The following is a 72,089-nucleotide window of genomic DNA, read 5'->3' as shown; positions in this document are numbered from 1 at the left end:
TCCTTGTAGGATTAGGATTAGGATTATTGTGCTTTTTTATTCACTATTTCAAATTTAGTATATACTTTTGCGGCTGCTGGCTGAGAATTGATCCACTGTACCGCTGTAGCGGTTTTATTGTGTTGATGTGATATATGTCATTCGTTACTTTGATCGTGGGAGAAGCTCCTTAACCTAACTATATGAGCCATAATTGTGGATAACAATTTAAAACTATATAAAGTGTGGAATTGAAGGAGCAAGGGGAAATTAAAATCATCTGGGAGGGTTATGGCAAATGAACTGGCAGTTATTTAGTAGAAGAAGTGGAGAGAATGAAGAAGGGATGCAGATTGCATTTACCCTAGGGAGTGGAGTGAAGGGATTAAATAGGGCAATGGAGAGAGGAGAAGCCACAGTCAGTCATTTGGATTTTGGGAGAATTCCCTTCTGTTTTACATTTTCTTTATTTCTTCTTTTCCTAAGCTAATAGAGTCACTGTGAAGAGAAGCCTAGATATTTAATAGACATTATTATGACTGATACAGTACAGATATTGGAATACAAGAAACTCTTAAAAAATATAAATTTAAAAAACATTTTTGATAAATGCACAATATTTATGGAGACATTGGTCATTTCTTTTTATTCTGTAACTGTAATGCACAATTATAATTTATATCAGTGGTGACGGTGATCACTTACAAAAACAATACTTGTGATGAGAACAAAGGGCATTATTCATATTTGAATTTGTTATTTTCATATTTGTTTCAAAATTACATGCCTTTCCCCAATACCTTTCAGGATGTCTAAAAAACATCATTGGTCCTACTCAGCTAGTTATTTCCTACTATTTACTATAGCATTAACGATACAGGGGAAACATAGAGCCATGTGTAATTTTAGTTCTACACAAAATGTTGGAGCCTTATCTCCAACGCATCAGTCAATAAAATTGGACTTTAATTCTCCTTGGATACATTTCTAAAACTATCCCATGTCTATCAGGATCAGATACAGGTATAACTCCAATACTTTAGCCATCTGATCTTCATTTATGGGATACCTCAATCTCTGTTATTGGTTTCTAGTGCTGTCAGGTGGTGCTTACCATCATTCTGTGTTCTGTGATTTTTAATCTGGACCTGTATCCTCCAACTGACTACCATTATGATAAACAATTGTGAAACTTCCTGGTGTACTGTTTGGCTCAAAAACAAGTCTTCAGATCCCATGGGCGATGTCTGCCAAAGTCCAATAATATATACTCAATCGACTTCGTTTTGACTACTTTTCTACTCCAAAACGAATTAACTGTTATAGTGGTATATTTATGCATGTTTGTTTACGAAAGGGTTTGTTTCCTTCAATATTAAACGTATATGGAGCCTGCAGGTGTGAGGCCGTAAACTGTTCAGAACCATTGGGTGAATGGTCAATGTATATTGGATCCCACATTTTGCATAATCTAGAATTCATTTTGATATTTCTGCATGATCATTTTAAACCTACATCTGTGACCAACAAGATTTGTCTTGGATTGTGATAGAAATTCAGTTTATCTTAGAACTTATTAGGTTGAATTAAATAGTTAAGTTCGCACTTGTTTCATTGAGGCAATTTCCTTTCTTTGGTGAAAGTTCTAACAATGTAGTTGATTTAATTATGTATCAGATGATGGGGCAAGTCAATAAAGAGAGACTGGCAGAGTACCTTGGAGAACTACAGCGGAAGGAGGATACTAATGACCGCTATATTGCTGCTCTTAGAGGAGAGACTTTAACCAGGAAACCTTATGTCAGAATACAACCAATTCCAGAGCAAACAGACACCAAGGTTGACAAGGAGCCGAAGAAGTGATTAAGTTGCATATCTCCACCATTGTGAATATAGATTTTTAAAACTCACTATGAACTTGGTAATGTTTTGTCTGCATTTAATCGTGTTTTGTTGCTGGATGTGTTTGCATTAGCACTGAACTCTATTTATAAGTGGGGTTGGTTAGGCGGAAATTTAAGTCCGTCGTTCATTCCAGACAAGAGTGACCAGCCATTTTACTTTGTTATTCAATTTAGTCAAATTCTTCAGAGGATATCTAATATTCTCTTTGTTGATATGAACATCTCTTTCAGCCTAGACTATTTGTATTTGAGGATCACACCCTTTTGTCTCGGATAACATTTAATAATCACACTGTAATTCTTCCACTTGCATTGACCTAAGAAAATTGTATATTAATAAGTTATAGTGACAGATAGGTTTATTGAATGAACTAGCGTCCAGGCCAACCCTTTTGAAATTTCACCAAGAGAGTTTTGTCCAAGGGTAAGTTAGATGCCATGAGCCTGTGAATTGGATACTATTATAGTTCCCTTTTTTCCCTTTTTTTCTCTTTATTTTTGTATGTGTTTTCTTTTTCAATTTTTAAATCACTGTCATGCCATACGTGTATGATCTGAAATTGATTCAAATGATATACAGTATTGTATTGGATCCAATTCCCAATGAAGAACTACTTTCGTAAATTGTTTTATGATATTAAATAATGATTAACATAAATATTATTTTGTAAGATAAGCTAGTAGAACAGTTTAAGTCATGCTCAGTCCATCATCTCAATGTAGAGGAATCAGATACAAATATTTCACATTAAGAACTAATTAAATATTCTAATAGTAAATGTTCTTAATGATTTCATAATTAGATTGGTTCACTATGTAAACATTTTTTGCTGATATATATAATGCCATCGTATGATTTTCCATGGCACTTGAGAACAAAGTTGGAAAACATATTAAAGTATTAGATTCAGTTGTCAATGAAACAAACGACAATTGGACCTAGAATACCAAAAATGTTTGGATAGTAGTGAAACGTGTGGTAATAGAATCAGACAAATAGTTCTACAGTAGCTGAAAGTTTACCTAATATAATATATTTATATTTTTGTAATTATATAGATATATATTAAATTTTCTTTGAGAGTGTGTTAAATTGTAAACTATTCAATAAATTAAATATCTAATTTTCATAAATTTATAAAATATTTAATATTTAAATAAATAAATCATTTTACTATAAATTTAAATTTAAAATACAGATAGAAATTAATACAGTATTGTATATATATGATAAGTAATTTAATATGTAAGAAATAACAATAATGAATAAATACGTGTGAATATCATTGTTCCCCACGTTTATAGTGCATTTGGGAAAAGATGAACAATTCATTTTCTCTTCTTGTTGAAAATGCAGGAAAGAGAAAGGCATCTGCTTCAATAAAGTATGTGTGTGTCTGTATATATATAATTTTATTTTCTTTTTCTTTTTCGCTTTCTTCCTCTAGATATCAAATATTATTTATACACACTCTACGCATTATTTTCTAAACGCGGACACCCATTAATCCAAGAGAATCACTAATAAAATTTAAATTATAAATTCGCCAACAAAAATATTTTTTTAATTTTTACAAAATAAAAACACTACATATGTTGACGAAAAGGCTCATCACATGACTAATTTATAATAAAATAAAATAAAAAAAAGTTGTCTTAAGTTGCACTCACTGTGTTGAATTAACCCTGAAATTTCATATTGAATAATGATATACGTTACTTTGAAATTGTACAAAAGAAGAGAAAGATTAAAAAAAACAGTACAAGTGTATCTTACTATTCCACTAAACTCGATTGAGTGGGAAAAATTGTTAGTTATTGAGATTATCATAATTTTAGTTAATTTACATATAATTCATAACAAAGTAATTATTTCGATCTCAAATTTCGTTTGATGATATCAATAGTTTTAATCAACTCATATGATGTATATTATGTATGGTCTTCTCTTCTAAGTTGAAATTTTATCACGACTTTATTTTTTAGAATACATCTCAATAAAATAAATAGTTTAAGAAAAAAATAATATATATATATATATATATATAAATTATCATTTGATTTTAATTTCTAAATTATGTGTCATTATATTAAACTTTCATAATAATGAATTTGTATGAATTAAATTTTTTTACCATGTCATGTAAAAATAGTCTACGACAATTTAATAACATTTCATACGGGAGGAATTTGTATGCCAAAAAAATAAAATTATACATATGATAAGAATTTTAAAAAATAAAGGGTTAAAGAAAATGAGATAAAAAAGTATATACTTATTTTTATTAGGAATGGTGTTAACATATTTTTTAAATGTTACTTTTTTTAAGTCTTTATCTTAAAAATCAATTTTTTAATTAAAACATAAATAGACTAATAGAATTAGCTAATGTGTTTGGGTGTTGTTATATATGGAAGTTATGATGTCCCTCCAAACATCACCACTTACCAATAAACAGCATTAAATATATAAGGAACAGCACCGCCATGAGGCACCCACTCTACCGCGGAATCCGTTCCCGGGGAAGAAAATGGGTCTCCGAAATCCGCGAGCCACGCAAGGCCTCCCGCATATGGCTCGGCACCTTCCCCACGCCGGAAATGGCCGCCACCGCCTACGACGTCGCAGCATTGGCCTTGAAAGGCGACGCCGCCGTTCTCAACCTCCCTCACTCCGTTACCAAGTATCAAATCCCTGCAACCAACTCTCCTGCGGATATCCGCACCGCTGCCTCCGCTGCAGCCGCAATGATGAAGTCTGAAACTGAAGCTTCCCACAACATTGCATCGCAAACTGAAGCTACCCACACTAATTATGCGTCGACTTGGTGGTTTGAAAATAATTTCTTGGACGAGGAAGCCATTTTCGGCATGCCAAGTCTGCTGGTGGACATGGCCGGCGGAATGCTTCTGTCGCCTCCCAGAATGAGCCCGCCACCGTCTGATAACTCGCCGGAGAAACAAGCTGCAGAAACTTTGTGGAGTTATTTTTGACATATGAACTTCAAAAAGCTTATGTGAATTCACAACAAGGGCTATGCTACTCTTTTCAATGTATCATGTTGTATGAAGTGTTCACGATGGCTAATATTTTTAAATAGAAAATCTAATTAATTATTTTTAGTTGATATTTTTTAATTTCATTTTCTTTATCAATAATATTCAAATTGGAAACTTATCTAAGAGATTGATTCTAAGTATCATTTAACAACTTTTTAAAACTTGGTTACTTCTCTTTTTACAACTATATAGCATCATGCATCAAATCAATGTTAAGAGATATTTAGGCTAATTGGAGATTGTTAGAGTAAATTTGGATTTTAGCTTCATTAACTTATGTTTAAAACTAGGGGACTGTACCATCATGGACTGAACTCGATATTGCGTATAAACAGATTGGTTATCGGTATTTATATTTAAGGACATTAATACCGTATCAGCGAAAATCAAGGTCTCGAATAATCAACATTAAATAGGAGACAATATTTATTTATTTTGAATAGGTGAATAGAAGACAACATTTATCAGCGAAAGGTATATTAACTTGCAAATAGACCAAGCTATATAGATTTAAGATAATATAAGGGTATTGAATATTAACTAAAATTTTGTATTTATATATGGTCCTAATATTTTCTTCCTTTTTTTTTATCTGTTTTGACCTTTTGTTTTTTTATAGTATAAAAAGGTCAAATATGTTTTTGATCTCTCAAGTAAGGCGACGTGTAAGGCTTTGAAATAAAAATTTTAGGAGTAACATTTTTCTTTTGAGTATGTTGTTTCAGAAGTCTCTTTTTAACTAATATTAATTATCAAAAGCATAAAACAAGAGGGGACACAGAAGTGAAAGAAGACAAACGTATAACCGACTTTGGAAGTTATTTAATCAATAGTTTAGGACATATATTTAGATGGAATTTTTTACTTTTCAAACCTAATTTTTGTTCTACACTTACAAATATTTGACGTTTAAAATGAGAAGAATTGTGAACAAATCCTATAGTGTATAATAAGTGGTAAGTTAAAACTCTTAAGTGAATCTCAGTATTCTTCTACGTTTTGTTTAATGGATTTTAGTGTGTGTTTGTTTTTTGGGGTGAGAGAGGTTGAGGGTGAAGATGAATGGGTGTCATCTTTGTTTGCTTTTATGAGAGGGGGAGATTGAGAGAGAGAGTGAATGAAAAGTTAAGGATATTTAAAATCTTCCCATAATTGAAGAGAAAGGAGAGTAGAATGAGATTAAAAAACCATGGTGCCCTTACTTTTTCATACAATAATATTAATAATGGAAATTATTAATAATAATAATTTTGTGTATATATATATATACATATATAACATAACATAATTTAAAGAATCATAAATAATATTAAAATTATCTAAAAAAATTAACTTAAGTAAAAAAAATTATTTAAATTAATAAAATGAAAAATAATAAAATTATACTTACATTTAAAATTATATTTAATTATTTCTTTGAATTTTTCATTTTTTTTTCTTTTATTTATAAATGAAACTTTAAATTATTTTAATTAACTAAAATATGCTCAAAATTAATAATTATTTATTCTTTTTTTATATATAATGTTAAATTTATAATCTTAAAATTTACACTATTCTAAATAATTTAAAATACTCTTACAACCATCACATCACTCACGTATCTCAATAAACTTTCTTCACACATTCATTCTAACATACCCTAATCCAAACACACTCACTTTTTTTACACTTTCTACTCATACTCTCACTCTCCTGCATTCTTTATTTTTATCATTTATATATATATATCTATGTTTAATATTAAAATTCAAATAAATAATGTTATTATTCGTACACTTATATTAATAATATAAATTTATAATATATTATGAATAAAAAATTTCATTATCATCATCATTATGTAAAATCATTGTTCCTCTCTCCAGTTTTCTCTTTTTTTCTTATTAATTTTTTTATAATATATCAGTTTTTCACAAAATGTGGGAAGTATGATAAAAAAAGAATATGGAAAGTAGGTAGAGAGAAAGTGGAAAGTAGGGTAAGTGGTTTATGTGTATTGGAGAATCATAAAAATTGTTTCTTAAATAAATTTTAAAACTGCTACAATAGTGGAGAGTAATTAGGAATAATAAATGTAATGGACCTCTCAAACATTTCTTTCAAATATAATATTAACTATTTTTTTAAGTTATAAATTTAAGTAATTATAAAATGACGAAATAACCAAAATAAAATAATAAAATATTGATATAAAGATAAAATAGAAAAATAAATTAAAAAAAAACAGTTATAATGAAGAATTTTCTCTGTATATAGGTATAGAGTATAGATAACTAAAATAAATTAATAAAATAAAATATTTGTTAAAATATTTATTGCTAGATAACTAAATAATTTATTTTGTAAATAAAGTTATATAATATTTTAATACTATTTTTTAATAAAATTACAGTAAAAATAATTAAGTTAATTAATAATAAAATAAACTATATTTATATATTAATTTCAAGTGGGAAACATAATGTGTTAAAATATAAATAACTAAAATTAAAAATACTGAGATTGAATAATAAATTGTTACAAATTTAAAGTACTTAATTTTATAATAATTGCTTTAAAAAATATATTAAAATTGTAAAACTATTAACTAATTTTAGGATTTTTCTTTTCTTTTCTTATATATTTTTCATCTTTCATTGTTAAGATTTTGAATGTTTATACCACATTAATATTTTAAAAATTTTAAAAAATTGAATGTAAAATAAATTAACTAGGATTAGTTATATAATTTTTCTTTAAATTATTATATATGTCACAATTGTTATCATTCCATTTTTTTTTCACATTTTGCAATCATAAATACACTCTTTAATAATTATATAAATATTAGTGTTTGCTTAACTAAAGACAATTTAAAAATTATAAAAATAAAATATTTATATTTACTTTTAATTAAAAAATTAAAAAATTGTAAATAACTTTTTAAAATAATATTATATAACTTTTTAATACTATTTTCCATAAAAGTAGTTAAAGTAAAGAAAAGTAAGTTAATAAATAATAAGATAAACATAGAAGAGTATTGATATATTAATTTCAAGTAAATTTCATATTTGTTAACAATATTAATTTATTTCATATGTGATATTTCTTTATTATAAAATTTAAGAAAAAAAATATCCAAAATATGAAATTGATCAATTTTAAATACAAATGATTACATTATAAAATACTTTTTTTTAACTAATTTCATAAGATTGTTATTTTTTTAAAAAAACTCACATATTACAACACAATAAAAATTAAAAATTTATAATTATTAATAAAACATGAAAAACATAGTATCAATTTATTTCTAATCTTTATTTATTTCTCTAGTTTTCTCTTTTTTCTTATTAATTTTATTATTTTTTTATAATATATCAGTTTTTCACAAAATGTGAGAAGTATGGTAAAAAAAGAATGTGGAAAGTAGGTACTTGGAAGGAAAGAGGGAGAAAGTGGGAAGTAGGGTAAGTGGTTTATGTGTAGTGGATAATCATAAAAATTGTTTTTTAAATAAATTTTAAAACTGCTACGATAGTGGAGAATAATTAGGAATAATAAATGTAGTGGACCTCTCAAACATTTCTTTCAAATATAATATTAACTATTTTTTTAAGTTATAAATTTAAGTAATTATAAAATGACGAAAAGAATATCATTATTGTGGAATACTTTTATACTATATTTAATCCTCTACACTCATCACCCTAAAAAATCAGACCAAACATTCCACGAATATGAAAATACATTAGTCAACAGTGGTTAGTGGTGCCTCATTGTCAAAATGGTCAATCACCGGTTCTTCAGATGCTTCATCATTAGTAGCCAATGTTTTAGAAGTAGGATGTTTTAGATTTTTTAGACTCTGCTAGATCATTGTTGGGCTGAGCATCAAAACCAACAACTCAATCAACTTTAATATGAGGAGATCAACTATAATATGAGTAGTCACCACCTGATCTCCTTCGAATATATCAACCATCATGCCTAACACCTGGAAGACAAAAGATACTAATTAGGAACCAAGGTCCAATTGCCTTCTCTTCCATGAAATTTGCTAACTATCATAATTGAGAAGCAGTAATATACTAAATATAAATTAAGATAATAATAATGATTTAATATGACAACAAAAGTGATTACAGATCTAACAGAGACATTCTATCTAAACTCATCCAAAAAAAATGCTAAATATCGAAATATTGTTTTACCTTGCATACACTGGAAAAAAAATAACTTCCTGCCAAAACTCTAACAAAACACGTGAATAAGCAAACAAAGTTAATAATCACTTTTCCCAAATTAATGGGGGTGAAGATGAAGGAATATAGTGTTAGAATGGATGACTTTAAACTAGAGGGGGGGGGTGAATGGTTTAAAGAGGGATTTAAAAAACTTTTAAGTCAAGAATGAAATTATCTCAAGAAACAGTTGATAAGGAATCCAGTTTGCCAAAACACAAAGCTAAAAGCACAACACCAGAAAAACAATCGGTTATTTTGCAGAAACAATTGGTTTTTATACCAATAAACAAATATCAGAACTGAATTTAAAGAGTTAAGGGAGAGAAAGAAAGCACACAGAGATTTATACTGGTTCACTCTAAACCCAGAGCTACATCCAGTCTTCTCAGAAACCATTGAGGAATTCCACTAAGCAATCAAACCTAGATCACTTACAACACAACCAAGAAAGTGACCTTGATCCCCTCAAGACACACACTTCTCTTGGCCAACACACAAACACTAAGAATGTTGATCTTGATCCCCTCAACAACACACAACACTTCTCAGCAAACACACAAAAGAAACTTGTTCAACAGATACAAGGATTACACTTGTTACAGAAGCAAATCTGAAATCAATACAAGCAGAAATCATATCACACACTCTTTGATCAATCTCAATCTCTAAGCAATCTCAACTCTTTAAAAAACTCAAAATATTTTCTTGTTAAAACTTCAAAACTGTTTTTTCTGTTTTATATCAAAGATTGTTGTTTGTTATCAAATCTTCACAAACTATTAATTGCCTTTAAAGATTGGTCAAAGCATTAAAGACTGGAGCGTAATCAGTTAGAATCATTTAAAGCTTAGTCAAAACAAAAACCATTTTTCTGTTATGGTACCAAAACAAACAATCGATTGTTTCTTTGAATCAATCGGTTGTTTTGGTTTTAACAGCTCAACCATTTGAAAAACAATTTTCAATCTTTTCTCAAAACACCTAAGTATAAAACGATCGATTGTTTCGACAAAACAATCGGTTGTTTTTCACTTAGTTTGAAAAACACTTTTCTTTTAAAAAGGATTGAGAATGCCTATGCTTTGGATTCAATCAAGAGTGGATTACAAAACAATCTACCCCAGATCCTATCTAAGATAGCTCAGCAACAGCAAGCACAACCTAGCCTTCAACATCCTTCAAAGGGTTTGGATTCTTCAAAGCTTGAACACCACTTGGTTCAACATATAGTAGAATGATAAAAAGAAGAATAAAAGTGAAACCTGCTCCTGGAGGGTTCAAGCAAGCGAGGTCAGAATCGACCTGGTTGAGATTAGTGAAAGCGGTCGCGAAAGGTTGGGAAGAACAATTGATTCTCCTTCACCTAGATCAGCTTCTCCATTTTCTACTTCTTCCGCCTCCACTTGCTCTTCCAACAATTAAATAATCGAAATTATATACGCTTCTTTTGTGCTTCTTTTATACTCTCATGAGAGAGCATTGTGAAAGAGTGGAGGCTGAAGAAAAGGCGGAATGGATGTAGTGTGGACGTGGGACGGTTACTTTAGATATTTTATAATAGTTGGTTATTGTAATGGTTGTGTTTGGCCAGTACTACTTACTCACGTTTCCTTTTTTTTTCTCTCTCATAATTTGAACAAACACTCTCTCTCTTTAAGCAATTGATTTCCAAAATAAACCATCTCTTTTAATTCAAAACCGCTCCTCCATTTATTCCAAATATTTTTAAAAAGAAGAAAATGACGCAATACCCAAAATAATGAAATAAAACTAAATATTAATCTAAGGATAAAATTGGAAAAAATTTGAGAGCAATTAAAGAGGGGAATCCCCTTTATATATAGGTATAGATACACACTTAAGCATTCTACTAGTCGGTCTTTTCACATTTTGCAAATTAATTAGCAATGTTATTAGTGATTATTATTTTTTAGATTTTAATAAATTATATAACAAAATGGAAAATATAAGTGATAATATATGTAGAAACTAATTGAAGGAAATAACATAAGGCAAAAGGTTGTAGAAAGTGATTGAACGTAATTGCACGAAATTGCAAAATTGTAGAACTGATTCATTCATTTTGATTTACTTCAATAATATATATAATAAAATTACAATTACTGGAAGCTATAAAATAGGAATACTAACTTAAACTGACCATTAATGCAATAATAACGATAAATAATTTAAGGGTAATAAAATCTGAATTAATAACCAACATCCTCCCTTAATTCTGATTTGGAAAAATCTTCATGCCCAACAAATTTCTTAACTTGATGAAAGCTTCGATTTTCAATGGCTTAGTAAGAATATCTGCAATCTGATCTTCTGATCTACAGTATTCCAATTTGATCATGTTCTTCCCAACTGGTCTCGCAGGAAGTGATATCTAATATCAATGTGTTTACTTCTTTGATGAAAAACCGAATTCTTTGTAAGACTAATTGCAGAGACATTGTCAACATAAATCTTGATTGGAACAACTAGATTAAAACCAATTTGAGTCATGATATTGTTGAGCCAAACTAATTGACAAGCACTTGTTGCTGCTACATACTCAACTTCACAAGTAGATAATGCAACAATTGACTATTTCTTTGATGACCACAAGCAAACAGTCTTTCTGATCATAAAACAATGACCACTTGTGCTTTTTCTCTCGTCTGAATCTCCACCCCAATCACTGTCTGAGTATCCGACGATCTCAATCTTCTTAGATGAAGAGTAAAATAGACCAAAAGTTGTAGTACCTTTGATATAACGCATAATTATCTTCACAACTTGTAAATGAACCTGTCGAGGTGACTCCATGTATCGACTGACCAAACCCACAACATAATATATGTCGGGTCTAGTACGCATGAGATATCTAAGGCTTCCAACAATCTGCTTAAAGTATGTTGCATCTAGAGTTCGCCTATCACCTTCCTTCGTAAGCTTAATTCCAATTTCAATTAGAGTCTTAATTGATTTTGAATCCTCCATCTTAAACTTCTTTAAAAACTCAACAGCAAATTTCCTCTAATGAATGAAGATTACATCGTCTCCTTGGATGACTTCAATGCCCAAAAAGTAGGACATAAGACCGAGATCAGTCATCTCAAATTCCTTCATCATGATATGCTTGAAGTCACCAATCATTTTGAGATTACTTCCTGTAAAAATCACATCATCAACACAAAGACATAAAATTAGAAAATCACATCACCAATCATTAGTCTTTTGTTCCAAGCTCTTTGTGCCTATTTAAGACCATATAAAACCTTAGTTAGTTTGTACACCTTCTCCTCTTTTCCAGATTGTATGAAACCTGGAGGTTGCTTTACATAAACCTCTTCATCAAGTGGGTCGTTTAGAAATGCAGACTTGACGTCCATTTGGTGAATTTTCCATTGCCTTTATGCAGCTAAAGCAATGATTAATCTCATTGTTTCCATTCGAGCTACAGGAGAAAATATTTCTTTGTAATCATAGTCTTCTCTTTGCTCGAATCCCTTTTGCCACCAACCTTGCCTTGTATCTATCAATCTCACCATTTGCTTTCACTTTTGTATCGGTAGGGACCGGACTATCCCCTATCGGCCTGCGTGGCCGACCGAATCCAACCATCATAAATGTTAATAAATGAGCCATTATACGTAGAGTTGAAAGATTCCGAAGAATCTGGGAAACATATCCAAATGTGATAGACGCCCCCTGATATTGCGGTACACGTTGTGCACATCTCAGTAACTGATCCTAGGCCCATAGGATCGAAGCCCATAAAGTAATCCTATAAATACAATGCTCAGGCCAGAAAGAAGGTATGTTTTTTCAATCTCTAGACCAAGGGGGACAACGAATATCAACTGGAAGAGAAGATCGAGACTGACACGTCAACAATTGTACGCGCAGACGCAAGTAGTGCCTATGCCCCTTCTCTCATACAGGTACAATTGGCGCCCACCGTGGGGCTGAGACAATACAACTTCCAACGTTCGTTTATGCAAGATGGTAGCAACAAGAAACAACATGAATGACAACACGGCAGAATAACAAATGGCGATGATCCAAACCCTCTAAGCTCAAATGGAGGAACTACGACAAAAAGGAGAGGAAGATAAACGTCAAGAAAATGAACAAATATCTTTACTGAAAAAACAAAATGTCAAGTTGATGAAGCAACTGGAACAGCCCGAGCGAGGGGTTGAATCTCATACACCTACATCGACCGCCTCTCGAACACCTCATACCATCCACCAAACACATTATACCCATCAAATTTCCAGGAACGAAACTGTGCAAATAAAGGACAAGGAGATTCGAGGTCACCCTTTCACTGATGAGATCATTAACGCTCCACTCCCTGATAAATGGAGAGGTCTTGCCATCAAGCTTTACGATGGTTCTACCGATCCGGACGAGCATTTGAATGTTTTCAAAATACAAATGATGTTGTATACAACTGAAAAAGCAGTCTGGTGTAAGGTTTTTCCTACTTCACTCCAGGAAGGACCTCTCAGCTGGTTCACAGAACTTCCTCCCAGTTCTATTGATGATTTTGATGTTTTGTCAACAAAATTCACCATGCAGTACGCTACTAGTCGACCACATCACATGTCCTTCATGTCTCTTCCCACCGTAAAGCAAGAAAAAGGTGAATCCCTAAGAGCCTTTCTAGACAGATTCAATAAACAATGCATGGGAATCAAAAAGATAAACCCAGAGATAGCACTCCACCATTTGGTCTCGGCCATTCGACCAAGTCGATTCACAGAAAGTCTTATCAAAAGACCTCCGCAGAATATGGTAGAGCTCAGAACTGGGACTACCAAATTCATGCAGATAGAAGAGCACATCGACTACCCCTCGCGATGATGACTGAACATATCGAAGAGATTTCCAACGACACAGTGATCATCGTCCAACAACCAGAAGGCAGAGCGAGAGTCTAGTTCGTCACACTCGCCCTCAAAGCGAAAGCTCCGACCGAGGCAACAAAACAAAGCAAAGAGTCCGCGAAGTCATCAACATCATAGCTGGACCCATTTTCCTTGGCATGCCAACTGAAGATGTTAATTAGATTGCAGACGGTTTTGCAGGAGGTGGATGCTCAACTTCAGTCAGGAAGAAACATCTTTGAGTTATTCAGTCAGTTCATTCTGCTTCCTCACGTAAACGCCCGCACATACCTCCAATTACTACGCAATTGACCTGGCTCAAGATGATCCTATGGTATCACTGTGACAATAGACAGATTTGCAATCACTAAAGTCTTAATAGACCAGGTCAGTTCGGTTGATATTTTATATTGGGAAACTTTCAAGAAGATGTGAATTCCAGAAACGAACATACAACCTTACAATGAGCAGATAGTTGGATTCTCGGGAGAACGAGTAGACACCAAAGTATATATTGACCTTTATACAACCTTCGTTGAGGAAGACAGTCTACATAAAACCATCAATGTCCGATATCTGTTGGTTAATGTTAGCACGTCTTACAATATCCTCCTAGGTCGTCCATCCATCAACCGATTGAAGGCCATTGTCTCTACTCCTCACTTAGCCATGAAATTTCCTTCCGCCACGGGAGACATTGCAACAATGCACGTTGACCAGAGAACTGCACGAGAAGGCTATGTCGCCAGTTTGAAGTTTGAACCAACCAGGCGATTATACATTGAAGAACCGAACGACCGGTCCCTTAGCAGAAGAGGACGGTCACAGGAATGACACTCTCGGGATCGACATCCTAAGAGACATATGATTGCATTGTGGATTTGGACCCGCGCATGGATGACCCTCGAATGGAGGCAGGTGAAGACCTTCAACCTATTTCCCTTCGTGACAGCCGTCACGTCACTTATATGGGCACTTCATTGAAATCGGACGCCCGAGAGGCAGTAAGCACCACACTGGTGAAAAATGCCGATCTTTTTGCTTGGACCGCCGCAAATATGCTTGGTGTGAGTCCTAGTGTCATTACCTATCGCTTATCTCTCTAGAAAGAAGCCAAACTTGTAGCCCATAAGAAAAGAAAGCTCGGGGAAGAACGACGTAAAGCCGCATGGGAGGAGACTAACAAATTGTTGCAAGCTGGATTTATACAAAAAGCTCACTATACGACATGGTTGGCCAATGTTGTAATGGTCAAAAAATCAAATGGTAAATGGCGAATGTGTATCGACTATACCGGTCTCAATAAGGCATGCTCGAAGGACTCGTATCCTTTGCCCATGATCGACCGATTGGTTGATGGAGTAGCAGGTCATCATATACTCAGTTTTCTTGACGCCTATTCAGGTTACAACCAAATTCAAATGCACTCGTGTGACAAGGAGAAAACAGCCTTCATGACTGACTCTATTAATTTCTACTGTGAAGTCATGTCATTCGGCCTAAAAAATGCAGGGGCCACTTATCAGAGGTTAATGGATCATGTTTTCCATGACATGATCGGATAGAACGTAGAAGTTTATGTAGATGATATAGTTGTTAAATCTGAGTCAGACAAACAACATCTCTCTAACCTAAAAGAAGTATTCCAAGCTCTCCGTAAGCACCGTATGCGACTAAATTCGGACAAATGTGTGTTCAACATCGAAGGTGGAAAATTCTTAGGTTTCATGCTCACTCATCGAGGCATAGAAGCCAATCCAGAGAAGTGTAAAGTTATCGTCGACATGCGTAGTCCGAACACTATTAAGGAGATGCAGAGATTGATCGGGCGACTTACTGCCTTATCCAAGTTTGTTCCCAAACTTGCAGAAAAGACAAGGCCCATCATACAGATGTTAAAAAAGGCATCTCAATTCGTATGGTCTACTGAATGTGAGGAAATATTCCTTCAGCTAAAAACTTTCTTTTCATCTCAGCCGATCATTCAGAAGTCGGACGCCCGTGAACCTATTATCGTTTATCTTGCCGTTTCGGACGAAGCAGTGAGTTCTGTTCTAGTACAAAAGTTGAAGTCTGAAGAACGGTCGGTTTACTTTGTTAGTCGAGCACTTCATGGCGCGGAAATTAGATATCAGGTGACTGAAAAGGTTGTGACGCTTGAGTTGTTTTGGAAGGCCCTGGTGAAATCGTCATTGAACAGGCCTTGAAGTTTGATTTCAAATCTTCGAACAATCAGGCTGAATACGAAGCTATTATCGTCGGTCTACACTTATCTAGGAGTTAGAAGTCACTCAGTTAATCTGTAAAAGTGATTCACGGTTGGTAGTTGGTCAACTTAATGAAGAATACGAAGTTCGATAAAGTTTGTTGCAACAGTATTTCCATTTTTTCAGGCACCTAATGAGTACGTTTATAGATATATCGATCCAACACGTTAGTCGTGACCATAATACCCGTGCAGACGCACTCTCCCGGCTGGCTACCACAATGCAAAAGGGACTCCACCAGTCGGTCATTCACGTAACGTTAACAAAGCCTAGTGTCGGCTCGGAAGAATGCCTTATGATCGACACTGAATCTAATTGGATGACTCCTATCAAACAATATCTTACAGATGGTACATGTGAACTACGCTCTGAGAAGACGATAAAACAGCAGGCCGCCCGATTTGTGATGATAGGGCACGACCTTTACAAAAGGGGATATACTAACCCACTTTTGAAATGTTTAATCCCAGAACAAACAATATATGTCATGAGAGAAATACATGAAGGAGTTTGTGGGACTCATTCTGGGGCACGAACGATGGCAGCTAAAATCCTTCGGGCCGGTTATTCATGGTCGACCGTGCAGGGAGATTGTACCGAATTTGTCCGTAAATGTTACAAATGTCAAGAACTAGTCTTACTAACCCGTGCATCGCACGAGAAAGAAATACAGATATAATTATTTATGAATTATTATTATTATATTAATAATATTTATACTACATTTTTTACTATTTTCTTTATGGTATTTTTTGGGGTTTTTTTATCAAAGTTCTTTACTTTTATAATTTATGTCGATTCTTTTCATCTCTTGATCGGTTTGTTTCCTCCATTGTTCTTCATATTGTTGTTTCTGTGTTTGTTACGTTTTTGCAACATAAAAATGATTTCTTTTTTTATTTTCTTATAAAAAAATTGATTGCTTTTGATATTTCTATTGATATAAAAAATAAATTAAGATTTAAACTATATTATAAAAGTAAAATAAAAAATTAATGTTGTAAGTGAAATCATAAAACAGTTATTTTATGTATATGACATTTCATGGGCAAAACAAATATCATAAAGAAAATCATAAATAAAGAGTGTAATAAATATAAACATAATAAATTAAAAATTAAAAATAGAAAACATTCGGATTAAATTAATAAATAAATTACACATTACAATTTCTACTTACAACAATAATAAAAAAAAAACTCCATGTCTTCAGCTCAGCAAACTCCAGCAGAATCATGGTGTAAGTGAAATCTGAAAAATAACTTTAATATCATATAACACTTATTTTATGTATATTACATGGGCAGAACAAATATTGTAAAGAAAACCATAAATAACACAGTATATTAAACATAAACATAACAGTAAAAATAAATATCCTGAATCCTAAATATAAACATAAAAATAAAAAACAAAAAACATTTGAATCCAAAAACATAAAAATAAAAAACATCTGAATCCAAAAACATAAAAATAAAAGTAAACATCCAAAGTTATAACTCTAATTTAACAAAAACATAAATTGTTCAAGTTTCCCGCACATGGAAATAATTAGCCTCATTGGCTTTTATAATAACAACGCATAATTAAAAGAACTCTGATGTGCGATGAGGGCTTGTTAGAACACTCAAATATTATTTTATCGCCTTCCCGAAAAGAATGTACTTGACACGTGTTCTTCCAGTCACGTCCAATCTTCACACTTTTTACAGATAAAGGTTTCCATGAAACCTTGCATTGAACATCTTTTATAAGCCCATGAAGAACAATTTTTTGAATCTGGCTCTACGAATGTATTTGGCAAAATCCTCAGGTAGATACTTCAAGAAAATAAAACAATGTGTAAACAACTTAATATACAAAATAAGGATTGAAATATTAAATAAGACAAAAGTAAAATGTCACCAGATAACTTGATTAAGTCTGACGAAGAGATAACGTTACAAAGAAATGTTGAAAATGACTATTGGTGAGTGGTTCACGACGTTCAACTTCAGCAAAATGGCCAGATACCATTATTTGAGAAGCCGCTTCCATGTAAACATTAATATGAGAGCAGTTATCACCAACGTATCAGAAATATACGCGGTGTTCTCCTTTAAGTTCATAAAAATGACGTAAGTTCCCCCATGCATAGGTTATTTCAAGATTCAGCAAATCCATGTTGTACATTATAACATGGGTGTTCCATTATTATCTGCCAGCAGCCAGTGGTCATCAAGTTCATTTTGAAATTTAATGGCAAAAGCGTGATCCACAATACCATACTGTTATTTAAAAATCAAAATAAAAATTGTAAGTAAGTCATTGAAGTTTGGAAAATCAAATATAATAACATAACCAAGAAAACACATACATCACCCTTAACACTCATTGTCCAAAACATGTCTTTGGTATCAGAACCAAAAATATGATAAGAAGTGCACACAAATATTAGAAAATAAATTAAATGAAAACAATAAAAACTTGAAACTGTGAACAGAAAACAGAGAACAGATGAAGGGAAAACACTGTAGAAAAACCACAAATAAAAAACCAATAAAAAATGAAAAATAATATTAACTTGCACAGAACCAAAAATATGATAAAAAGTGCACACAAATATCAGAAAATAGATTAAATGAAAAAAATAAAAACTTGAAATTATGAACAGAAAACAAATGAAGGGAAAACACTGTAGAAAAATGATGAGCATATATTTATTCACACTCACTAGCCTTATTCATAGATTATTGGACTATAATAATAAATAAATCCATTGTTTTAATTAATATTCTTATAATTGGGTTTATTTGGGCCTTAACTATTATTATTGTTAATTTTGTGTTTTTAGAGTAAATTATCCGGAGGAAGCATCTACCTTTGTGAATGGGCCAAATATGCAAAAGTCCAAGTTGCTTCTTGAACCAAAACAGAAAAAATATTCTGAGGAGAAGAAAGAGAAAATAAAAGCTACAAGATTCCAGAAACAGAATTGGAAGCAAATCTTCTGCAAAATAAAAAGAATTATGGAAAGTAAAATTGTTTACAAAATATAAACTGCAATATTTTCCCAAGATCTTTGGAGCAGAAAAGCCTATAAAAAGACACAAGCATCAAGGAGAAAAGAGAGAGCTTCATAGGGTTTTCTTAGTTTATTTTCTTCTTAGTAATTCTTTTGTTTTGCCTCCGCATGGAAGGCTAAACCTTTCTGGTTGATTCTTTTGTAATTCCCCATTGAGTTCTGAGGTTTTGTTCCAATAAAAGTTTCGATTTTTAATTCTCTATAGCAGTTGTTTTTATTGTCTAATCTCCTGGAAAACTGGTTTTTGTGAGAGGTTGTACTTGAACGCATGATTGAGAGTCTTCCTTGTCTTAAACTTTGGTTTCTTAGTTAGTTCGCATTGTTCTAATTAATTTCTTGGGCGCATGATTCAAGGGAGAGGAGGTAAGCATTCCCATGGAGTATACGCATGGAACAAAGTGGGTATTGATTAAACTAGTAGACGCATGCTTTACTGGTGAGTTTCAGTTGAATCAGATTGGCGCATGTTCAATCTGGTTTAGCTCTGTTGGAGGATTGAGAAAAGATTAATCTTTAGAGAACCTGTGAAGAATTCAATGGTGGAAGAACTTGGGATCAACCGCTTTTTATTTGTTATTTTAATTTCTTTTATATTTTTGGCACAACTATCTCAAACCCCCTTTTCATCTTTATTGTTATTGTTAACTTTTATTGCTTGCAGATAGATTTTAAACCCTGATCAACTGATTTTACTATTGGATTCGCTGGGAGACGACTTGGGGACATTTGTCCACAATTATACTATCATCTCTCTAGTGTTAGACAAGTCTACGCTAGAATCATATTAATTTGACAGCAAAACGACAACTATCAAAAAACCACAAATAAAAAAACCAATAAAAAATGAAAAATAATATTAACATGCACAAAATCAAAAATATGATAAGAAGTGCACATAAATATCATAAAATAAATTAAATAAAAAAAATAAAAACTTGAAACTGTGAACAAAAAACAGATGAAGGGAAAACACTGCATACAAAATATAGTTAAAAAATAAAAAAAGGAGAAAGAAAAGAACCTATTCGGTTGCATGACCTTGCTTGAGAAAGGGGGCAGGATGAGTGGTGATCGTTTGCCATAGTAGATGAACGCACCAAAAGAAGAGAATGGTTACAATGGAAAAGAAAGAACAAAGCAAGAGAAGAGAATGGGTAAATATCATAAAGCAAAAGTAGTGTTTCACATTTTATCCAACACTACCCATTATATTCTAATTGTAATTTTAATTCTAAAAAAGTAATTAGAATTAGAAATATTAATATATTAATAATTAATAATAATGATATTGGAATTACTAATAATAGTGGAAGCACAGTCAATGGTATGAATAGGAAAACATCATTACCCTTAATCTTGGAATTGTAACTTTTGGAAATCTAAAACAATAAATATCTGAATAATAACAATAAAAATAATAGTAATTATAAAAATAATAATTATAATTATAATAATAAAAACCCAAACACATTTATCTTTTCAAACCTTTTCAAACCTGGATCAAAAGTGCAATAGTGGAAGCACAGTTTAAACAACAAATGATCACATTGCAACACTGAACAAAATGAGATGAACAAAATGAAAACGAAAATGAGATTCACAAAGCACAGAAGAAAACGAAAATATCAAATGCAGTGCTGCGAAAAAATTAAATGCAGAAGAAAACGAAAGCTTGCAAATAGAGAACCGAAAACCAAAAAACCTTATTTTTGCAGAAGAGGAAAACATTGGGCCAGTTCATAAATTTTGTCATCATATAGGGTTTGCAAAAATTAAATGAAGAAAACGAGAGCTAACCATTTCCAAAGCCAGAACAAAACAAAAACGTAGATGAAAACTAAAAAATCAAATACAGCGCTACAAAACCCAGCACCGAACAAAGAAGAAAATGAAAAAGCCAAAAAAAAAATGAAGAAAACATAAGGGGACATAAAAACTTGCAAACAGAGAACCCAAAACCAAAAACCCTAATTTTTGAAAACCTTAATCTATATATATAATTGATGAAGCGGGCCAAAATTTAGGGTTTTAAATAAAAAGCGTATTCAGAAAGCATTACCCGAAGGCTGCTCTGTTCTGCAACATTTGCACAGCCATCACGGAAAAGGGAAATACGTTGGTGCAGATTAAAGATGCCTTTCGATAACGCATGTAGCAGTTGCCGAATTGGTGAATATCAGTAAAGAGAAGAGGAGAAAAGGAATGAGAGAATGGCTTTGAGAGAGATTAGGGTTTAAGAGAGAATGGGAAATCGGAATGAGAGAGAGGGAAAAAAAATGAGTTTTAAGAATTAGTACGTGGCAAGCTCTAGTTGGTCCAGGTGTCATGTGGTAATTGGTGAAGCTTTGGTCAATTTTCCTCTTTAGGTAAATTTCTTTTTCAATTTTTTTTCTAAAAAAGTGAGGTTGTGACACGTGTCAAAATAGGCCGGTTTGTGTTTCCTCAATTGTTATATATATAGATATGGCACTTTGTCTCACCAAAAACCCGAAAATTTCCACTATATCTTATCCCCTTGGCCATTCGTGAAATGGGGTATGGATATTATTGGCCATTTCCCTCCTGGTAAGGGGCAATGCAAATTTATTTTGGTCGACATCGACTACTTTACCAAGTGGAATTGAAGTCAAACCTTTAACAGCCATCACTGCGCGCAACGTTCAGAACTTTGTATGGAAAAACATTGTTTGTCGATTCGGACTTTCTTAGGTCATTATTACAGATAATGGCCGACAGTTTACCGATCGAGGCTTGGCTGAATTTTATGAGAAACTTGACATCAAACATATCCGCAAACCAACAGCCAGGCAGAAGCTGCTAACAAAGTTATTCTAAATGAACTTAAAAAGCGACTTGGCCCTGCCAACGGTAACTGGACATAAGAACTCCTTGAAGTGCTATGGGCTTATCGCTGCACCCCTCAGTCCACAACTCGAGAGACACCATACAGTCTAACGTATGGCACAAAGGCTATGATTCTTGTTGAAGTGGGTGAGCCTTCTTTATGATGGCAAACATTAGATCTTGATTTAAACAAAGAAAGCTTGTCGGTCGGCCTCGACCTCATCAATGAACTCAGGGACAAATGTAAAATCTGAGAGGAAGCTTGTAAACTACGAGCAGCAAGGCGGTACAACTCCAAATTCAAGCCACGACCATTTGATGACTTTTTACGGCAAGTGCACCGCGTTTGTCAAAAGTAATAATTGTCCCTAAGGACGGATATCAATCCCACAAGGAACAGTGAATTATCAAGTACAATAATCGCTAAATATAGAACAAAACAATTAAAAGTGTATTGAAAGTGGTTGTGTTGGCGATGATCAATAAGAAAACAGACAAAGAATTAATTGTTTCAATTGGAAAAATAGGGATTAGGTTTCATCTCTCTCACTCTCATGTATTTTTATTAGCATGTCAATATTAAGTTCTTTAATTGAAATTGATGCCCGTATAAAAATCATTTATATCGATTCCTCGCATATAAAATACTTAAGAATGTTCCCTAATTATCGATCCCTCGCATAATTATAAGAACAACTTAGAACGAAGCTCAGACGTTAATAGCAATTAACGTTTCAAGTCTATTCCTAGCACTTAAATATGTTAAGTATTGTTGTTTAGGTCCGAACCCTAAAAATACCTCCCGGTCAGATTTAAGATTCTCAATTTGTCATGGAAAATTAAAAGTAAAACAAAAATACCAATAATCAATCAAGAACTGAATATTAATATATAAAATATCACCTCAATACGTAAGAGTTTGAGCAAACTACTCTCAATCCTAAAGGGTAGAATTAGCCACGCATACTTCTATCACCTTCCATTCTCCCAATTGGGTTACAATTCACTCTATGGTGTTTTCCTCTCAATCTGGCACACTAAGGTTGAGCCTCTAGCCCTCTATTTATCCTAGTTTTCTAGGGTTAGGTTGTTTATTGTGTCGCGCTAATGGGCTAAATGATAAAACATAAAAAAGGCTCAATCTTTCTTTGCATCTTTTTCCATTCTGGGACCTTCTATCTTTATCTTTTTAGCTCAAATCATTCATCTTTAATACAAATCTCCAATCTTCCTTAGAAATCTGCAATTAACACCAAATTTGGGAATAAAATACTCTTATTCAAATAAAGATCATAAAAAATGTAAAAAGGTATAAATTCATAAATTAAGGATTATTTTATATGTAAATTAGCAATAAATCCTCATAAGTGCCTATATTTTAATATGAAATATTACTGAAATTAGACACTTATCACCATTCCACAAAGGCGATTTAGTATGGCGAATGCGCAGTGACGCCCGAAAGGACAGCGGCAAATTTTCCTGTAACTGGGAGGGACCATTTCGTATAGCTGATACATCAGCCGGCGGAGCGTATCATTTAGAATATTTGTCAGGCAAAAGTGTACCAAGAACGTGGAATGCCACGCATCTCAAATTTTATTACAGTTGAACAGTAATAAAGACAATGTACTCTTCCCTTGCTCGGTCGGTTTTTCCCTAAGGAGGGTTTACGATTGAGAAGGTTTTAACAAGGCACTATAAATTTCTTACATTTGTTTGCGTAGGTCCCTCCATATTTTCCCAACTCAAGGTCGGCATGAACGAACTGTTCAACGCTCGCAGCCTCATATGGCACTCGAAATTACTTAACGTAATTTGAATTATAGTCTCGTATGGAACTCAAAATTACAACGTAATCTGAAACTATAGCCTCATATGGCACTCGAAATTACAATGTAATATGAAACTATAGCCTCGTACGGCACTCGAAATTAACGTACTCTGAAATGGCAATTAAAGTTGATTTAAAACCTAGGTCCTCAGTTAGCAAGCAGTCAAACAAACAAGTACTTAAATATATCAACACATTGTCTCAGAAATCAGCACAGTCGGACGACACCAAAATATAAAGCATAAAGATTGTATGATGCCCACATGTCGGGTCCAGCATATTCACAAGTTTACACGATTAATTCGTCGAAGGATGTTTTTGGGTCAGGGTCGGGCATGCCTGCACCTCCAAAATCTCTCCCTTCCTCATCTTCAACACGAGCGGGCTGCACCAGCTGCCCGTGTACAACAATTTTATCAATATCATATCGATCATTGTCGATCGGTATACCATGAAGACACGCCGCCTGTTGAAGTCCAACCTGGAAGTATTCTTCGTTGATATGCAACAAAAAGTCCTAACACTTTCTTACTTCAGCCTCCAGTGACTTATTCCGGTCAGCTGCCCCCTTTACTTGTGCATCGAGGTCTGCCTTCATCACTTCTTGCGCTTTAGCAGCCGACAACCTCTCTTCTTCCATCTTTGTCTTCATTTCTTCATTGGCTGCTAACGCCGTCTTCAAGGACTGAGACGACTCTTTCAGTTCCTTCATCAACTTGGGGATTACAACAACAATAATCCTCTCAAGTTCTTTTACCAGCGTTCGACTGGTTACCAACGCCCGACTTTGTAACTCTAAAGTCTCTACCATCAGATTTTTTGTTGGCACGGCCGAAACCAAACTCCCATTTTCTGCAGTTAACTCTACTTGGACACTTGTCGCTATGTTGAGACTCGGTTCCAACATTGACGGTTGTCGTAGTGTCCTGGATGGCCCATCACGACCATCTTGTTGTGTTCCCTTCGCTGGACGCCCCATTTTCTTGTTAACCGGAGGTGCAGCTTCCGGTGCCAGTACTGCATCCACCGGCGTAACCGCAAGGTTTTGATTTCTCCCGGCAATATCTAGAGTACTTAATGTCCTATTTGCCGCCTGTCGGCGAAGATTACTCATGCAGTCAGCCAGTGATGCATCCGTCTGAATCATGATTTCTGCCAAACACAAAGGAATTAAGCATTATTAATGAAATGATTATCAAAACCACACTCAGACATTTACATACCAATAAAGTCACCCCATTGCTCGAACGATCCATACAAAGATATTATCTCCCTTGTTGGCAACCTATAAGGGAGCTGATCAAAGACTACCATCACTGCCTTATTCAGAGGCATCATGGCCGCCCTGGGGCTGGTGGTCGAGTTTTGGGTCCAGTTCACCACCCGGCGTTTAGAAGTAGTCTTGACCGTCCAGTTCAACAAAAATCTTAAAATATCTCTTTTTGAAATTTTTGTATGATGTAGTAAAAGCTGCGAAGCGAACACTACCCGAACGACTCAAGAGAGACACCCAGCTTACAGGATTAGTTGGATGCGTGTTGTAGTAAAATAAAAAGGCTTCAGCCGTCGGCGTCAAGTTGAATAAACGACATATCATGCGAAACGCTTGCAAACAAGCCCACGAATTTGGGTGCAACTGGGTGGGTGCCACGTTGAGCAAGCGGAGCACGTCCATAGTAAAATCATCAAACGACAAAACCACATGTAAATCCGCAAACAACGTATTATATACAAAGAAAAAATCTATGGGCGCATTTTCTCTTCCATTGCACACCCGGTCGATATACCCACAGATATTGGCCAACACCACGTCCGACCGCACGAAAGACACTCTTGCTAGGAATTTGTCTAAGCTGTCTGGGCTTCTAAAGCGGGTGGGAATGTTTAATACACTCGAATCAACCCAGTCATAGCTGGGACCCTCAGACCCACTCGTACCCCCTGTACTACCGGACGAGGACTGACTCTTATCAAACAATTCAACACACATTATGCTATTGGAAGAGTGGTGAGAAGACATCAGTAACCTTCGGGAAGACCACACAAATAGGTAAATCAGAAAGGTGTTGGAGGACTCGACACTCGGAGCTACTCAGACTCAACAAAACACCCAAAACACGCAAACCATTCTTTTCCAAGCGCTATTTATAGATGTCCTTCAATACCCCACCACCGTCAGATGCATTATCATCCTACGATTTTCTTCGTTCAGAATATCAATCATTACCACATATCCACCGTTAGATTAATATCACCGCCGCTTTTCAAAATGCATATGTCCCATCACCCAGCCATTAAATGCCTCTGACATTCATTGGGAACTCCACCAACCCCTTTTTTCGACTCTTCAGAAATTACTTTCTTCGAGCCTAGGGGGAAAGTGTACCGGTAGGGACCGTACGATCCCCTGTCGGCCTACGTGGCCTACCGAATCCAACCAATATAAATGTTAATAAATGAGCCATTATACGTAGAGTTGAAAGAGTCAAAGACACTCCGAAAAATCCGGGAAACATATCCAAACATGATAGACACCCCCTGATATTGCGGTACACGTTGTACACATCTCAATAACTGATCCTAGGCCCATAGGATCGAAGCCCATAAAGTAATCCTATAAATACAATGCTCAAGCCAAAAAGAAAGTATGTTTTCTCAATCTCTAGAAACTTCACTTGAGAGCACTATCTAACTTGAGCGTCGGAGTGCCTTCACAGGTACCCTCCCCCGCCCAACCGAGATCAAAGGGGACAACAAATATCAACTGGAAAAGAAGACTGAGACTGACACGTTAACAATTGTACGCGCAGACGCAAGTAGTGCCTGGGCCCCTTTTCTCATACGGGTACAACTTTAATTTTGTACACCCACTTCACATCAATTGCTTTGTGTCCTTTTGGAAGATCAGTGAGCTGCCATGTATTGTTTTTCTCAATCGTCATCAATTCTTCATTCATAGCCTCTTGCCATTTGGGGTGTTGAATGACATTTGCAAGTCTCACAGGTTCTGAATCTGCAAGAAAAGCAAAGTGAACCAAATCTCCAGTGTCATCAACTTCATCATCAAGATTTACTTCGCAATCTTGAAGGTGTACAGGTTGTCGTTGTTGCCTTCTTGGTTGCTCCATCATAGTTGCAATTAGAGCTGCAACTTCAAGTTGAATTACAGTTTCAGGTTGAACTGCAAGTGTTTCAAGAGTGACTCCATCTTCCACATCATCGTTCAAAATGTAAATATATCATTTTTTCGAATCCATTTCAGTTGTTGCATTCCATTGCCATTCCTCATCTTCGGCAAATGTAACATCACGACTGACAATCATCTTCTTTGTCACTGGATTGTACAGTTTGTATCCTCCATGCTTATATCCAATGAAAATAGTCTTCACTGCCTTATCATCCAACTTCGATCTTGCTGCCTTGGGGACATGAGCATAAGTAATTGACCCAAATACCTTCATGTGCTGCACATTGGGTTTGAATCCGCTTCATGCCTCAATCGGAGTTGTGTTAGGAACACTTCGAGTGGGTGATCTGTTTATCAAATATACCGCACATGTTACGGCCTCAGCCTAAAAATAATTTGGCATACCTTTCGCTTTAAGCATGCTCCTCGCCATGTCCATGATTGTTTTATTCTTTCTCTCGGCAACTTCGTTGTGTTGAGGTGTGTAGGGACAGGTTATGTTATGTTGCAACCCAAGTTCTTCACAGTGCCTCTTGAACTCATTAGACTTGTACTCACCCCCTCCATCACTACGCACCATCTTAATTAGTTTATCACTCTGTCTTTCAACAAATGCTTTAAATATTTTAAAGTAGTGGAATACCTCATCCTTGCTTTTCAATAGATAAATCGAGGTTTTCCTTTAAAAATCATCAATAAAGGTTAAAAAATACTTATTACCTCCAATAGATGATATGTTCATCGGGTCACAAACATCTGTATGAACAAGTTTGAAAGGAAATTTCGCACGCCAAGGCTCCTTAACAAATGGTATCCTGTGATTCTTTCCAAAAATGCAAGCCTCACACAATTGATCAGGGTGATGAATATGGGGTAAACCATTCACTAAATTTCATTTGGAGAGATTTTCCAATCTCTGAAAATTTAAGTGTCTAAAGCGTAAATGTCACAACCACGATTCATTATTCATTATTGCATTCAAGCACTTGAAATCACCATATGAAAATCTATTGGAAACATGCGGTCTTTTGATAAAAAAAGGTTTTAAGAATCAAACTACCTTTTTTTTTATCAAAAATTAAGAATTGATTTTCAACTATGTGCATCACGTAACCCTTTTTGGCCAGCTATCACATACTCAACAAATTACTTTTCATATCAGGTACATAGAAAACATCATAGATGTACCTGTGATCACCATTCTTCAATGTGATAAGAATTCGCCCTTTTTCAGTCACCGGAACGAATCTTTTATCACCGAATTTCACTTTTGTGCGAAATGAGTCGTCCAAATCTGCAAATAGCTCCTTCTGACCACACATATGATTCGTGCAACCTGTATCCAAATACCAAGTCTGATTGTTCGGGGTTTCATTTGATGTGGCTGCCATTAGTATTGCATGATCCTCTTGAGCACAATTGGCAGCATGATTATCACATTTTTTATATGCACTCATTTGCATAATGGTCGCGTTTATGGCAGTTATAACCCTTCACATTTGATTTATTATACATGTTTCCTCGTCCTCCGCGATCACGTCCTCCGCGCCAAGAGTTATTATTATGATTAGAACCAGTGTTGTTTTGCTCAGCGCCTCCATGATTCTGGCCACCACGACCTTTGCTGGAATAGCTACCACCATGTCTCCGTCCTTTGTCAAGTGAACTACTGTGTTTATGATAGAAGCTACCAATTGAGGCTTGTGCTTGTAAAGCCTGTTCAACTGGCTTTTCAATCTTATCGTCATTCATCTGCTGCTTATGCGCTCGTAAGGAACCGAACAATAACCTTATTGTCATTGTTGAAATGTCATTGGCCTTTTCAATTGCGGCAACAACATGTTCAAATCTGGGAGTTAAAGACCTCAAAATCTTCTACACCTTTGCCTGCTCCGAATGTGTTTCACCATTGGTCTTCATTTGATTTGTCAAGGCAAAAACTTTATTTATATAGACATCAACAATCTCTGTGGTTTCCATCTGCAACAGTTCATATTGGCGTCTTAAGGTTTGAAGACGCACCCTCTTAATCTTGTCATCACCTTTATAATTGATTGACAAAATGATTTAAGCCTCACTTGCAGTTGTTGAACCTTCTATCTGCTCAAACATCTTGTCATTCATCCCTTGATGGATGAGATACGAAGCCTTATTGTCCTTCTTCTTCTTCTTCTGGTCACGATGTGCTACTCGTTGCGCATCAATTGCATTATCAGCTAATGCAGACACTCCACTCTCAACAACATCTCATAACTCATGATAATTAAACAAAACTCTCATTTTTACACACCACCGATTGTAATTTTTCTCATCAAGGATAGGGACTGATATTTGGGTAGAGTTCATAATAACATATTGGCTCTTGATACCAGTTGTATAAACTAATTAAAGGAAATAACAGAAGGCAAAAGGTTGTAGAAATTGATTGAACGTAATTGTAAAACTGAACCGATTCATTCATTTTGGATTTACTTCAATAATATATATATATATATAATGAAATTATAATTACTGGAAGTTATAAAATAGGAATACTAAGAGTCCTGTAAACTGACCATTAATGCAATAATAATGATAAATAATTTAAGGGTAATAAAATAATTTAATAGTAGATATTTAATGGATATATATATATATATTAAGTTTATTTTTTATTACTAAACTTTTTAAGACACTAAATTCATCTCTCTTAAAAATAAAAAATATAGTTTTTATCTCTTTTTATTATTTGATTTAGTAATTATCCTTTCTTTTTTTTCTATAAAAAAATATGAGAATGATAATGATAAAAATAAAAAATACGGATACTAGAAATTATTTTTTATATTATTTTTAATATTTTTAAAATTTAATAAATTGTGATACAAAATTATTCGCATAATGTTTTATATATGTTTAATTTTAAACTAATAATTTTTAAATTATTTATATCATTAAAAGAGATACACCATTTAATACTTTTTAATACTATTTTTAGTTGAATAAATTTATTATTTAATAAATAACAATAATTTATTTGTTTATTTTATAAAATAAATAATTAGATAAATTATTTTATGGTTTCCAAAATTTATATTTTTTTAAATCATATTACTTTTAATTAATTATTTATAAAATAAAAAAAATTGTATACATTTTAAATGAGAAATAAAAGAAACAAAAGGTACATCCTAAATTTCTAAATAAGTATAAATTTTTCAAACCAAAAATAGTAATTTCTGTCAGTTCTCCAAGGTGATTCCAGTCAGTTGCAGCTTACTGCGATTTTCAGTTGCAGCTTACTGCAATTTTTTGGCTTCTGATTCTCAAGACCCCTCCCAGAAAGATCTGAACGAGATAAAAGGAAATGAGCTAAGACTTTGGAAACTAAGTAGAAGTCATTGAGTATAAGGAATCCTGATAATAAAATAATACATGTTGAAATATCTAAAAACTAACTTTGTGTTTAACTAGTGTTTGAATGCCTCATACTTTCTTAATGAGATTACATTTGTATATACTAAGTGTTTAAAACAGATTAACTCTAGATTTAAGCAGATAAAGACGTTTTCACATATTTGTTGTAATCTAGTCTGAAAAACTTATGTTTGATGGAAAACAGATGAACTCCTGAATTTGTCCATCGACATTATCATTCCGGGACAGTTTAGATTTTAAAACATTCTGATCTATTTTTGTTTTCTGGTTTATTTTTAAACAATTTTTTGAAAAGTAAATAGATTTTGGATAGAAAAGTAACTTTTGTGTAATGAAAAGTTGTTTCTAAAATGAAGCAGTTTCCAAAGCCATAACGTGAAAAGGGAAACGTGTGCATTTGTGCACACACTGTCTTTCACATTCCTTACGTTTTACATTCTCAATCATTATTTTCTTTAAATATATAAAAAAAATCAATATCAAATTATAATTATCTATATCAATATATATATATATATACTTTATATATAGAGAGATTCTCATCCTCTCAATTTTTTTTCATATTATATTCTTATTTTAATATTTTATTTTATTTTATTATTATAGAAATTGTATTATTTTTTTTTTTTAAATATTTGATATACGAGCTGATTTTAAATTGAAAGAGAACTGGAATGATGATTTTTTTTTAAATAATTCAACTATTTCCTATTTTCTAAATATTTATTAAATAACTAATTATTTTTATAATTAATTGAAAAATGTTTTAAAAAATAAAATTAATATATTGTCATTTTGTAAAAATATTTATCAATTAAATTTTAAATATAGAATAGTTTGTCAAATATTTAAAATTTAAAATTGATAATGAAATGAAAGTATATTAGTTTTTTTTAAAAAAAATAATAATTCTCAATTAATTATAAGAATAATTAGTTATTTAGTAAATATTTAAAAAATAAAAAATGACTGACTCAAAACTGTGATGTTTTAGAAAAAATAGAAAATAACGCAATATTATAATAATAAAATAAAATCAAATATTAATATAAAAATAAAATATGAAAAGAATTGATAAGAGAGGAGAATTCTTTATATATAACTATAAATAATTATAATTTGATATTGAATTTTCTTGTATATTTAAATAAAATAATGAATTACAATATATTTTTCATAAGAAAAACCAATTTTTGCAAGAATGGGGTATCCATGTTAAATTAAAAGAAACATTGATTAGGATAGCTTGTAAAGAGCAAGTTCATTGATAACCTTGTGAAGATAAATGTTAAATAAGTGTTGTTCCAGTAAGATATGAAGATAGCTTTGTGAAGATAAATGTTAAATCAGAAACATTGAATTTGTCCACAACGATAGTGTAGATGTAAGTATTATACCAAAAAATACTTAATATTCATCCTTTCCTTTAAGATGTATTAAGTGTATTTTGGTTAACAGTAATGAAATAGTGGAGAATGAAAGATTGATGAGTCGGTAAGATGAAGTCAAAAAGGGTGGTGTAGAAGATTTAACGTGGGAATGGTGTGTGTTGTTTAGTAATCAAAATGAGAAGGAAAGAATGAGGAACATGCGTTGGTGTTGGTGGGGTTTATGTGTAGGAATTGTAATAATATCTCACCGACATTTACCTCCATCACTTAACTTACATAAGCTCTTTCTCACTTTTAAAAAGCTGCGGAACGTGGCGCAACATAAGCACTTTTCTGAACTACAAAATCTAGAAAGTTTATGGCTACACGATCAAGCAAGACCAATATCTCGTAGCCGACGACCCATATTTCGTTGTCTATGCCTTTACAACCTTCCTTATCTTCTCTCTAGTTTAGACAACAAAATCTTTCTTCACCTACTTATCATTATTGCATAAATATATTATATTTCCATTTTCTTAAATAACTAAAGTCATTTCAAGGTCCAAAACTACATTAACCATTTATTTTCGGATTACTTCCTAATAGGACAAACCTAAAAGCTAGGCATCTTTGTCGTGTCCTTCGACCAAACACTATGGCCTTGTTATCAATTTCAATTTGATTTAGGACTATTTATCAATTTTAGAGTTTAGGGTTTCATTTACTCACTTAAAAAATTATCTACATTTTTATGATTTGAGGGTAAAAAAAATCTTTTAAAAGTATTTTACCATTTAGTGGAACAACTCGAAAAGTTTACTGTAATCAAAGAAAACTCTAAAGAAAAACAAAACATATGAAGATTTAGAAATGAGTGTGTTTAAAATTATTTGCCCAAACAAAACCCTTTTCCTAGCTATGAGAACAATCAATTTCCTTAGGATCCAAGATGTCCTGAAATCTCAAATCCATAAAAATACCAAGCGTAATCTGGTAGGGTACCCCTTGCAGATAGTGGCGGCTATTCACAAGACACTAACAATTCTTATTTATAAAAGGGCAGTGATACGACAATATATGCACAATAAAATAAAAGCATCTACTTAAAAATCCAAATAAATAAAATAAATTATATTTAGTTAATTTTTTAATTTAAAATATTATTATGTTATTATAAAGAGTTGTTAAGGAGGTGTTTAATCACGGTTATATAGAAGGGTATTTTTTTTTGTAATGATATATTCACTCCCATGTATTTTATACAATCACATTATAACTTTTAATATTATTATTTTAATATTTTTTATATAATTTAATTTTAAATTTATACTTTATTATATATATTTATTTATAAATTCATCACATCAAGAATGATATATAATTAAGTTTTCAAACTATTCTTTTTCTTTTTTTCTCTCCTTTCCACATATTCATTGTATTTGAAGAACAATTGTTTTTTCTGCTTGTAGGGATGGAAAGTGGGTGGTATGTGGCTCGGGGCAGACTGCCTATTTTAAAACACTGACCGTTTAGGTCTGTTCTGCATAACTCGCAGCCCGTACAGAACGGGACAGGCTGGCCTGTATAAGTCGTATAACTTAAAAATGTAGAAATTTATTTCTACACCCCTATATTTTTTTCATATAGCTTCATATTACACCTCTCAAAAAATTTAATAATATCTATTATTTATGTTTCATAAAAATAATATTATAAGACTATTTACCTAATACATCTTAAAATAAAAAAAAATCAAAATTTTAATTTTTTTTAATATATATTTTATGTGGACCAACCTTTATGCGGGTCACCCGCATTTTCATCCCTATCTACCTGCAGTGTAGTTAAGTGGGACTTTTTTTTGGGCATTTCTTATTTGGAATTTCTTCTTTACTCCCTTAGCTCAAAAACATGTCAAAAACAAATTCAGATCACTCTACTCTCTTAATTACTCAATTTAAACAATTTTTATAATTGTGGTTGATTTTAGCTGGGAAATTTAATACTTAATCCAACAACAATAATGTCATCAATAAATCTTCATTTGGTTCTTAGATTAAAAAAGAATAGTCAACTTTGAACTGAGAAAAACCATAATTAATAATCTGAAAGAAGACTTGTTAAAGCATTGCCAAGAGTCTTGTTTGAGGTTTATACCCTTAGATATTTCCATGTTCAAATAAATATTGATTTAGTAACAAACTATTTATATCAAGTTGTAAGAGTTTTCGATTGTGAGAATGTGAAAAATCAGAACCCAAGATCTGACATGAACTATGACTATCTGCATTATGAGAACAATTGTTAGTTTTCATTGTTTTTTTGTTGTTGTCTAACATCTAATAAAAAGAAACGCATCATCAAATAATTATGGGCTTAAATGTTAGTATTAAAGCCCATTTTTATGGGCCTGGTATTTCATTGACGGCACATTCTCCCTGCACCCAATGCTTTGTGACCGGCACCCAATCAGATTTGTGAAAAGACCATATTACCCTTAATGAAATTAAAAACACATATATTATGATCTGGACCCAATGCAAGCACCCAACAAATAGGGTTCTTCTTCTTCAGTTGTGCCTTTCACCGTGAAGCAGCAGCAGCCACCTTGAGCCACCGTGAAGTTGCAGGAAGACACCGTCAGCCACCGTGAGCCACCTTCGCAGAGTTGGTTTGCTTCGTCGTGAGTGAGCTTCATCGTCAAAGAAGTCAAGGTACCGTTCATGGTTTTTTTCTTCGTAGAGTAGTACATTCCGGATAATTTTATCCGCAGATCACCATTTGCTTCTGGATAATTTTATCCGTAGATCAGCATTAGCTTCCGGATAAATTTATCCGCACATGAATATTGGCATCCGGATTTTTTCATCCGCACTTGAATAGTGGCTTACGGATATTTTTGTCCGTAGTTCAAGAATAGGTTCCGGATTTTTTTGTTCATAATTCAAAAGTGGGTTCCGGATATTTTTATCCGTAAGCTACGTTTGACTTGCGGATATTTTTATCCGGAATGTTGTTATTGTTCTGCGGATATTAATATCCGTATTAGTGTGAAATTTTTCACAAGTGTTTCAAACTATATGTGTTATAATTTTGTTATATATGTTGGATTGAATGTTACTTTTATGAAATGTAAGATGGTGCGGACTAGAGGTGGAGGAAGTTCTAATTTGGATCGTGTGCGTCCAACTGCATCGATTAGAAGAAAACGGGGTGGGCCTAGTACTTCAATTCCAAATGAAGAGTTTGAAGATTATATTGAACAAGAAGAAGTTGAAGTTGATGATGAAGGCTATCCAGGAGGGCCATTGGATAAGTCCTTACTTGTTAATTATGAACATCACGTAGCCAAACAGTTGTGGGATGGTTTGGTAAGTAATGAAAATGATTATTGTAGGATCGTGGTGAGCTGAAGGTCGTTTCACATGGGAGGAAGATAAATAAGTTAGGAGCACCTCATGAGCGCATAGAAGCTGCTGTAGAATTGTCTGGCTTAGGTGGTCTGCTTCATGCTAGTTATGAGAGTTTAGACCGAGGACTGTTGTGTGCTTTTGTAGAGAGGTGGCATGCAGAGACAAACAGTTTTCATTTACCGGTTGGGGAGATGACCATCACTCTTGATGATGTGTCAAATTTGTTACATTTACCCATTGTCGGTCAGTTTTACACACAGGAAACCTTAGATTCTGATTCGGCGACTGATTTATTGGTAGAAGCCCTCCGTGTTGACCGTGCACTTGCATCTGAAGAAACAAGACACTGTCGGGGAGCTCATGTGCGCCTTAGCTGGTTAAGAGAAGTGTATCAAGATGCATGCCCAAGGAGGCAGTGGACTGTGGCTGCCAGAGCATACTTACTTCACCTTGTCGGTTGCACTATTTTTGCGAACAAGAGTGCTACATCAGTAAGTGTGTTTTATCTTGGATTTTTTGTTGATTTAAGGCTTACCGGGGGATATTCTTGGGCAGCAGCTGCCCTAACTCACATGTATGAGCAGCTAGGAGATTGTAGTTATGCAAACACAAAGCAACTAGCTGGTTATGCAACATTGTTGCAGGGGTGGATTTATGAGCATTTCCCGTCTATAGGGATGAGACGTATGTAAGCATTGTATTCTGAAGATCAACCTCGGTGCAGGCTGTATGATGCTGGAAAAGGTACTTCAATTGTTGTTGTACGATCACAGTTGGATACATTGACACCAGCTTCCATTCGGTTTTGTCCATACAACGAGCACAGGGAAGAACGTCCATTCGAGTGGATTTCCTTATTCTGTGGTTATTTGAGGCTTGGAAATTGGACACAGCTGCACATGCCAGAACGTGTTCTGCGTCAGTATGGCTATACACAGATCATCCCTCGCAACCCATCTGTAATTGGACATGGTCATCCGGATACAAATGAAATGGACCGTCGATGGTTACATTTCAATGATTATGTCATACATGACTATGCCATAGCACGTCATCCTGACGCTTGCGTTCAAGAGTACATGGGTTGGTTTAGATCTGTATCACATCCATATGTGATTAATATAGATGAGGATGACCGTCCTGTACCGGTACCCTCAGATGCACGTCATCACGAAGCAGTGCCAAGTCATCATGAGGAGTCACATCCTGCTCTGGTATGCTTATAACCTTGTTAAGATATTAATTTCTATTGTTTTTGTCTAATAGTATGTCATTCATGCTTGTAGGGTATTTGTCGTAGAATTACAGAGACATTGCAGCCATTACTTGATCATGGCGATGTCGTGGAGGGCAGCCCTGTTTGGGAAGGCATACAAGCAGCCATTATGTTAGCACGAGGAGCGACTGATGAAAGAGTTGTTTATGTCAGGAGACATGCACGTAGGAATGATTGATTAGGATTTCTCAATATGTCAGATGTATTACGATTTCTTTTTATGTAATATTTTGATCCATGACAATGTATCTGAACCTTATTTATATGTTTCAATATGATCCTTATCAGTTCTTGCTTCACGTTACTTTTATTTTAGTACACAAATCACTGGCTTACGCATATTTTTATCCGTAGGCAAAAGTGTGACTTACGGATATTTTTATCGGTAGGCATAACTGCGACTTCCGGATATTTTTATCCGTAGGCAAAAGTGTGACTTACAGATATTTTTATCCGTAGGCATAACTGCGACTTCCGGATATTTTTATCCGTAGGCAAAAGTGTGACTTACAGATATTTTTATCCGTAGACAAATATTTTTATCCGTATTCACAAACTTCAGTGAATTCAACATTGTGTGTAGGACAACTGCAAATGTACTAAACATCCATAAATCTAAATTATGCTATTACAAATGTTATAATTACAAATATCGTCTAATGGACATTAGTTGGGTATAAACTTGTATCCGGCTAGTGTAGTATGTTGACCAAGTTTGGGCCGCCGGATAACGATGTGATGCCCACAATATATCCGTAGGTGGAATTGGATAACCATCTTTGAGCTTGACCTATAAAGGTAATAAATATAAGGTACACAAATCTTGATTTAGCACATCAATCTTGATTGGTTTAGTTTATACCTGGACAAAATGATTTCCGTGGACATGTCCAATTGCAATGATTTGGTGTTGACGGAAGTTACTTGGTGCTTGGGTTCTTAAAGGAAAAATACTCAATGATTGTAACATGGACAAAGAAACAAGAATGACATTATACCGATTTGCAATAACATATCCCATGTCTGGAATTGTCATCCACTTATCTGTTTCTGCCTGCAAGTACAATTGACAAACAAAGTTAAATAAAGAAATGCAATGTAAAAATGAAATGGTTTTAGTGGTTGGTACCATAGACATGTGTTCCACTAGAAGTGACTTCTTCAAGTATTCATATCTATCATCACCACCAAAGAGTTGAACATATTCTTGTCTCCATTCACTTAGTTCTTTTAACAAATTCATTCGAACAACAGCCCATGACTCCTCTCCCATTCCCAATTGGGCAGCAACAGCACGGTAGCCACAATGGCCATCAGCCCTAACGTCAACAACATCAACAATATATGGATGATACCCTACAAGGAACTGATCAAGGAAAGGAATACATTTTGCTGGTACAATTTCTGGTAAGCTTTCTTCATTAGATTTTTTGCTTGCACAACTATCATGTTGTGAGTGTAAGAAATCCACATGTTCAAAATAAGAAGGGATTCGCTTAGTTGATCTCATGAATTTGGTAGGACGAGACATCTTTACAGCACCTTTTGTTTTCACCTTATGATCTGGTGCGTAAATAGATGTTTTCTCTGGAAAGGCAATATCCTGCAATTTACTTTTGATGTTAACCTTACCTGCAACATCCAACTCTTTAAACCGCTTCGCGATGACCTCAAACTTTTTATCAATTGACAACTCAGATGAAGATTGTTCAGTAGCAATGTCTTCAAAACTTAAACGAGTCCACATCACATGTACTGATTTAAGTGGTATGCTACCAACACCAAATGAAGCCAATTGACACGCACAAGGAAGACCATGATTACATGTAAGACTACATTCACACCTACTTTTATCAAACCCCACTGATTTAACCCTATCAAGTTCTTCTGAAATAAGGTTCAAAGGATATTTAGACACAAAACCTAACAATTTTTTGTAAGCTGTAACCTTGAACTGATGTCCAACCACATGCAAACTCTTTTGGAATGAATCTTTGATTGCATTATGTTGTAAAATAATCATCTTATTGATGGAATCCCAGCAGAAACATAAATCCCCCATCGAATTCTGAAGAACTCTCTTTAGGTTCCAGTGTGCCGCCTCAACTCTGTTACTTGTTGTGTTTCCTAAGTGCATCACCTTATCTATCCATGCCTTGACAAATTTTTCTTTATGTGGACGTAACCATGTATCCATCACATAATCAACAAATATAGGCCATGGAGAACAGACAACTCGAAGAGCATTGACACAATCTTCAAAGGCCTCAACAATATCACAATCCACAACAGATCCCCACACTTCCATTACTTGATCCCATGCCTCTCTTGGATGCACCAACATTTTACATTTTGCTTTCACATTTTTATCAATGTGAAACCGACATAGCAAATTATAAGCTTCAGGAAACACCATTCTAATTGCATTCATTAAGGCAACATCTCTATCACATACCACCACCCTAGGGCATGAATCAACTCTTAAAAACAACCATTTAAGTCTGTCAAGGGCCCAAAAAAAATTATTTTCCTTTTCTGCTGCTAGTAAACAAAATGCAACGGAGAAAGTCAAACCTGTAGAAGTAATCCCAACAACCTCAAGTAACGGCATCTTATACTTGTTCGTCTTGTACGTACTATCCATTAATATGACAATGTTAAATGAGTTCACCAATTATACTAGTAACAACATCAGTTGTTGCATTTTTGTTCTGTGACCTCGTTGTGATCTTCGGTGAACAGTGATTGCATTATAAACCTGCTTAATCGTTGTCACATTCTTCTCATTTCTCTCTTTCATGGTTAGTAAAATATTTCTTGGCTTCACCGCAGTTTTACTCATATCCTCAACCATAACCTTTTCCTCTATACTTAACCTTCCAGCATAGGGATGACCCACCATTGTCTCTGCCAAGTCATGATTGTGAGAACCACAAATTAATTCAACCTTCCACCCTTGACCACCTTTGACTGGTTTGCCTCGCAATCTGAGAGGACACTCACACTTCCTACTTCCAGTTTGACTGACATCTAATTCTTTTTTATACCGTCTGTATTTACCTCCTCTCTCACAACCTAACAATACATAGGTCATCCTTCCTCGTTGGCCCGTCCATGTATCTGACCTTAATATAACAATGACAAACCCATAACTATAGCCAACACTTCTCGCCCAATCTAACAGCTCATCTCGATCACGAAATACCTACAATAACATTCTTAAAAATTTAAAAGAACATCTTGATCATCATGCCAAATTTAAAAATAATTCATATAAAAAACATTCACAACCCAACATTGACCATACCTCATTTGTAGAAAATGTCTCACTACATTCATGTGCCCTGTGTTCATTATCTAATGCGTTATAACTTGTTGACTGCTCCAGATCAACATCATCTAATCCATCTCACACATCAATCTCCCCTAAAACTCCCATGTATGACTCTGTTGTATCCATTCGGTTGCTGAAAAAAATGAACACTTCACTTCCGGATAAATTAATCCATAACCAAAAAAATATCAACAGTTAACTTCCGGATATATATATCCATAAGGCAATATTATGAACTACGGATATTTGCATCCGTAAGGCAAATACTAGTTCCGAATATTTTCATCCGTAAGGCAAATATGAACTACGGATATCAGCGTCCGTAGGCAAATCCTAGTTCCGGATATTATTATCCGTATAGAAAATTTTGACTTCCGGATATTAATATCCGTAGGCAGAAAATTTGAATTCCGGATTCCGATATCCGGGACCAGCTGAGCTCGAGAAAATAACCAAAAACGAACGAAAATGGATTACTTACCTCATTAACTTGACAAACGAAGCTTACACTCAACTTAGCAACAATGAACGAAGCACAACCTTCTCTTTTGCAGCTCAAACCAAAGCTTCACACATTCATAAACTTCTTCTTCCTCACCATTCAATGTTTTCATAAATGAAGAAGACAAGGGCATTTTAGGATTTTCAAAAATGTGTCGGGTGCCAATCACAATTGATCGGGTGCAGGAAGCAATTGCCTTCATTGACTCCCATTCTTTTTTCGTTGTTTAGCTTTATTTAGTTTTTCATAATCAATAAATTACCCGAATAAAAATTAGTTATTTACATTTATCTCTCTTTACTTGTTCTTATTAGAACTTGTGTACATTTTGACGGTTTCTCGTATTATGACACTAATCATACATATTTTTTGACAAAATTTGATCATAATACATAAAATTAAATGAACGTCAAGAACAATAATAAAGTTGAAAAAGTCAAAAGACTGTAAAATCATAAATAGAATTCTGATTTCAAACATGAAAGTATAAAATTCCATATGTAATTAACACTATCTTAATTATGTTAAGGTCAAAAATAAAATCCAAAATATAAAAATACAAATAGTAAAAGTTCAATAAAATTACTAAAATCTAATAATCTGTAGTATAAATACGTGTATTTTTTTAAAAAAAATATTTAATTAAAATTGATTTTAACTTTATCATTAAAACATTTAACAAGTATACACGTGTGAAACCAGGATATAAGAAAGGAAAAAGTATTGAGTAACATAATTCAACGGATAAAGAAAATAAAATTAAATGGTGAAAGTCAACAAGAATACTAAATAATACACTGTGTTTAATTGATGTCAAAAGTGTGACGTAAGAAAACACTGAATATTACAAATAAATAAAAATTAATGAATACTCATCTAGTCTAAACTCAAGCTTTATGAAGGAAATCTATTGAATTTTCTTAACATGTAAAAGTAGTGTCAAGTCAATTTAACACTCTACCCCACCGTCAAAATAGTTCTGTCTCGTTTTTTCTGATTTTTTTAATTAAGAAAATATTCACTAAGATGTAAACTAAACATTAGTAGTTACGAAATTTCAAGTATAATAACAATGAAAAAAATAAAATTATATATAGTTAAACATTATTTAATTAAAAATAATTAATAATTTAATATATCCTCTATTTAAAAAGGAGTAAACTAATTTGTAAAGAATATTCATCTACATTATTTTCTTGAATTAAAAAAATCTGATGACGTAGTTTAAAAAATTTGTATGTCACCATTCAAACTCGTATGCTAAATGATCCACACATTATCGTTAATACTAAAATAGATACTCACTTCTCTTATTTTTCTAATAATTTTATATTAACATTCCCGATAATTTTTTAATAGATATTAATCCCCTTATATTTTTAGTAAATGATAATAATATTTGTTACATTTTTATAACGTGGCACTCATTTTTCTTATTTTATTAATAAAAAGTAGTTTTCTTATTTATACTAAATTATTTAAAATTTACATTTTTAAAATTTTATCTAAATATTAGTTAATATGATATTTTAAATAAAACAAGGAAATTAATATCACTTTATTAAAAATATAAAAGTAGCAGTGTCATCTATTAAAAATGTAAGAAACACGAATCTCTATTTTAAATTTAGAAAGAATATGAGTGTGATTTAATCAGGGTTAAGTAAAATTTTCTGATATGATATGTCTACGAATATGATTATTAGGAATGAAAATAGAAAGAAAGCCCCAAATTCTAACTTCAAAAATTAAATTGTAACTCTAATAACTTTACATTAAGATTATATACGCTTTTTACACAGGGTTTGACTATAGAACTATTAAAGTGTTCTTCTTTCTTTTTCTATCGGTCGGTCGATTGTCTTTCAACTCCCTTCCTTGCAAATTCATCATTCTTCCTTCCAAGTTTCGATTTTCGATCTTTTCATAATCCAAACTTCGAAGGTACCTCATTACAAAAAAAAATCAATATTATATCTACGAATTTTTACTTACGGATCTGAGTCCGTAGGTAAATTCAGCATTACCTACAGAAAACATTACCCACAGATTCTGAATCCGTTGGTAAATTCAACATTATCTACCAACGGTTATCCACGGATCTTATTACCTACCAACTTTTACTTACGGATATGTATTACCTACCAACTATTACCCACGAATCTCTATTATTTACCAACTATTATCATAATAATTATATACATAATATTAAAAATATTATTATAATATGAAGATTTATAAAATCATAATTAATATTCATAAATAATAATAATCATAACTAACAACAATACATATTATTAATATTATAAAATTAATAATATTAATAATAATAATAGTATTAATGATATTAATAATATAACAATATTAGTAATAATAACATTAATAATAAAAAATATTTATAAATTAACATTATTTATAATATTAATAATATTAACACTATTTATAATATTTAACAATATTAATAATATTTAATATTATCAATAATAATAACAATATTAAATATAAAAATAATGTTAATAATTTTTATTTTATTAATTATATTAATATTGATAATCATACTCATAAGTATAATAATAATCACAACATGACAACAAAACTTGACTAGTGTTAATATATTTAATTTTCTATTTTAAATTATTGGGCTTTGTTTGTTTGGCCCAACTTTCCTTTTTCTGTTTCAGCTAGGTCTTAATATTTTTCTTATATATATACCATGTATTTTCTCTTATATTTACTTTTCTCTACACTTAGGGTTCATCAAAACCTCTCTTTCTTCATTACGATTACGTACGCTACATTAAAGCATCACATTAGACAAGGAATATTCATCTTCATTTACTGTAATATGGTATTAGAGCCATTTCGATCCTATCCTAGCGAGTATTTGTTGGGTTTATCAGGCCACCACCCATAATATGTTATCCCACGCACGAGCTCCTATCTATCACTCTCGGCGTGAGGGGGTGTGTTGGAGATCTCACGTCGACTATAGATAAAGACATTTCATTGTATATAAGTGGGTGTAAACCTCACCCCATGAGCGGGTTTTATGGGGTTGAGTTAGTCTTAAAGTCCACACTGCAACCAACACTGTAAGTAGTAGATATCCTATTCATAATTACTTGTCTTACAATTCCTTATCTTCCAATTTTAGAAATGTTATTTCCTCTATCAATTCTCATCCTGAACCTCAGACATATAAAGAAGCCTCCAAAAATGCTTCTTGGCAATCTGCCATGCAAGATGAGCTTCAAGCTCTTGCTGCTAAGCATACTTGGCAACTTACCCCTCTCCCTCCAAGAAAGAAAACTATTGGTTGTAAATGGGTATATAAAATCAAATACCATTCTGATGGCACTGTTGAGCGCCACAAAGCTAGAGTTGTTGCCAAAGGGTTTACCCAACTTAAAGGACTTGATTTCTTAGACACTTTTGCACCTGTTGCTAAACTCACTACCCTCCGCCTTCTGCTTGCTATTGCCACTACCAAAAATTGGATTTTAAAACAACTTGATGTCAATAATGCATTTCTTCATGGTGATTTCCATGAAGAGGTATACATGACCCCCCACCTGGCCTCTCTCTTCCTTCTCCCCAGCATGTTTGCAAGCTTCAACGGTCTTTGTATGGCCTTCGTCAAGCTGGTCGCCAATGGTACGCCAAACTTTCTACTTTTCTTTTATCAAATAATTACTCTATTTCTGTTGCTGATCACTCTTTTTTTCTTAAATATAATAATAATAAACTCACTGTTATTCTTGTTTATGTTGATGACTTGGTCTTAACTGGTGATGACACGGAGGAAATCAATACAATTACTGCATCCCTTCACCATCACTTCAAGATAAAAAAATTAGGTAATCTCACTTACTTTTTGGGATTGGAAATTGCTCGCAACAGTACTGGTTTTCATTTAAGTCAACGCAAGTATACTCTTGATCTCCTTCAAGAAACTGGCATGCTTGACTCTGCACCTGTGGCCACTCCTATGACTCACACCTCCCGTCTCTCTCCCGACCAAGGCTCACCTCTCGATGCTGATGCCACTTCTCAATACAGAAGACTCCTTGGACGTTTAATTTACTTAACCAACACGCGACTAGACATCGCCTTTGCTGTCCACAATTTAAGCCAATTCATATCTGCACCCACAACTCATCATCGGCAAGTTGTCTCACGTCTTTTACGTTACCTCAAGGGCACCCCTGGTGAAGGACTATATTTTTCTCACACTAGTTCACTTCACCTTTATGGTTTTAGTGACTCTGACTGGGCAACATGTCCTACCACACGCAAATCTGTCTGATAGCTGTCGTTTTGCTGTCAAATTAATATGATTCTAGCGTAGACTTGTCTAACACTAGAGAGATGATAGTATAATTGTGGACAAATGTCCCCAAGTCATCTCCCAACGAATCCAATAGTAAAATCAGTTGATCAGGGTTTAAAATCTATAACAATAAAGATAAAAAAAAAAGGGTTTGAGATAGTTGTGCAGAAAATATAAAAGAGATTAAAATAGCAAATAAAAAGCAGTTGATCCCAGTAAAGCATGCGTCTACTAGTTTAATCAATACCCACTTTGTTCCATGCGTATACTCCATGGGAATGTTTACCTCTTCTCCCTTGAATCATGCGCCCAATAAATTAATTAGAACAATGCGAACTAACTAAGAAACCAAAGTTTAAGATAAGGAAGACTCTCAATCATGCGTTCAAGTACAACCTCTCACAAAAACCAGTTTTCCAGGAGATTAGACAATAAAAACAACTGCTATAGAGAATTAAAAATCGAAACTGGTATTGAACAAAACCTCAGAACTCAATGGGAAATTACAAAAGAATCAACCAAAAAGGTTTAGCCTTTCATGCGGAGGTAAAACAAAAGAATTACTAAGAAGAAAATAAACTAAGAAAACCCTATGCAGCTCTCTCTTTTCTCTTTTATGCTTGTGTCCTTTTATAGGCTTTTCTGCTCCAAGGATCTTGAGATAATATTGTAGTTTATATTTTGTTAACCGTTTCTAAGTTTCCATCTTTCCAGAATTCTTGTATTTTGCAGAAGATTTGCTTCCAATTCTGTTTCTGAGATATTGTAGATTTTATTTTCTCTTTCTTCTCCACAGAATTTGTTTTCTGTTTTGGTTCAAGAAGCAACTTAGACTTTTGCATATTTGGTCCATTCACAAAGGTAGATGCTTACTCCGGATAATTTACTCTAAAAACACAAAATTAACAATAATAATAGTTAAGGCCCAAATAAACCCAATTATAAGAATATTAATTAAAACAATAGATTTATTTATTATTATAGTCCAATAATCTATGAGTAAGGAGCAGCCAACTATCTCCCGCAGCTCCTCTGAAGCCGAGTATAGAGCCCTTGCCACCACCACATGTGAGTTACAATGGTTGTTTTACCTCCTTCAGGATTTACATCTTCCTCTCTCCCAGCCTGCAACCTTGTACTGTGACAACAAATCTGCCCTTCAAATAGCAATAGCTTCCAATCAAGTTTTTCATAAACGAACCAAGCACATCGAAATTGATTGTCACCTAGTTCGTGAAAAACTTAACTCTGGTCTCCTCAAACTACTACCCATTACTTCTGCAATGCAAGTTGCTGACATATTCACCAAGCCCCTTGCTTAGGTCTTAATCTTTTTCTTATATATACACCATGTATTTTACTCTTTAATATACAAGTGAATAAAAGTTTCCCTTATATTTATTTTTCTCTACACTTAGGGTTCATCAAAACCTCTTTTTCTTCAATACGATTACGTGCGATTACGTACGCTACATTAAAGCATCACATCAGACAAGGAATATTCATCTTCATTTATTGTAATAACTAGTGTAATGGTTTAACATTACCTGGATTGGAGTTAATTACCGACGCCCAGATTACAAGATGTAACATCAATCGTACCCTCGTCGACATACATATATTAAAATTATATTTTATTAAGCATGTTATTTTAGTGTACTAAATCATTGGTTAAGATCAGTAAGTAGTGAAGTTTATTGAATAAATTTTTCTGATCCATTATTAACAGGTCGTTATTGAGATGGTTAGAAACTTTAGAGTTAACTAAATAACTGTAAATTAAACGTGGAGAAATAAATTGAAGAAAGAATAATATTATAATATGCTAGAAAAGGGTTGTCCGTGCAATAGTGTGACCCTTCTATTCTCACTACTTGTGGGGGAGAAGCAAAATAAATAGTAGCCAGATGTGGATAATAACATGCAAAAACACGTTTTAAACCTTTCTCTTTACCACTAGTAGCTGGAGACTGGATCCATGGTGGGAAACACCCAGCTCCAACTTTCTATGACAACAACAGCTTGTTGCAACTCACTATCCAAATCATCTTTTGCTTTTTACTCACGTATTACGTCAAAATTATTAAATAATAATTAAATCTAAAAACTAAATCACCTTTTGCTTTTTTACTCACGTATTACCTCAAAATTATTAAATAATAATTAAATCTAAAAATTAAAAAAAAATATTATATTAAATAAATTATATACTATTTTAAAAATTAAAAAATATGTATATTTAAAATAACTTTTATTAATAATAAAAGTTTATAAAATATTATTTAATTAATATCTAAATTAGTTACTAAAATTTTATATTTTAAATTTTGGTTTATTTTTTTTATAATAACTAATTTAAAATATAAAGTAATAAATAACTAAAATTTTGATGATTAAGGATTATTATTTTATATGTTTTTATTAATAATAAAAATATTTTGAATACTAATAACTTTTAATTTATAAAATAGTTTCTAATTTAATTAAATAATAACTAATTATTTTTATTTAATGATTTTTTTATAATGCACCTTACCAATTATCTGAATAATTTTAAACAACTTTTTTCTATATTTATCATGTACTTAGCTTTTAATTTAAGAAACACTCTCCCCTTTAACAAAACACTCACTAAAAATACACACATCATTTTAGAAATATCCTTAATTATTTGCATGTAAAAGAAAAAGAGCGAGTTTGGATTTATAACGGTTTATATTTAAATGACAGAAATAATTTTTTTTTTACAAACGAATTCATAAGTTGTTTTTATTTGTATAAAAGTATAAAATAATAAACAATTTATTTAATCATTAGTTAAAATTAAATTAAATATGATTTTGGAAGTATTTAAAATGAAATTAAATATTTGACTTTTTCGAATGAAATAAGTTGAAGTAGTTTAAAGTTATTATGTAATTGAGAGTGTTGCTTACAGTGGTGAAAGACGTAGTTTCTAGTTGGAGTGCCCCACCAGCGGTGCATGAGCGTGTGCGCATTGTGGCCTCGTACGTGGTCAAGCGACTCATTCAAAAAACTATATATATGTGTGAATGCCCCCATTCTCCCCAACACAAACTCAAACTAACTCCAAACACTTGAACAACTGAACCCATGGAGATTTTCACATCTACTCACGACCACGACTCAGAAGCATCATGCGAAACAGGTTCCCCGACAAGAGTGCAGAGCAGTGGGTGTTCGGACGAGGAAGTGATACTAGCGTCGTCGCGGCCCAAGAAGCGAGCGGGACGAAGAGTGTTCAAGGAGACCAGGCACCCCGTGTACCGCGGAGTGCGGCGGAGGAACAACAACAAGTGGGTCTGCGAGATGCGAGTTCCCAACAACAACTCGCGGATTTGGCTCGGCACCTACCGCACGCCCGAAATGGCGGCGAGGGCGCACGACGTTGCGGCCCTCGCGCTCAGGGGGAAGTCGGCCTGCCTCAATTTCGCCGACTCCGTGTGGCGCCTCACGGTGCCTGACACTACCGACGCGGAGGAGATACGGCGGGCGGCGGTGGAGGCTGCTGAGGCATTTGTGGCTGAGGATGTGAACCAACAGCGGAGGAGTGAAGAAATTGAAGAGCCCCTGCGGCTGCAACAGGAAGAGGCGATGTCGGAAGACGAAGAGTTGCATGAATTGCTTATGCGAATTGCGAATGAGCCATTGATGTCTCCTCCTCCTTGTGTGAGAGATGGCAGTGGCTGGAATGACGTGGAGATATTTGATGCTGAGGTTTCACTGTGGAACTTTTCAATTTGACGCGAACCTACTTCGTACCCCACACTTTAATCAACTCCTTCGTATTATTGAAGGATCACACCTTTTTGTATGTAGTCAAATCTAAGTCTTGTTTCAGTCTACGGGAGTATGTGGTTAGGGTATGACTGGGGTAGCACCTTTTTTGTCTCTGCATCTGATTTTCTATATTTTTAGGAACTCGCTAAGAGTAAAGGAAGTTGTGTATATGAAGTTGCTAGTATAAGGTGGTGTTCAATTATAACGTGGTGTATATTACATATTTCATACTATATAAATATTTTGTAAATATTATATTTTTGTAGTATAATGGACCGAGTCTAACTCTGTGTGGGTAAGGAGATTCTCTCTTGTTACTGATATTTAAGAACATTAATTTTTGTATTAACGTAAATTAAGGAAAACTGAATAATTAGTTTTTATTGTTGAATTAGGTCAATAACAAATAAGGTAAGTACTCTAATACAGGTAAAAGAATAGAAAAAAAAAGACAGATTACATATTCGACTAAGAGAACTTTTATTCTTTAACTATATTGAGTATATGTTTGGTTTGAGATCATTTATAAAATTGAGTAAAGTTTATCAGAGTTATTTAAATTGCATCTCAAGGTTAACTTGATTTTATAAAATTGAATTAACACTACAATAAAACCATGAAATAGAAATCAATTTTTGGAAACCAAAATAACTAGTTACAATAAGAACTAAAATAGAAACCATTTAAAAAAAAAATGGTTCTAAATTAGTTTTTATTATTTCTTATTATTGTGAAATAGTTTATAAATTATTATCTAATTAACAACTAAGGTTTTAACTATCAATTATTTAGTTTCTAAATTTGGTAGCAAAAACCTTGGTTGCAAATTAGATACCAATTTAAAAACTATTTAACAATAATAAAAAATAATATAAACTAATTTAGAAACCAAATTTTTTTTTAGTTTCTAAAATTATCTCTAATTTAGTTACTATTGCAACTAATTATTTTTGTTTATACAAATTGGTTTCTATTTCATGATTTTCTTGTAGTGTAAGACTTAAATTTATTTCTTAATATTGAGATTTTATAAAATTGAATTAAGACTTAAATTTATTTCTTAATATTGATAATATTTCTTAATATTATATGATATAGTTTTTTGTGATGATGATTTTGATTGAAATGTAGTTGGCAAATTCATCTTCTTAAAATACAGCTATAAACAAAAGAAAAATATATTAATTGTCAAGCGCTTAATATTTTTTATTAATAAATATTTTATTCATATATTTGATTCACACATCTCCTAATCCGTACATTAAATATAATTAAGAATAGACATGTCAAAGAACCCCAACCCACCTGTTGATCGTGATAACAAATACCATCTTTTGACTCAATTAGGACGGTGTACGTAAGTATTGAAATTGATAAATAGTTACATTTTTAATTATACTTATATACTTGTGTGCTTTAGTTTTGGTTTTTATTATTATTTTTGTCATTTCTTGTTGCCACAACTTCTTCTATTAAATTTAATTATAACAACGTCATTATAGGTCTAGTCAACAAATTTTCCAAATAATTGATGACGTCCTAAAGCCTATAACAACATGTAACGTCATTAATACTAAAACACTACGAACATGGGTTTGTAGGACTGTAGTAAGAAAAGTTACAAATGGTTTTTTAAACAGGAGAAAAAAAAAAGTAAACCAATTAATTTAAAACAAACACTGTTATGATTGAATGAGATGAAAAAATAAAGTAAATCACATGATAATGTTAAAAATGATTTACCAGTCATTTTAAAACAAGTGGTTGAAGTCCATACACGTCTAAGATATTCATAAAAAAATTCGAAAAAAAAAGTGTGTAAGAAAACATAAGCAAGAGATAAGTTTTACAAATTAAATTGTTATAGTATTGAAAACTTCAGCATTGTGTAATCCCTGTCAAACCAATAATTATAACAAAATAAAAAATAAATATACAAAACAGCATGTGAAGAAGATGAACAAACTGAAATAAAAAAATTAAATTAAATTCACCTAAATTAAAAAATAGTTTTTACAGAAATTAATCAAAACATAAAAAAATAGAAGTGAGGACTTAAATACATTATTTAAAAAATATTGTAATTGATAATTTTATTAAGGAAATAAAAGATTATTAAATTAATACTTTTTTTAAAAAAAATTACAAAAGGAAAGTTATTACTGATATATTTTTTTTAACATAATTTTTTTTTAAAAATGTACTTACAAGAATGAAGAATACTTTTTATGTATTGTTATAGATTATATTATACATAAATAAAAGCACGTGATGTTACAATAATTTCTCCCCACACCAGAGACAAATGTGCTTTAGATGTAGGTGATACGTGCTAAACTGTTGATGAGGATTGAGGGTTTAAGATTTATAAAAGTTTTATTTTTTATATTTAATTCATTTTACTTTATTTACTTTTAATATATATTTTTCATGATCGCTCAAAACCAATCTCACTAAACCTGAAAGTAAATAAAAAAAAATCACCGAAAAATAAACCCCTATAATTTTTTTTATCAGCTAAACTCTATAATATTTAAACAATTAGACTTTTGAGTTCAGCACATTAATTTAGTTATATCAAATCTTCCGCACTAATATAATTATTTTTAAATTAGCGTGAGAAGAACAACATTTCTAATATTTTTTACGAAGTTAGTAAAAAAAATTACATTTGTCTTATTAATAAAGTAATTCAAGAGAGCAAAACTCTGTGATGTAAAAAGTTGAGCAAAAAAAAACTATAATAGGTAAAATTAAAGCAGCTAATAATAACTTAAAATGGGATTTCTCAATGTCGAAATTCTTTAATACTTATTTTCTTTAGACATTGATTTTTCTTTTCACATATATTAAATAAAATATAAAAAACAGAATACCTTTTTTTTTTTACTTTGACTTCCTTTTAATAATTTTATTTAAAATTAAATTAATTGCTTAATCTTTATTATTAATGTTTTGATGTGAAAAATCTACTTTACTTATTTATTTTTATATGTAAAATTAACATCACATTTTTTTTTGTCTCGGTCATTTTGGTATGTTGTAATTTCACCAGACAAAAATGTCATTATGCTATACCATAATATTTTGGTCACGGTGTTAAATTTTTTGAAGTTCTTAATCTATTTATAAAGTTGAATCCTTCATCACGATTTTTCAGAAAAAAAAGAGTAAAAATGTCAAATATGGAAAAAGAGTTTAGTTAGCGTATTTATGAGGTAAAATAAATAAAATACTAGTGCAAAATTTATTTATCTTTAACATACACACTCCATTAAATTTATCTTTAAACAATATATACGCTTATTAAAATAATAACTATAAAATACTTTTTTTTAGTAATTTGCAACATTGATAGCATTCATGCGACATGTTATTATACTAGTTTTATCATTATAATTATTTCGATTTTTAAATAATATCTTTATAATAATAATTATGGTATTATATTAGAGGTATTGTTTATTTTGTAATTTAAAACTTTGTTGTGATTTTGTTTTTAAAAGGTATGTCATATAGTTAAAGGAGGAAGGTATGTTTCAATTGTCATTGACCTTGACTCCTAAGCGATATAAAATTATTGGCGTATTGGAACAAGTTCCTCAGTCGAGAACTAAGGGAATGACGCCGATGTTCTGATCTCAAGTTCATTGAGATAGTATTGCTAGGATTAATCACCATGTAGAAACGAAACGAGGTTCTAAAGACAAACTTTCTCGTTTCTCCAAGGAATGGAAAAGTAGTTACACCTAATATAGTCGCACGTAGGATTCGAGGTCAATGTCACTTTATATACATCTTCATCTCTTAACTCATCGATACGCTTCTAAGGATATAATCGTGACGAAACTAGACAAACAATATCTCAAATCCCCAACTATGCTATGTCAATGGATTTGAGCTCAAATTAATAATATTTTTCTCTTACTAATACATTAAGAATAATTAATTAGGAAAGAGTAAATCAAATATGAAAAATATATTGTAAGTCATGAAGGAATATTGTAATTACTATTTTGTTTTCATTTACAAGACTCCTAATATTGTATTAGATGTATTGTTTACTTTGCAAATTTTGTTATGATTTTGTTTTTAAAAGATATGTCAAATAGTTAAAGGAGGAATGTGTATTTTAATTGTCATTGATCTTGACTCCTAAACGATGTGAAATTATTTATGTATTGGAACAAGTTTCTCGATCGAGGACTAAGGGATCGAAAGATCGTCTTTGGAGTCTTTTTTCATCCTTACCGACGATGTTAATGTTCCGATCTCAAGTTCGTTGAGATAGTATTGACATGGTCAATCACCCCGTAGAAACAAAACGAGGTTCTAAAGACGAACTTTTTTGTTTCCCCAAGAAATAGAAAAGTGGTTCAAAAAATGATTCCTCGTTCCTTAGCCTTCTACTCACGAGCTTGTTCTGGTACACCTAATTTAGTACCACGTAAGATTCGAGGCTAAGGTCACTTTATATACATTCTCATCTCTTACACCACCGATACGCCTCAAATTAAAACCGTGACGAAACTACAAACTCTAAAACGAACAATATCTCAAATCCTCAACGATGCTATCTCAATGAATTTGAATTTGAGGTCAAAATAATAATATTTTTCTATTATAATACATTAAAAAGAATTAATTAAGAAATAAAAGTTTCATGACTGACCGATAATGTAACATCCTTATATTTTCCCATATCTATAACCATAATCTGTATGAAATATTAAAATAAATATATAAACATAATACACATATATCTAAAATTTCATTATTTTAATGTTTCAAATTATCTCTCTCTTCATAAGACTTGAAACATTTACATAAAATTTAAAACAAAATTTTAAAAGAAAATAAACATTTTCCATTATCCATCTTCCCACCGAGAAACTTTATCACCTGTAACATCATCTGCTCCCGTGTAAAATACACGATCACCACAGATCAAAGAAAAACAACCACAAAACAAAACAAAGGGTAAGCTAGGTATTTTTAAAACTTATAACACAAATATGACTTTAAATATCCACATAAATTCATCATTTCTCATGCATTTCACATAACCCTCAAGTGTCTATCAACAATTTTAATATTCATCTTTCTCATGTCAGACTTCTACTGACTCGTAACACATAGACACTTGACTCTACTTCCGGAAGACTTGTGCGTTGACTTAGACTCAGAGATTTGCACCTGTCATACTACATCACTGTGAAATCCACACAGCTATGCGCATAATTAATCTCAATATCATCTCTCTCCTAGTATGACAGGGTTAATTCATATAACAGGTCAAGTTAATTATCTTTCAAACAACTCACCCATTCATATGAACCTCCTTCGACTCTCACCACCTGAATAACTTCATTTATATGATTCCATTATCTCAAGAGAGTCAGGATATCTCCTTCTAGACGAATCCCTAGTCAATGCACATTCTAAACAATCTTAACACAGTATTTTCTTTCCTGAAAATACTATGTCTTGATTAGAATTCATATTTTGAACCTCAAAATATCCACCATCAAACAATCAAATCATACCAATGTTTAAAATTTCCAAAATACATAACAATTCATTGACTAATCATATAAATGTCTAATTAAAGAGATTTTTAATTAACTATACATGAAATAAAAGTTTACATACTTTATAAGAAAAACTATATAGAAATAAATAAATAAATCTTTTAAAAGCAAATAAAAATTAGTTTAATATTTTTTTATTTATTTATTATTATTATTATTTTTTTAGACTTTAGCTTGAGCTAGAATTCGCTAGCTTGAGCTAAAATCCACCAGAGAGCACCCAGAATTTTAGCTTGAGCTAGAATTCGCTAGCTTGAGCTAAAATCCTCCAGAGAGCACCCATACTTTTTTTAGCTTGAGCTAGAACTTGCTAGCTTGAGCGAAATATGCATAAAATTTCTGCATAACTTAATATACCTATCAGATTATAAATCAACATCTCATTCGATTCATAAATTATAAATCTACACATTACATTGGTAGTTCCTGTTTAGCATGATACAATCACCCTCATTGAATCATTGAGCTATTATGTCCATCTATACATATATATGATTTCTAATTCTAGAACCATTTAAATCAAACAACCAATTCTCAATCACAACACTTTCAATTTCAATCAAACTACAATCTACTCAAAACAAGAAATCTTGCAACAAAATTTGGAATTGGTGACCACGTCACACTCACATTCAAATCTTCTAACCTAGGGTTCTATTGAAGATTTTAAACTAGCTTCCCTTACCTGAACTTTAGCAGATGCTCACTAAGAGCTCCAAACCCACCAAAAGCTTAAGGATACCCTAACCTGCACCACAGAGTCCTGATCACAAATCTAACTACATCACTAGGACCTTGAGCTAACAAAGATTAATTCTGAAGCTAAAAACCTCACATGCAAACTTAAATTAAAAGGCAACCCAACCAGATCAAAACTAACTCAAAGGAAAAAGAGCAAAGAATGAACTTACTTTGTCTAAGATTTTGATCGGTCAATCTTTTAGATCTCGTTGCCAGGAGTCCAATGGTGGACTCCGATCGTCAAACAAATGAGCGAGGAGGTCAAGATTTTAGAGAGAAGGCAGAGGAAAGGAAAAAGGAGTTTTAGAGAGATGATAGTTTTTTTAAAATGAAACCTGAATAACTAAATTTCTATTTATATAGCCTTTTCACTTTAATAATAAAATATTCAGGTGCCATTTTAATTTTACCATTTCTACTCTAAGACTATTTTTTTTTTTTTTGTTCCTTACAGATAAACCGTTATCTTTAATGCAAATCTAGCTGTTACAAGACACAATACTATAAAAAAAAATACCGTAACTCAAATATGAAAAATACATTTAAAGTTATGAAGGAATGTTGTAATTACTATTTTTTTTTCATTTACAACACTTTTTTTTTAGAGTTTAATTATAGGAATTAAAACACAATATAATTATATTTAAAATATTATTTATATTTGTAATTTATTACGTTGATAATGATTAACAAATATCATATTTATATTTATTTATGCATTCAGGTGAGGATGCAAGAAGTTTAATATTATTGAGTATTTTACAAAAATTAGTTAAAGTGACAATAAAAAGTTATTTATTTAAAGAATTTTTTTTTAAAAGGTTCAAAATATATTTCTTCAAATTCCGGCAGTTTAAATCAAAAGTTGGAACAGTGGGTGAAGTCATTGGATGAGGGAAAGGGCACTTCAGTGTTCCCTATTGGGCTTAAACAATGCCCAGTAGCATGTGGCCCTCACTCGTGTCGACATGCTACCAAGGACAGCACGTGCTCCATGTGAATGAAAACCCTAATCAAGTTCCATCCAACGGTTTCAGTTGAAAGTGAGTTTCTCATTCGATCCAACGGACCCGATTGATGCATTTAATTTTGAGAAATTATTTGATTTTTTCGTATTGTATTTATTAGTTTCTGAAAGTGCCCCTTTCAGAGAAAGGAGCCTTTTCATGTGTACTGTCCTTCATACTGTCGAATTTTTTGTTCCAGCGTCTGCATAACCGTTAATTACCGCAAAAACCCTATTTCCCCAAATCGATGATGAAAGGTTCAAAGCGTTTGGCTGTGTCAGAACCCAACCAGGTCGATACTAACGAAGCTCCGGTAAGTATGTGACCGTTGTCTCAGTTTAATAATTTTGTTTATGTGCTGTGCTTTAGCTTCTACTGTTTCCCCCAATTTTGAATAGAACAAAAATTGTGTGAGCTCGTTCTCAACTATGAGAAGTGTATTTATTTATTGTCTTTTGTTTTAGCGTTGTATGTCCGCATAATGGGTTATGAAGATGCTTGCAATTAGCATTCTAAGAGTGTCTCCCTCTTTTACAATTCAGTAATCGTTGGCAACATAATACGAGCTATAACAATTGGAAGTGAGAGAATGGTTGCTAGCTGCTTAAAAAATTGGTTATTTCAACGTACTTTTCATTATTAACCATCTTTGACAGTCAGCCTCTGAAGTCATTAGGTCATCAGTTGCAGTGTTGAGGGAGATGGGTAGGAATTAGAACTGGATAGTTTCTGTTTAATATTTTTCACTTTCCTTACTGGTTTAGTTTAAGGCTTTATGCTCATCACACTTAGATTTTGAGTATTGGTTTTGCAAGTGTTTGACTTTTGCTTAGTGAGGACTGTGATGCACGTTCCCAATTCAATTTCTAAAGGTTGGGTTCAAGGGCATTTCACACCCCTTATTTATTGAAAACTTTTGAAGATTTTGCGTGAGAAAAGAAAGAATAATTGTCCTTATTTTATCTTCATTTACAATGTGCAGTTCCGGAATAAAAGAATAATGGAAGGATCCCTCTTTGATGTTCATAGGGCTGAACCATCTCAACAACCAATGGTGGCAGCACCACCATTGAATATGAAACGCGCAGAGTCATCACAGCAGCATGTGAGAGCTTTAAATACCCAGTTTGCAAGGTTCATCTTTTATTTTATGTCAACGTTTGTTTTTTGCTTGATTTCCACATTTCAATTTTTCTATCATTGAGCTTTAAACCTTGTTCTGGATATTTGGTTTGGTTTATTTGGTGGTTGTTGTTATAAAGCATGTTTTCTTTATAGTGGTTATATATAAGTCTAGGTTTAAGGATTTTGCATTTCTATGCTTACGAATGCCGTGTTGGCTCTTTCATAACCTCTCCTTGTTATGCTGTGTCTTCCTCACAGTTGGGTTCAAACGCAACTAAAGAATCATCCTGATGAGCTTTGGGAAGATGGTGTCAGAGATTACATAAATCATGCTTCGAGCATTATGGTAATCCTTACACGATTTAGTACACTAAAATCATATATCACTTGTATTTAAATTTATTTGGTTTCACTATCTGTTCTCTATTAATGTGTTGTTGAAGGTACCATTTTATAGGAAGCTGATCCCATATCTAGTAGTATTATTGCTTCCGTGGTTGTACAGGTTGCACTGAAAAGATGCATGCGCACTAACCGACATGCATACATTTATGAGAACACTGGAGTTCTACTTGAGAAGAGTAGCCTTTAGTGGTGATAAAAATATCATTTCTGGTTGTTCTACTAGTAGTTGATGTTTGTTTTGTGAGCAATGACAAGTATAAATTGCTTTCTTGTTTTGGACATCCTATCTATAATATAAAACTTTCACCTGTTACCTGCCTTTGAATTTACTGGTGGGATAGCGGCTAAGGCTGTACAGTAGCATCTTTACTTGTTACTTCTTTCCCTTGGCTTCTTGCTCGTCTAATTCTTTGACCTAGTATTAACATGCATGCCCTTCTTCTTTTATTTGGAATTACACTGCTGCTTTAGCACTCCGAGTTTGGGTGCAAATCATGCATATACAGAATTGGAATAAATTGACCTTGTAATTTTTTATTATTTCAGGAAAAGTTCAGTGATGTTGTCAACTGGCTCAAAGCAAATGCATCCAAGGCGGAAAATTCAGTTCCTGATGCTGGTGCTGCTTTTTCTGGGAAAAAGCTCTTGCCTGAAGTAGTAAACAAAGAAAATATTTTTTTTGGAGGGAAAACTACTCCTGATACTACTGCTACAAATTTTGCTAGTCCATGGAGTCCTGTATTATTTTCAAGCAGTCAAAGCATTTTTGGATATGGTAGGTCTATTCCCATTTTTAAAAATTTACCCAATAATTATCCTCTCATGATTTAATATAGAAAATAATTAGATTGATTGTGCATTTGGTGCTTGAATGTATGCCAGTCAAGGGAAATCTTTGCCCATATCTAGTAACAGTTTTTCTCCTGAAAGTGATTGGTTTTTTGTTCAAAAGCTTTCTCAGAAAGCTAACAAAAAGAAAATGACTATTTTTCAAAAATAAGCTGAACTGAATATTTTGATCTTATGCTATATATACATGGAAGATATCGAATGAGAACTCTTGTTGTGATAAATAAAAATAATAAATATGCACCATTAATAATATGCACATGATTTTTCTATGTGGTCATGTGATCGTTTACTAACTCTTAATCCTGACTATCCACGTGTCATTCTATTATTTAACTTATAGTTTTCTCACGTTGTAAAAGTGACAATTGCTTTCACTAAACATGTCCCATATACATGTATTTATATGTGTGTATGTGTGTAAAATATGTCAGGGTTTCATAAAGTGAAGGCTGATAAAGTTAGGGTTTCATACTTACTAATCTTTGTACTTATTTTATCCACTTCAATATTACACCTTAAACTCAGGCATAAATTTTTTCTATTTTTAGGTAGCCAAAGTTCTGCTCCCTCTAACAACAAGGCTTCGGATGATGTAGATGAAGGTGAGGATTCAATTCTGGTCTCTTCTTTCTTATCTTTATTTCGTTTAGCAATTATACTTGTATTTTTATTGTTTAGACCTTTTTTGGTGCCATCTTTTATTGTCAAAGTTGTTCTTGTTTATATATTTATAAATGAAGGGTAGTTTCCTTTTCTTGGTAGTAGGCAGGTGGTGTTGATAAATATATGTCTAGCTATAGATACATTTTGTATTGTTGTATTTTACTTTTTCTTCAATATGCAATGCTTTCAATGAAAGATACCTATACTGAAAGAACAAAACTAAATCTGCAGCTTATGTGGAACAAAAATGGATTTTTTCCCAATTGAATTGTGAAAGAAACTCTTTTTAAACAAAAAAAGCCGTGACACAGCCTGTGTTATTTATCCTTATAAATTGAACTGGGTGCTTTAGATATCAGTCTTTTCATTGTTATCTAACTTGAAAGAGAGATTTAGGCGAAGAAAACAAAAACTTTGATTCTCATTTCTAGGTCTGAAACAAGTACAAGAGGTTACTTTATAAAGAACTCTATCACCCTATAAATAATTACAGGAAGAAAATAACTACTCGTTGTATCCCTACAATATCTTTGTATCAATCATACAATATTTGATAATATCTTCTTGTAGCTCAACACTCTCCCTCAAGCTGGTGCCTGAATATCAATCATTCACAGCTTGCATGTAAGATCATGAAACTGTTTTGTAAGAAGTTCCTTTGTAAACAAATCTGCTAGCTAAAGTCTTGATGGGATGTAGGAAGCATTTATAAGGTCATTATCTAGTTTTTCTTTGATGAAGTGTTGATCTATCTCCATGTACTTGGTCCTATCATGCTGGACAGTAGGGGTGTTCACGGTTTGGTTTTGTTTTTGATTAAAAATACATCCGAGCCAAACATAAAAATTAGATGCGGTTTGATTTGGTTCTGTTTAAACAAAAATTCAAACCAATTCTCATGTTTCGGTTTGGATTGTTTTTGCGATTTTGTAGTATTTCTGGTCTTTATCTTTTTAACATGGTGGCCTAATGTTGTATCATGATAAATAATTTTATTCCCTACTCCACTATAAGTAAAATTTTGTTCTTTTCATCGTTGTGAAGAATATTAAATAATTTGTGTACACATAACAATTTTTTTATCAACTAAGGAACTAAAATAAAATATAAAGGCTCAAAGGTTGTCCATCCTTTTACAACGAAGAAAAAATAACGAACAAAGGTGGTTATCTTGTATTTATACATTGTGGCATAAATACTATATAACCGCCATGAACAACCCACCCTTTATGAGCATGTACTATATTATATGGAATTCAAAATTGAAACATCAAAACCAGTCCTCTGTATTGTTTCTTTCCAATAATATTTTATTTTCTTTTAGCATATTCTCCCCCAAGGCTAATATTGTAATGTTCACACCAACATGACATCTCTTTCACCACCCTTTTGATATGTTAAACATATTGAGCTACTACTTTGCCATAGATTTAAAGGCATGAACTCAGGAGGCACATCGAGTTTTCCTCTTGTGTACACAACTCTGGTATATGAGTGAAATAATAGGGTAATATTATATTTATGTAATTGATTTCAATTCGGTTTGTTTGGGCCGGTTTTGGAGTGTCAAATCACAAACCGAACCAAACTGCTTGGTTCTGAAGAAAAAAAAGATTGAAATTGATCCAACTTTTTTTGAATTTAATCGGTTATCGATTATTTGTTTGGATCGGTTCGGTTTTGAACACTCTTCCTGGATAAAGATTGCGAGTAATACTATGCTAATTTGTTGTCACAAAACTAAGTCATTGGTTCTTCATACTTATCTTTAAGACCACTTCAAAATAATTTTCAGCCATACCAATTCACACACACCTTATGTCACAAAACGTGCAATATCCTGATGTGGCCTTCCTATTAGTAATAGACCCAACCTAGTTTGTATCAACATACATATCCATATTTAATTTTCCATCCTTCTTAAATAGCAATCATCTTCTTGAACTTGTCTTTAATTATTGAAGGATTCTATTTATAACTTGTAAATGTAGTTGTCATGAATCATGCACGAATTAGCTGGCCGCACTAAAAGTGTAAGCTATTTTTTTGTTGGCCACGCTCAAAGTGTGCTATTTTTTGTCGAGCATTTACTAAGTAAATGAGCTTTTCTACAAGTCTTTGATAATGACTCTTATTTACTATAGATTTATCTCCATCACTCCAAATACTATAGTTGTGTTCTATAGGAGCTCTGGTGGTGTCTTGCAATCAATTTTACATATCTTTCTGAGTAGGTCTAAAACATATTTCCTTTAGGGGATAAAAATTCCCTTCATCTAAAACAGAACAAGCTTTTCATTCAAGAGCAACTTTTATTCTCATAGAATTATGTGACAAATCATGTCATTCACTGAGATCAAAGTGAGTTTCCCTTCTAAGTAATGTTTGATAAAATTGTTTATGGTCACTATGATGTAAGAGTGTGTTTTTCACTTGGAACATCCGACCCAACTTCTAATTTTCATTGAGCACTATATCAACATGTTTGACACTTTTTAGATCTTGTTAGAAGGCAAATTCAGCTTAAGCTACAATGAGTTTTTTTTTTCAACTCTAGTTCGGTTCAACTAAACTCAATTTCCTAATTGAAATTCAAACACACTAAGTCTCCCAAACCAAGTATGGGGTGACTACATAAGTCTATATAAGGCTTTCTTAAACTCACATACCTTATTCCTCTCTTCAATAGATCTAAAGCAAGGCCGAAATTTCCATGTAGACTTATTTCTCTAAATACTCAAAGGGATTTTTACATCATACTATTGTAACTCCCAACAAAAGTGCATTGCCAATGAAAGGATGACCCTTGATCATATTCATCTTTGCCATTGGAGTCTCCTCATAGTCAACACTGTAGGTATGGGTGTATCCTTTTGCGATTAACCTTTCCTTGTAAGGATCCAATGTGTCATCAGATCGATATTTCGCAATGCAAGTCTATCTGCATCCCACGACCTATATTGTGGTCTATCAACAATTTTCCAATTTTGATTCTTTTCTAAGGCACCCATCTGCATCCCACGACCCATATTGTGGTCTATCAACAATTTTCTAAGTTTGATTCTTTTCTAAGGCACCCATCTCTTCATTCATGGCTTGAATCCAATTCTTATCTTGTAATGCCTCAGATTGTGGGGATTTTGACTTCATCAATAGTAGACACAAATTGAGAAATAGGATATGTAGTACATGACCATGTTCCTTTTCTATGGGCAATAATTAGGCCATGAAGGTTAGAGTCTCAAATTTTAGTCAAGGAATTTTTAAAAGGTATAAAATTATGAATAGTTTACCTTCGGTTCAAATTATTGGAGTTGTTCATGGATCAAGTTAGGATCCTTCTATCTCTTATATTTAATACGAAAGAGATTTTTTGAACGACTAATATCTAGTGTCGAACCTGACTTAGGAACAAAAATGCCTCATCAAGAGCAACATCAAAAGCATCCTTGCAAGATGTATCAGGGGTAGCATTAGTATGAATGGATGAAGATTTCTTGCACCAAAGAGACAAAGGCCGACTTAAGACTCGAAATAGCTTGACTTTTATAGAACTCTCCCCCTGAAGCTAAGGATGCTACTAGATAGATGATGAAACTAACATCCATAAAGGTGTAAGTTTTTCAGCTCAGAGGATGATAACAACGATGTCCCTTTTTATTATAAAATATGCACTTAACAACTCTAGGATCTAATTTCCCACAAAATTGACTATCAACATGGACCAGCACAACCAAAAACATGACTTTGAAGACTAGGCCGCAAAGGAATAGATGGAAAGAAGGAAGTTTGAGATGTAGCATGACTAAGACCATCTAGAACATAAGAGGGTAATCTATCAATAAGGTAGGCAACAGTGAGTATAGTCACTCCCTAGTAAGACCTAGGGATAGACACTTAGAATAGAAGGTTTGAGTTCATGAACAATACCATTTTCAGAAAGGAATTTAACAATGTCTTGATTTACATATTTTGTCCCAATATTTGAACGAAACTTCAATTTTTTTTTTTTTCATTAGGAAAAGCCATGTGATACAAGTTCAATCATTAATAAAAGTGACATCTTGATATACTAGAATTTGACGTAGGGCGGCCCCATACATCATACATCAAAGTGAATCAAATTAAAAGGGCTAAAACTTAAAACTTTTTGTAGCGCAATGGTGCTTGAACAACTAATTGCATCACACTTAAAAGATTCAATAAACTCTTTTGAAAATAAAGTAGGAAGCTTAGACCTAAGAACATAAAACAATGGATGTCTAAGACGAAGATGGAGAAACTAAATTTGAGAGTATACATAAGTATTATAAAATTGAAGACAGGAGGTAGTCATTCCTTTACTAATGCTACCCTTAGTTCCTACTCTTTGAAGGTAATATAACCTCCTTATTCCTTAACAATTTCCATGTGGCAAGATCCTGAAAAACATATATGGAGAGAAAGGTTACAAGACAATTTAAGCCAGGAGTAAGTTTGTGAACAAAAACAAGATTATTAGAAGGTTTTGGAACGTGAAGGACATATTTATAGTTGACTAGTGACAAAAGAGAAATATTATGTCATCTAATTATGGGGACATGGGTCCCATTAGCAATATGTGATTACCAAAAAGAGAAAATATGATGGTAGATAAGGAATAACTACCTCAAGGTGACTCAGGTGACAAAATAAATGGTGCTGGTGAATGATCTTTTGGAGACGAAGATATGGGAACTACTTGATTTAAGGATGGTGAATCTCCTAGTTAGGGCACTGGCCAAAACAATAACTCCGGCGATGGTGATGGTGGTGGAGGAGGTCAAAATAGTGGCAAGCTTACTTGGGAGCACTTCAAGCAATCCCAAACAATAAGGTTTAGGGTTTAGGGTTTTCACATTTCTTGGTCTGAAACAAGTACAAGATGCTACTTTATCTAGAACTCTATCACCTAAAAATAATTATAGTAATAAAACAATAACTCTTCGAATCTTCTAGTAATTCAACAATATGTTATCTTGTCAAATCTGAATAATCTTATTTCTTTCATTCCTTTTTATCACTAAATCAGAAGTTATAAGCTTGAACAAACTTTCCCATAACTAAATTTTTTGCCCATCTTTGCACCACCTTGGTTACATTTAAATAATATTCATGACATGTATAAAATATAACTTCTCTTAGAAAGAAGCTATAGGTTGATGAATAAAATATTCTTGTTGTGGTCTCAGAAAATGAATTGGAGCAGCCTAGCAGCCCATCAGTTAAGAAGACGGAAGAGAAGGGTGTAGTTGTTGTACATGAAGTGAAGTGCAAGCTTTATGTGAAGGTATTCTTTTATTTTATACTGCTATATGTCACAATTATTTTGGGAAAGCATTTTTTATTCCCTTGCTTCAATTCAGCTTGATCTTGTTTTGTTCATTTCAATAATTTTGTTTATTGTTATGTTCAGTCAAGTGATCCAGCTGATAAAGATGCATGGAAAGATAAAGGAATGGGTCAACTGTCTATTAAATGCAAAGAAGGTGTCAGCAAGGCTACCAAAGAATCCAAACCTACAATTGTTGTTCGAAATGAGGTTTGTTCATGCTACCTTTTTTTTATTGCAATGCTTATATACTAGTAGTTATCCAGGGAGTTTATGTAAGTAATCTATAGTTTTAGTTATTTAAATGAGAACTTCACTTACTGTTCAGTTTGTTACCTTCGTGCAGGTAGGAAAAATTCTTCTCAATGCCTTGTTGTATCCAGGAATCAAGACAAACCCGCAGAAGAACTCTCTTGTTGCAATATTCCATACTGCGGTAAGCACTGAAATATTGCAATTGAACTAAATACCTGTAGAGATGGTTTGCAAGCATGTACTGAAAAAGTATTTAATATTTCTATAATAGAAAAATCACTGTGTTGGATAAAAAACGCTTGAAAGTTTGGGAATGGAAAGGAAACTTGAAATGTTTAGACTACCATACAGTGGATATAGTTGTGCAAGTCAGGTGTTCTAGGCTTCTATTGACCTTTGGCTAATCTGTTCTTAGGTTCAATATGGCTCCTCCTATGTCAGTGAAATTGTTTAAATTTCGCCTGTGGTGGTTTAGTCTGTATTTTCCTATCTAGTATTCTTGTGATGGTTGTTATTTTGAATATGCTCTCTTCTTGGTTTTGATTCTTCGAACTTCATCTCCTCATTTATTTATTTAAGCATTTTTACGGCTCGTATGATTGAATAGCCAATGGAAATTGTGTCTGAAACTTGGGACTTTTGTAGGGTAATGCTGACGGAAGTGGGGATAACGATAGTGTAGTTGCACGTACATTCTTGATCCGAATGAAAACCGAAGATGATCGAAATAAGCTGGCTTCAACCATCCAAGAATATGCTCCAGTATCTTGAGAGTATTGGAGTCATGATTATTGCGCCACCTTGAGCCATTTGAAGTAATCAAATACTGAGCCTTCAATTTTTCCTGTCACAAAAATTTATTTTTTTAAGGTGTCATTTCTTAGATTGTGATTCCAAACCTTGTATTTGGAGGCTGTTGCTTATGTACCATATGAGAAGAATGTAGTTGCCTTTTGTCGGATAAAATACCTTAGATTAATGCAATTGATCTTTTCTGTTTAAGATGATGCACACATTACCTTGGACCTGCCATTCTGTTTTTTTCAAAGGATTAGGGTGTTTGTTTCATATTAGATAAATTTGGCATTTTCTTACAAAAAGTCATAATTGAAGTTAATTTAATTAAACATCTTGATTTGTTGAATATACTACCCCCACTCTTTTCTACTGAACCAATGGTAAAACCAGAATGAAGTGGATCTCCCAAAAAAACACAACACTTTGCTGAGATTACAAAATTGTTACTTTTGGAAATTCTTCCTGCACCCAACCTTTTTTAACCTGCAACCTACACACTTAAATTTCCAAAAATGTTCTTCATTTGGGAAATTTCTGAAAATGCCCTTCATTCAAAAAAAATTCAGAATTGGATATAATAGGTTTTGAAAAAAAAAACAGACTTGGAAGAGATTATTATTTTTTGAAAATAAAAGTTTAAAATATAATTAAAAAACAAAATCTCATTCAGAAAAACAATTCTGCAATCAAAAATTTCATTTTAGAAAATAAAATCTTAAAAACATAGAAGTCCAAAATGTATCCATCTTATTTAGGACATTTTTGTTATTTCACCCTGAAATCAGAAGCATACTGGAAGTAATTGCCTACCTTTTAAGTTATGTATGACATTCTCACTGCTATTCAATAACTTTTTCTGAACCAAAACGCTTTTTGCTAAGTTGTGAATCAAATTGTAATGCAATACTCAGAACAAGGTACTATTGGACATTAATATATTTTTTCAATCAAATTTTGTACTTGTCTTAATTGTTCTCTTCTTCTTTTGAAATTAAAATTGGTCAAAGTTAGTTACTAAGATGACGTGTTAGTTTTAATTAGATTACAGTACTAATAGTATTTAAAATACTATATCTAAAACAAGACATTGTATAATCCACCTCCACTGTCACCCGTAAAGTTACATTGGATCGTGACAAGGTTTTCTTGTTTTGGGGTGAACTTTGACGTGCCATTAAATCTTAGTGAAAAAGTTTATTTTAAAGTCAAAAATAACTTTGAATTAAAACAACTAATAACACATTTACATTCATGTTATGGGTAGCTTCATATATCCCCATGAACCAAATATTAATTGCATGAATTTTGATAAAATGTGGGCATGTAAACAACTAATTCAACACCACCAGTAAATAATTTTTTGCATTAAATTAATAAATTATGTTAATTTATTATTAGTTTGTTTTAAAAAATAAAAGCATCAAAATATACTATTTATTTTCTAAATGCTAAACAATTAATATATTTTTAATTGAAATACTTTTTCTAGAGAAAGTTAGAATATAATAATAGATTAGCTGATTTAGAAGAAAAAAAAAACAAGGATATAAAATAGTAAAGAGATACTCATCATTCCATGTGCACTTTAAAACAAGAGCTTTACGACAAAGATTTCAGTGCCATGAATTAGCAAAAGTGTTATTTCTGTCATTTCGCTCTCACACCAACGGCCTCAAGTCAGGGAGCATTACACTCTGTTCTGTACTTTTCTGTACTCTATTTATTTTCTTTTTGGTACATTAATTTACACATTCACCTAACACAAATATTTATCAATTTATTCATTTCAGAAAATAATCAAAATATATTACTCTTAAAATGCACTAAAAATTATTTTAAAACACAAAATCTATTTCAGGCATGACTTTTAAAAGTAATAATAGGTGTTTTTCTGGTTAATGGTAAAGGAAAGGTACAGAGACTTTAATTAATTGTTATTGTAAACCATATAGATAAATAAAATGGGTTAATGTACCCAAAAGAAAATAAATAAAAAATAAAAAACTGGGTTAATGACATAATATCTTTAGCAGTAAAGTTAAATAACTTTTTGATTGCATTAGAAATATTTTATAATTTATTTGGTAAAACAGTTTACTTTTATCTCTCCAAATGAGTTTTTTTGCTAAAAAATTACTATTCATGCAATCCCATGTGCAGATAAAGCAACCAAAAAAACACAAAAAAAAATAAGGTAATTTTTATACTGACAAATTTTCACTGTTGAATGGCTAAGAAATAAGCATATAATTAATTATACTTTTTTTCAATAATTGATTATCAACGTAAATATTAATAAAATATTTCTATTTATATCATAATAAAATAAATAACTAAAATACTAATATTTAAATACTAAATAAAATTAAATTAATTAATTTAAATTTTAATATATTGTATTTTTAAATACAACTTCTGATTTGATAATAATATTTTATTTTATTTTAAATTATTTTAAATCTAATTTAGATTTTAAAAATTACTTTTGTATCAAATTATTCCAAGAAACATAATTTTTAGATATAAGTATAAATTACAAACTTTTTCACTCACTTTTTACTCTCTTACTTTGCATTCACTTCCCACACTTTTTCTTTCATTTTTCAGTTTAATCCAAAGAAAGAAAGCATGGTGTTTTCTGAATCAAAGTTTCATTTTAGTAGTAAAATGAATGTTGAGAGAGAAGGGGACAAAAGAACAATGGGATGCAGATGAATTTACACAGTATACAGTACATGCTAGACAGTATTCTTGGTAGTTACAAAGTGAATCTATTGACAGAGGAATACACTAAAAACTATAGAGCATTGATTATTGCCTTGTAGGCCTTTGTTTTAATAACAAAAAGGGATAGAGTGCATATTATATTTTTCCTTCTCACCTACTTCCATCCAAATTACACTAAATTTATGTTAAAAATTTCCTTTGTTCCATTTAGATTAGGAGGTATAAAAAAATAACATTTAAAACCAATAAAGTGAAGTTTGCATAATATTTTAATCTTTAGTCGAGTTATGATGTCGTATAAAAGGAAGGAGAAATTATATGGAAATTTTTCTATAATATGGAATTATGAGTGTGTAGATTAAAAGAAGACATTGTATGGCTTAAAACATTTCATGTTAATGGTTTTTTTTCAATATTTACTAACTCAATGGTGTCCTTGGGCTAATACAAGTAAAGTGGAGAAGATGGTTCACTTATTTTCAGACATTATTGAGACTATGGTAGGTTAATTAACTATTATATTTATCTGTGCTTGTGATGTTATTGGTATTTGGGGGATGAAAGGACCATGGGAAAGACAAGTATTTTGTGGGGATTGAGAAAGTTCACTTAAACACATAATTTTCATCTTACAAGGAAAATAATGTTGGTAGTCAAAGATGGATGTAACCTCCCAAGTGTTCCCATTGATCAAAACCATAAAATTTGTAAGAAGTGATGAAGTTGCTTAGACCCACTAAGAGAAATTGGTTTACTTGACAAATAACAAACCAATGATATGAGAAAACATATATAAAATATTTGATCAAATTGAAGAGTTAGGACAAGTTTTGAAAAAAAAAACTAAAGATGTTTGGATTCTTTGTAATGCTTTTGACTTTTTTTAAATTGTGTTAACATCATAACTTCAGTATACAGAGTATTGAAATATTCTTAAAATAATCTATATTTATTTATTAATTTTTTTTATATAAAATGTAAAGTTAAAGGGAAAACAATAATGTGGAAGTCTACAAATAAGCATAGACTAGTTTGGAATAAAAAAATAGGTAATACTGTTAAAGAGGACTTTATGTACCCCACAATATCAGACAGAATGAGGTTTCTCTTAGAAATTAGATTATGCCTGGAATTCTATATTTTTATTCAAATAAATTTTATAATTTTGATTAATATTGCCAGGGTTTAGAAGATTCAAAATGTTTTTTTAATGAGGTGATTCTACAATATTTTTAATTCAATTACCTAAAGTATTATTTAAACTGTATATTTATTTACATTTCTAACTATTAAATATGATGACCTAAATAAAGTGTCAAACTAATAAGATTATTGAAAAATATATGTATTCCCTCTTTAAGGATCTCAATATAAAAAAAAACCTTTTAAATAAGTAATTTATTATATATACATATATATTGATTTCTACTAAGGATTTAATTTTCCTTTTTTTCTTTTTGATTAATTATTTTTTAAGAAAAAATATTGTATATTATTATTATAAAATTATTAAATATAAAATAAATTTAGAGATAAAAAGTAATTAGTTACTATATTGATAATTATAACTAAAACGTTAGTTAGTAGTTAATTAAATACTAATTTAAATATTAGTTTATAAGTTTATAAATTATTATACTCTATAATAATATTTAATTTAGTTAATATAATAATTAATTTTATTTTTCTTTTTAACATTGAATCTTAGTGTATTATGTTTGGAAACAAATTCTCTAAGCTCATATGGCTCAAAAAATGTCCAAACAGATAGTGATTATTGTATCAATCAAACATCAACATCAACTTTGAAGTTAGAGGAATATAGTACAAGTGATAGCTAGAGATCCAAGTAAGGGAGAGTTTATTCATAGTGCATGGTTTTAGAAGTTAACATCATGCATTCACATGACACTGAGAATAATGATTCTAGAAATTGTTGTTGAGTGACACCATAAGTAAATTTGTTCAAGAATTGAGATCATGGCCAAGCAATAGTTACTCAAGTGTTGAGTGAAAGTTTGAGCAAGGAGAGACAAAACAAATCTTCTTTAGAGATTGGTCACTAGAGTAATGATGTTGTATATATTCTCTACTGTTTCAAGTTAGTATAGGTAAGGATGGTGATATATTAACATCAGAAAAAGTAAAAATATACACTTTATATAGTAATAAATTAATATATTTTTTTTATTTTAATTTAAAATATTATTATATTATTATAAAAAGGTGTGAATTGTATGTTAGTTATTATTTGTGATGTAAAGAAAAAGCTTTTTTTATAGATAGTGAGATATAATATTTTTCGAGTCATAAAATATTATTTAAATAAGAGAGTTTTAGTTAAAGCAAAATGAACTCGTTAAAGCAACACATTTAATCGTGAAATGATATTGATGATAAACACATAATGATATTTATGTATATTGTTATAATTTTAAGAATGAGTTTAAGTTTTGTATTGAATAAGAATGTCCAAAATGAACAAATATTTGAACAATATTTAAGAAAAAGAATACTCACTAGTTCACTGTATTAAATATTGACCTCTTGTATAATATGTTCATCTTTTATTAATGTTTTTTTTATCAGCAAATTTTTTATTTTAATGTTGAATTTAAATTAATAGTTTACCTTTGTTGATGTAAATTGGTACTTGATACTATAATATATGTTATGGCAATAAGGAAATGTTTTAATTTTCCTAGTATTTTGATATCGTATATATTTTGACGTACATAACTTTGGAAACGTAAAGTCACATTAGACTGTATACACATAGTTAGTGAATGCATGTTCTATATATAGTTATGTATTTATTTATGTATCTAACTTTCGTGACTTTTGTCTTAAATAATGTAATTTGATTTCGTATTTTTGTAAATGGATAAATTATTTTTTATTTTGAAATTAGACAAATTGTATATGGAGAGTATAAATTAATTTGAAGAAATTGTCATTTATATTTATAATTTTTGAAATTTTTTAAGAAATCATATATGGTAAATATGAGTTATGTGTAAATTTTATGTGTAAATAATTTGTAAAGAAAGTGTATTTGAGAAATACGATTTTAATTAGTAGATAATTATGTTAAATTTATAGATATGAAAAACGATTTTTGAAAAATATTGTATAAATTGTACAACTTCATTTATATCATATTATACCGAACTCCTATTTATCATATATAACTTTAGTTCAATAATTTTATTTTATTTTTTAAAAAAATTGTTATTTTATTAAATGATGAAATAATTTAAGAAATATTTAGTTATGTTAGTTTGATTAAAAAAAATGTGTGAAAATTAATAATGGTAGTAAAACATTTAAGACGTAGGGGAAACCTAAAAACAGTTCATCTCTTATCTTATCGTTCTCAGTTTTAGGGTTCCGATTAAGGCTTTCGATTTATTTTTAACTTATCAGATTTAGGATTTTACCACCCTTATTAATTTTCATACATTCATTTCAATCAAAATAATATAACTAAATATTTTTTAAATTATTTCATCATTTGAAAACAAATAATAATTTTTAAAAAAAATAAATAAAATCACATAACTAAATTTGTACATAACAAATATGAATTTAGTCCAATATATGATATTGTACATAACAAATTATACAACATTTTTGTAAAAAATCATTTTTCTCATATACGATTTCAACATAATTATATGTTAAATAAAATCGTATTTTTCAAATACAATATTTTTATGAATAATATATACATAACTCGTATTTACCATATATGATTTTAAAAAAAAACCTTTAAAAATCATAAATATAAATATGATTTCTTTCAAATTGATTGGTACTCTTTATATGATCTGTCCAAATTTAAAATTAAAAAAACAGTTTATTAATTTGAAAAA

The 72,089-nt window shown here is 32.1% G+C and overlaps 6 protein-coding genes across 9 annotated transcripts in view; 5 read left to right on the top strand and 1 right to left on the bottom strand.

Moving 5' to 3' along the window:
* Nucleotides 1-2,096, top strand: part of LOC137811385 (uncharacterized) — a 2,413-nt gene extending 317 nt beyond the window's left edge. Inside the window, exon 2 of the mRNA XM_068613098.1 lies at nt 1,657-2,096. Within this exon, the coding sequence (XP_068469199.1) occupies nt 1,657-1,842 (186 nt within the window). The 3' untranslated portion in view covers nt 1,843-2,096. The remainder of the gene's footprint in view (nt 1-1,656) is intronic.
* Nucleotides 2,097-4,328: 2,232 nt separating this feature from the next.
* On the top strand, nt 4,329-4,998 carry LOC137809359 (ethylene-responsive transcription factor ERF027-like; the record flags this gene model as incomplete). Its single annotated transcript, XM_068610482.1, has 1 exon — nt 4,329-4,998. A coding segment is annotated over one exon (549 nt), but the record flags the coding sequence as incomplete, so codon positions are not given.
* Nucleotides 4,999-35,181: 30,183 nt separating this feature from the next.
* Nucleotides 35,182-36,911, top strand: LOC137809358 (protein MAIN-LIKE 1-like). Its single transcript, XM_068610481.1, has 4 exons — nt 35,182-35,415; nt 35,460-36,051; nt 36,151-36,671; nt 36,744-36,911. Exons 1-4 carry the CDS (start codon nt 35,182-35,184, stop codon nt 36,909-36,911), a joined length of 1,515 nt encoding a protein of 504 aa, XP_068466582.1.
* Nucleotides 36,912-37,376: 465 nt separating this feature from the next.
* LOC137809357 (uncharacterized) lies at nt 37,377-40,702 on the bottom strand. Its single transcript, XM_068610480.1, has 6 exons — nt 40,642-40,702; nt 40,041-40,132; nt 39,452-39,938; nt 37,863-39,307; nt 37,596-37,787; nt 37,377-37,523 (listed from the first exon to the last, which is right to left on the bottom strand). Exons 1-6 carry the CDS (start codon nt 40,700-40,702, stop codon nt 37,377-37,379), a joined length of 2,424 nt encoding a protein of 807 aa, XP_068466581.1.
* Nucleotides 40,703-47,965: 7,263 nt separating this feature from the next.
* Nucleotides 47,966-48,955, top strand: LOC137811384 (dehydration-responsive element-binding protein 1E-like). The gene has a single exon (XM_068613097.1). The coding sequence runs from the start codon at nt 48,014-48,016 to the stop codon at nt 48,662-48,664; it is 651 nt and encodes a 216-aa protein (XP_068469198.1). The 5' UTR covers nt 47,966-48,013; the 3' UTR covers nt 48,665-48,955.
* Nucleotides 48,956-56,144: 7,189 nt separating this feature from the next.
* On the top strand, nt 56,145-65,691 carry LOC137811383 (uncharacterized). Of its 4 annotated transcripts, none has more exons than XM_068613094.1 (9): nt 56,145-56,352; nt 57,022-57,173; nt 57,423-57,510; nt 58,116-58,344; nt 58,970-59,023; nt 64,295-64,392; nt 64,519-64,644; nt 64,781-64,870; nt 65,335-65,691. In XM_068613094.1, the coding sequence occupies exons 1-9, from the start codon at nt 56,287-56,289 to the stop codon at nt 65,458-65,460; spliced, it is 1,029 nt and encodes a 342-aa protein (XP_068469195.1). In that variant the 5' UTR covers nt 56,145-56,286; the 3' UTR covers nt 65,461-65,691. The 4 variants fall into 4 exon arrangements, with proteins under 4 accessions (XP_068469195.1, XP_068469194.1, XP_068469197.1 ...); XM_068613093.1 differs by having other exon boundaries at nt 56,171-56,352; nt 58,116-58,348; nt 58,974-59,023; XM_068613096.1 differs by having other exon boundaries at nt 56,181-56,356.
* Nucleotides 65,692-72,089: the final 6,398 nt, after the last annotated feature.

Source organism: Phaseolus vulgaris, chromosome 2 (genome assembly GCF_000499845.2).
Source record: "Phaseolus vulgaris cultivar G19833 chromosome 2, P. vulgaris v2.0, whole genome shotgun sequence".
NCBI classification, from domain to species: Eukaryota; Viridiplantae; Streptophyta; class Magnoliopsida; order Fabales; family Fabaceae; genus Phaseolus; species Phaseolus vulgaris.
This window is presented reverse-complemented; position numbering and strand designations above follow the sequence as displayed.

Bases quoted from the DNA above. Each gene is read 5' to 3' on its own strand.
- LOC137809358 (XM_068610481.1), top strand. From the start codon at position 35,182: ATGGTGCGGACTAGAGGTGGAGGAAGTTCTAATTTGGATCGTGTGCGT. The intron at 35,416-35,459 runs GTAAGTAATGAA...GGTGAGCTGAAG, and splicing joins AACAGTTGTGGGATGGTTTG to GTCGTTTCACATGGGAGGAA. The intron at 36,672-36,743 runs GTATGCTTATAA...TCATGCTTGTAG, and splicing joins AGGAGTCACATCCTGCTCTG to GGTATTTGTCGTAGAATTAC.
- LOC137809357 (XM_068610480.1), bottom strand. From the start codon at position 40,702: ATGCCCTTGTCTTCTTCATTTATGAAAACATTGAATGGTGAGGAAGAA. The intron at 37,788-37,862 runs GTACCAACCACT...TTGTACTTGCAG, and splicing joins TAGTGGAACACATGTCTATG to GCAGAAACAGATAAGTGGAT. The intron at 37,524-37,595 runs GTATAAACTAAA...TTACCTTTATAG, and splicing joins ACGGAAATCATTTTGTCCAG to GTCAAGCTCAAAGATGGTTA.
- LOC137811384 (XM_068613097.1), top strand. From the start codon at position 48,014: ATGGAGATTTTCACATCTACTCACGACCACGACTCAGAAGCATCATGC.
- LOC137811383 (XM_068613094.1), top strand. From the start codon at position 56,287: ATGATGAAAGGTTCAAAGCGTTTGGCTGTGTCAGAACCCAACCAGGTC. The intron at 57,511-58,115 runs GTAATCCTTACA...TTATTATTTCAG, and splicing joins ATCATGCTTCGAGCATTATG to GAAAAGTTCAGTGATGTTGT. The intron at 64,645-64,780 runs GTTTGTTCATGC...ACCTTCGTGCAG, and splicing joins CAATTGTTGTTCGAAATGAG to GTAGGAAAAATTCTTCTCAA.